The 72,089-nt window shown below is 34.9% G+C and overlaps 3 protein-coding genes and 1 pseudogene across 3 annotated transcripts; 1 reads left to right on the forward strand and 3 right to left on the reverse strand.

The window, feature by feature from the left end:
- Positions 1-2,990: 2,990 nt before the first annotated feature.
- On the reverse strand, positions 2,991-5,099 carry LOC125877789 (uncharacterized). The gene has a single exon (XM_049559055.1). It carries the CDS (start codon positions 4,990-4,992, stop codon positions 3,205-3,207), a length of 1,788 nt encoding a protein of 595 aa, XP_049415012.1. The 5' UTR covers positions 4,993-5,099; the 3' UTR covers positions 2,991-3,204.
- Positions 5,100-16,783: 11,684 nt separating this feature from the next.
- Positions 16,784-18,820, reverse strand: LOC125877536 (uncharacterized). The gene is made up of 3 exons (XM_049558801.1): positions 18,305-18,820; positions 17,738-17,803; positions 16,784-16,840 (listed from the first exon to the last, which is right to left on the reverse strand). The coding sequence occupies exons 1-3, from the start codon at positions 18,818-18,820 to the stop codon at positions 16,784-16,786; spliced, it is 639 nt and encodes a 212-aa protein (XP_049414758.1).
- Positions 18,821-18,844: 24 nt separating this feature from the next.
- LOC125877537 (uncharacterized) lies at positions 18,845-20,213 on the reverse strand. Its single transcript, XM_049558803.1, has 3 exons — positions 20,171-20,213; positions 19,902-20,003; positions 18,845-19,815 (listed from the first exon to the last, which is right to left on the reverse strand). The coding sequence occupies exons 1-3, from the start codon at positions 20,211-20,213 to the stop codon at positions 18,845-18,847; spliced, it is 1,116 nt and encodes a 371-aa protein (XP_049414760.1).
- Positions 20,214-62,132: 41,919 nt separating this feature from the next.
- Positions 62,133-62,402, forward strand: LOC125877538 (mitochondrial import inner membrane translocase subunit TIM8-like; annotated as a pseudogene).
- The last annotated feature ends 9,687 nt before the right edge of the window (positions 62,403-72,089 follow it).

Raw genomic sequence — 72,089 nt, forward strand, 5'->3', positions numbered from 1 at the left:
TTCGAAATTGAAACATTTTTTTGTATTTATCTCAACAAAATATCGTTCCAACCCGACTAGAGATATACTCTTAAAAGTAAAGTTTCTAATAGAGTACATTATATGAAAGAGCTAAGTCAAGTATTATATGAAAAATTGCATCCTATTGAATGAGAGACTCATTTCGATCTTCTGGGGTGAACAAAATGCATCCTAGACCTCATACTATTTGAGAAAAAGAAAAATAAAATTGTACAGAGATTTTCAAATTTTTTAGAGATGGGGAGGAAATAGAAATAACATACAAAAAACACCAATAAAGGTTAAAAGGACTTTGGCATCTGATGAACTTCACTCGACCAACCAATGCACATACTTCCCAAATAGCTCTATTTTATTCCAACAACATACCCAGTGATTTCCCACAAAATGAGGTCTGCAGAGAGTAGTGTACACAAACTTCACCCCGACCTTATTTGAAGGATACCAACAAAGGCAAAAACCATGGCTTCACATGAGCAATACAGGTAAGTTAAACTGTCGATTCTGATTTTTTTTTAAAAAAAAGACCTAAAAGATAAATATGAGTATTATTACCTAAAAGACAATCATGCAGCTTTCTTTCTTCACCAGACTGCACTGCAAGATTACCATGTTATGTTTTCAACATAACTCATTGGCTTCTCAACTCAAAGAAATCATATCCTACGTCGTCCCGGCTTCATATAAAAACAAGGAGTATCTGGTATCGGTACATGCAGTTTTCAGCTAATTTCAAGTTTCTTTTGGAAATCCACATGAAATATTCAGAGACCCATGTCAAAACAGTCTTCTAATACGGGTATGCCAAAGCAAATAAGCAATACTTGTGCTCATAAACTGAAAAGCTAGCAAGTTACTGAGCCTTAAGGAAGGAATGTGCATTTGGCCCAAAACATGTTAAGAGACTTGCATTCACCAGGACTGTAGGATCCACTTAATTTTTTTGGTCAAGTGTAAACAGTATATTAGAAAGACGTCAAGAAGATGCAACATTACAAAGTAGTTCTACTAATGCTGACAACCCTAATGAGGATTTCTTTTGAGTTCAAAAGCCAGTGAGTTTGAACTAAGCTTTTACCACACACGAAGAATGCTCCACTACAGGCACCAAAGAGTTCAAGACTCTATCTAGAAGAGAAGGGCACTGAATAATAAATATAAGTGAAAAAAGTGATATGATTGTCCAAAAAGAAAAGATTGCTGATTTTACTCATTAGAAAGATCAAACCAATAAGTTGGTATCAGATAAACACTAATCATTAAAGTTGAATTAAAACCTTAAGACTGCACTGTACATCTGAATCAACACATATTTTCAAACTTGATTTAAATGATATTAATTATAAATTTCACTTAATTATAGTCTTCTCAATTACTCTGTATAATTGTCAGTTGTATTTATAGTTATTATTTTCTTACATCACAAACATATATTTTCTTTTAACGTTCATTGGCATCTTTATTTATCTTCTATGTTTGTTCCACAAAGCATAGCATGTCGCAATCAGATGTAACATACCAAACACCCAATAGGCAGCCTTGTTCTGCTTGAAGAGGACAATAGCAATGGACGATGCATTTTGGAATATACTCTCTAGAAAAAGGGAATCCCGGTGTACAAAGCATCCCACTTTCACACACGGTCCAAGGAAGGGCCGTACTCTCTAACATTTCAAAAGTGAGAAATTGCAAAATAGGGAAGGAAGAAGGCAAACAGCACATCAATTTCAAGTATAACTCAAAAAAGGAAAAGGCAAATCAACAAGAATATAAACATATTACTCTTCCAAGTTTAAAAGTTATAAAATGGAAGCCAAGCTAATTAAGTATCCCCTTTGGTAAGACTACAAAGTTCTAGTAAATCAAAGGCAAAGAGAAACTAATTTGCTCATTTGGATTAAAGACCAGAAAGTAAAGGGAACTGAATATAATCTTACACTTGTCTAACGGTGTCCTCAATTCCTAGGCATTATCTCAGAAACCTGAAGTTGTAAAAATGTGTTATACATTGAACAAGCTACTGTTAATGGATTCAACAGCCATGAATTAATTCACTTGATTCTTAAGGAAGTGAAAGAGGGATGTAAAGGATGAAGAGGTTATATCAGTCTTTCCAACTAATCCTAAATTGGACAGGCAAGAGGAGGTGAAGCACTTTACTTGCCTTCTTCAAGGTGGACCATGAGAAGAGAGGAAGCTTACATGCATCCAAAGTCTCCTCATCCCGTTTCTTTTCTCTGTCCTTCTCAATCAAATTTTAGTGTGAACAGACTAGAAACATGCTTTAATCTAACATTAGAAACATGTTCTCGATACAGATTAGCAGATATTATCCAGTGGCATCCACTCACTAGCTTCTTCTGTCTTCTTTCTTTTTCTATTGGTTTAAACAGGAGTATGATGAGTAGAGACTTCCTCCCTTGCATATCAATCTCTACAAATTTCATGCTTAGAAGAGGAAATGTCAATTTTGTTGTCAATGCAATATCTAAATAGAGTTTAATCATTAAAGAACAAATGCCTTGACACATCTTAAACTTTTGATGACCTGCCAGGACATAAATCTGCAACCTAATTTTTCTTCTTAATTTCTCCCTACTTTCTTGAGTTAAGCTAACAAATCCACTATTGCAAGATGATTTTCTCATTATCAGCTTATCCTTGTAATATTATGTGTATATAAGTTTCCATCCCCAGGAAAACAAAACTTGCCTGCTCAAACTTACACCAAAATTACAAAGCGTCAGACTTTAATTTTATAATGTCCCTAAAGTCAACCTCTTCTTATAGAAGGTTGTATATCCTTTGGTGAGAAAGCACGGAAGATAGTTAAGGCTTGTACCACGTCAGCACCAAAAAGGCGGGGCTGAAACATAAAAGGATACATCCCAATCAATAAGAGGATACATAGATATACCAGTTTCCAATCACAGGATCAAGAAAAAGGAGGAAAACAACATAAAGGTATCTAACACGATGGTCATACAACAATAGAGTAATTCATAGACCAACTCTGCTAGAACAAATTTCTTGAAAGAAACTTTAGAGTTTAATCCAAGGTAAGGCTACCAAAAATCCTAAGCAGAAGACATGTGAAGTCCCAGAAATGAATTTAGAAAATCTCAAATAACACAGTTTTAAAAAAAAATAGTTGAAGAACAAGCACCTGCAACTTAAACTTTACTAAGTAGACATAGCTTTCATCTTTTTCAGTCGCTTCATGGCAGGGGAGACTGTCCTTAGTATCTTGCGGCCTTTCTTTTTCTGTTTCATCTTCTTCATGGAGAGAGGCATCTCTCTTATGGGGCCGGGAGGCACCCCCTTCTTCAAAGCACTACCTCGGGGAGTAAGAGTGGGTGGCAACCGTAAGTTTTGTGGAGGCATTGGACTGTTTGGCTTCCATACCAGGTTGTTCTTCATAGCAAACCTTACCTTCTTTGAACTTTTCTCTGTGCTCTTTGTACCAGCATCCCCTTCACTACTTATAACATGGATGCAAGACTCTGTTCCCTCAGCAATTTTTCCTCTCTTTCTCTTCTTTTTCATAGAAATTGTAGGTGTGTGAGATGAATCATTGTCATCGTCTGAAGCAACTTCAGCAGCAACCTTCTCAAACTGCATCTGAAGATTTGAAATCACTTCTTCATTAAAAGTCACTTTGTTATGAATGACCAGCTCGTAATTGGAACTATCACCATTAATAGTAATCATGTTCTCCTTTCTGTCACCATTACTAAGCCCATTTTTCTTCTTTTTCTTTTTCTTCTTCTCCCGTTTAGTACTCTCAAGCTCATTGGTCTCATTCTCCTCAACCAAAGTGTCATTCTCAGAAACCTTCTTTTTCTTTTCTTTCTTCTTAGCCTTTTTACTGCCTCCATCTTCTGCTCTCTTCACCTTCTTGCATTTCCTTACAGGCTCATCACCAAATTCTTCATCATTCTCATCCTCAGCCACTTCTAAATCACCCACTTTACCAGTCAAACTATCCTCAATGGGTATTAACTGAGGCACCTCTTCACCATCATCAACAACCTCATTTGTCTCAGGCAGACTAAATTCAATCCCTGAAGCTTCAAACTCCTTCTCCAACCTCAAGAACTCCTCGTGCAATTTCAAAACCACCTTCCTATTACCCTGAACACAATCCAGGGATGAACCAACCTCAAAAAGCTTTCCTGAAAACCCTGTTTTCAATGCAATAACCCCAAATGCCACATCACCATAGCTCTCATCCCCCTCCACACCTTCCTTCCTCCTCTCCAGCAAACTCCTCCCTATCTTTAACAACTCCTCAAACACACAATTTTTCACTTTCCCAACCATAATTTTATCCTCAGACTTCCCCAATACACTCAAAAAGGGCTTAAACAAACAGACAACCACATCATCTTGGACCGGAATAAAACACCCTTTTAACTCATCAAGAAAAACAGAAGCAATATGATAATTCACCCCATGACCCAACAACTTATCTGTAGCAAGAAAAGCATTATTTTCCAATATCTCAGTACATTTTCCGATAATCTCCAAATTCCAATCATATTTTCTCATCAATTCAAAAACTGACCTAAGAAATTTCCTAATTAGCAAGTAAAACTTGTCCAATCTTAAATGGTCAATACCATTCCATTCACGACGAAGGGTTATCAAGAAGGCAGAAAAATAATGTAAACAAAGACCGAAATCAAGAGTTTTCACCATAGAGCAAATACGGTTGATGAGTAGAGCTTGAGCAGGGGCTTTATCAGAATGCCAAAGACAGTAGAAAAGTCCCTTCCACAACTTCTTCATATCATCATCATCGAGTTGGGTTTGTGTTACAAGCCACGTTTGAAGATGTGCGAATGTTTTTGACCTAATGGAAGCGTTACAAGCAGCTAAATGTTTTATCAGAGAAGTACCTTGTGTTAAGGTGGTATCAATAATGGTTGTTTGGTGTTTGATTTTGGATTCTCTGAGTCTCTTCTTCATTGTTGAAGATCGGCAAAAGTAAAGCTTTTTGTGAGAAGTCTGGAGGAGGAAGAAGGGTTTTGGCCTTTGGGGGAAAAAGGCACGTTAGGGCTAGATGGTTCTTTTTTTAGTACATTGTACTGTATATAGCCCTAATTAATAAAAGGGGAAAGAAAAAGAAATTATTATATAAGTTTCTAGTATATACAAGTATATTGCAAAAAAAATAAAAATTTAAAAAAATTGGCATAATATTTTATAAAAACAATCTAAAACTAACAAACTCTTACCGTAATAATTATGCAACTAATAAAAAATTAGCAACTTATTTATGGAAAATAGCTATATTTAGAAAAAAAAAAATTTTAAAAAAAGCATGTTTTAATAGCAAATGTTTCCCCCCTCTCTCTTTTTTTCCCTCTCATGTCAATAAGAAGAAATTCATTTAAATGTATTATGTATCAAGTGTACTTAATAAAATATAGGTGAGAGTTTTGTATTTTATTTCAATTATATTCAAGAAAAACTATATTTTGTATTTTTGTATCAATTGTATTTATATTCGTACGAATACATTATACATTCATCCCCTCTGTCAAATGTATTTGTATCCAATCAAAGAGAGGATGACTATGGATGTATTCGTTGTATTTCGAATACAATTGATACAAAATAAATAAAGAAAACAATGCAAAATACAATTCGTTATATTTCGAATAAAATTGATACAAAATAAGTATGAAATACAAAATACAATCATCTCTTCTCCCTCTCTCAATTTCGCTCGCCTCTCTCCTTTCTCTCTCAATCTCACTCGCATCTCTCTTCCCTCTCTCAATTTCACTCGCCTCTCTCTTCCCTCGCCTCTCTCCTCTTAATATGTATTCTTTTTTATACAAATCAGTTTGTATTTGTCTATTTTCTCCAAAATTTTCTAAAAGCACTCTTCTCTCTCATATCTCGCTCGCCTCTCTCCTTCCTCCTCCCCTAACATTTTGCTATTGTTAGTAATTAAGCAAATTATAGCTACAGAGTGTTTAATGTTTGCTATTTTTGAAAGTTTCCCAAAATTTAATAGTGATAACTTCCTAATCCTTAAGGGGTCGTTCGGTAGATGGATAGAGTAGCACAAATATTAGCTAGCGCTTGGCCATAGATTCTCATATATTTTTGGCAAATATTATTTGGGTAAAATTTCACGATGTGTTTGGTCATAGTATTTGGGAAACATATTTCACTTTTTTTAAGAAATATGATTTATACTCCTAAGTTTTAAAAAACTATCAAAATTAACCATATGTTTGTGTTACATAGCAAGATAGAAACGTTAATGTAACAAGATTCATGACTTTGCAACAAGTCAATTGGATCTTCGTTGTAGCAAATAACAAGTAGTGTCCATGACACTGGAGCGATGTGATAGTTCGGAGCGAGTGCAACAAACATCATTTCATACATCATGAAGTAGACGAAGCTAATGACTTTGTTACCTTGAGGCGATTGTTTGTCATTTTCAACTATATCATCACTTTCATATTCATTGAATATTCAATCACTGCTTCATTGTTCACGTAAAAAAAATTATGTAATACAGCGCAAACAATAACTATAAAGGGTGTTTTATTGTAAAAGATGAAAATTTGGGGTAGAATTTAAATTTTTAAAAGCTCCCAAATAATAAGGTTTGGCCCAAATACTAGTTTTTTTTCTAGTATGTGGGGATTTGGGAATATTTGCCAAATAATGACAAATTGTATGGACAAACGCTATTTGCCAAATTTTCTCCCAAATTTGACTTGGGAAATTTATGGTCAAATGGTTCCTTAGTAATGTGGTACTCCCTCCGTCCCTATTACTTGTCATCTTTTTAATTGACACACCTATTAAGAAAACAATTATTGACATAGTGAGTTTACCATTTTATCCCTATTAATTATGAAGTTGATGAATTAAAAACTTAAGATTTTCAAGAAGTGCTACCTTTTTCAAAGTAATTAATTGAGGGTATAATATGTCAAAATAGTTTGTCCTTTCTTGATTTGTCAAAATGGACAAGTAATTAGGGACAACTAAAAAAAGAAAAGTGGACAAGTAATTAGGGACAAAAGGAGTATTAGTAATGCAAGTATTAGTAATATGGATATTAATTATGCAGGTATTAAGTAATGTGAGTATTAATTATGCAGGTATTAATAATGTGGGTATTAGTTATGCATATATTAGTTATGTGAGTATTAGTTATGCAGGTATTAATTATGTATGTATTAGTTATGCATGTATTAGCTATACACGTATTAATTATTTTACCTTCTACTCTGCATAAATAAACACAAATTTTCTCATAACTTATACATGTATTAGTTATACAAATTTCAAAATTGTCAACCAAATGTCGTATTAATTTTATACTGAATAACTTTTTTTCTTATCCACCTATCAAACATCGTATTAATTATACACATGAATAAGTTTTTTCTTATCCACCTACCAAACGTCATATAAGTTATACAGACTCTAATATATGAATAAGGCTTGTTTTATACAACTACCAAACGACACCTAAGCTGGATAAAATTATGCAAGTATTAGTAATGTGGGTATTAGTTATACATGTATTAGTTATGCAAGTTTTAGTTATACATGTATTAATTATGCAGGGTTTAGTTATACATGTATTAGTCTTACGGGGCTTAGTTATGCAAGGTTTAGTTATACATGTATTAGTTATGCGGTGTTTGGTTATGCAAGGTTTAGTAATACACATATTAGTTTATGCAAAGTTTAGTTATGTAGAGATTACAATACATTAGCGAGCTAATTTTTATTTTGTAATCACAAAAAATAATTAGTGAGCTTATATTTGTTATAACCATTAAAATAACCAATTATATAAATAACACATTAAAATTAAATAAATTCCAAAAGCTAAAAACAATAAAGTCAATAACAAATAACTAAAAGTAATTAAGTAATTTGTGTTCAATATGATTAACCAATTAAGCAATAGGTAATTTGAATTGAAATATATAAAAAAAAATAACTAAAACAATTAAAACTTGTAATAAAAGTGCGTTGTAGAGACATTATGCAAAGAAATTAATTACAATTACTAGACACTCCCTTGCCACCAAAGAAAACAATTAACAATAAATTAAGCAAAGAAACTAAAAGTAATTAAGCAATTAAGACGACAAAAATATCAAAGCAAAAAACTCGTAGTGTTTTTTTTACTTGTATTAATTATTTGATTTGTTGTAAATTAATATATATTTAAAAGTAAATTGATAGGGATAAATATGTAATTTACTATTTTAATACATGTATAACTAACACACACATAACTTATTTCACCCTTCTATCCCACATAAATTATACATATATTCCCTCATAAGTTATACAAGTATTAATTATGTAGGATTACAAAAAGCGCAACCAAACATCGTATAAAATTAATACATGAATAACTTTTATACAATATTGGGAAACCTACCAACCAAACATTGTATAAAATTAATACATGAATAACTTTCATCCTATTTACAAACCAAACATGGTATAAAATTAATACATGGATAATTTTGTTATTCATGTACTAGATGTACCTTTATCCAGCTGCCAAACGACCCCTAAGTGAACAACTCTAAACCTAAACAATACAAACATGATATTCTTATATAAATAATAATAAGGAACAATTTTTAATTTTTTTCAATTATAATTAATTTTAAAATTTTAAATATTAGAAATTTTAATATAGCTCAGAAAAGATTTAGGAAACAAAATCTATTTTAATTTTAAACTAAAGCAGGCCAAAAAAATCATTTTATTGCTAAAATCAAATTATTTACACACAAAAATAAGAAATTGGGTCCAGGCCCGAAACAGCCCAGACTCGATAAATAAAAAAATCAACCAAAGCGAACAAAGGGAAAAGGGTAAAGGAAATTGGTAAGTACACCACCTTTCACTTCATCTTCTTCGCAAATACAAGGAGATCTGAACTTGAAGTACTAGTCACATCTTGGTCCAAGGAAAAACTAGCTTGGAAATCATTAAGGACGCTTTAAATTCTCATAAACACCATGACTCTAACTCATTTAAGGCTCCTTTAGCATAGCTTCTTAAAGTCAAAATGAGTTTGTATCAGTGTCACGCCCTGAGGCTACCCCTTGGACGCGGACACGGGACCTAGGATCACGAGTGACCCCAAGCTAACCCTACTGGCATATCATAAGAATACTAAATAAACTAAAGTAAGAAAAATACTGTGCGGAAGCTAAATCATAAGATAACTAGAATGATGGGAATACTCATATACTGTCTGAATATATGAAAACTGAGAGATTAATAACAACTGAAAAGTCAAACTCCAATACTAAAGCTGAAACTAACTATGTCTGAAAATAGCCTCTAACTGACTAGAAGTGTTGGGACATGCCCCAGCTAAATCTATCAAAATTGAAACTAAGACTAAAAGCAAAGAAAACATGTTTGCCGTCCTCGGAGAATGAAGACTCACCACTGATGCTGCTGAGCTGAAGATCGGGAACCGATCTATGCGTGATCTGGAGGCTGAAGACCTGAACCCACATCACGAGAAGATGTAGCGCACAGTATGCATCAGTACTTGAAAGGTACTGAGCATGCATGATAGAATAAAGCTGAATAAAAACATAAGTGAACAAGCATATATCTGAGCAATGATAAGAGATAAGAATGATACTAAACTGAGAATACTAAACATGAACTAACTGAATGCAATGACCAAGTTTATAACATGCTGAGACTGAAATCTGACTATAAGTGATGACATGGTCAATGCAATAGAATCTGACTGTAAGGGAGCTACTAATAACCGACATAAAACCACACGAGCTAAATGTGGAGTCCAATGTATACGCCCCATCGAGAGGACCCAATATACCCTACCAGAGGTATAGAGGCATGACTATCATAACCGTATTTCGAACTAGCCGAAACAGTTCGCAACAAACATGACTAACACAATAATTTTTTTTTGAAAAAGGTTGTTTCTTGTTTTAGAGTCGCCACCTAAATTTTAAGGAAAATATTAGGAAAACCATTTTTTATGTGTAATGTAAACTCTATTTTGATTTGCGAAACTAATGAGATTCTGAGTAAGAGTTTTGGTTACTCGAGGGGAAGATATTAAGCATCACTCAAAGCCTATCTGAAAATAGTCCTTAAACTCAATTTAGGAAAATATAATTAGGAAAATTTGTTTATTTATTTGCATTGGTAAGTAAATTTTATTATTTTAAAAAAAGAGTAAAATACAAAGTACGACATATATATGTCTATCAAATAAAATTAATAGTAGCATGTTTATCATACAGTAAAAAATAAAAATAAATGAATGTACTAAAAATGTATGATAATTTTATATGTTAAAAAATATATATGTGTCTTATATAAATGTATCCAAAATAAATGTTGAGTTTAAATGATATGAACATTTGTCATTTTTTTATTATATATATATATATATATAATTAAGGTGTAAAGGAAAATAAAATAAGATAGAATAGTAGTATGTGTGAATATGTAGTAATATGTATGATATATAACTTTGAATAAAATACATAAAATGGAGTTTCCAAACAAATAAATAAATAAAACAAATAGTAATAATACTAAATGTCAAAATACTATATGAAGTTTGCGATCTTAAATACATTTATTGTAAAGTATAGTATATTCATGTATGTTGTTTTTTTAAAAAAAATATATGAACGTTTATTATTTTATTTACATGTAGGGACAAATTGACGATAGATTAGATGTAATAAAATAATATGTATATTTAAGTGTAGAGATTTATAACTTATAAAAAATAAATAAATAACATTCGTAAAAGGGATAGTAGATAAAAATAATATGTTATGTAGAGAAAAATATAAAATTCATACCTTTATGTGTATGACATAGATATGTATGTACCTTGTATTTTGAACTCGTTGACTTATCTAAAATCTTGAAAATAGCATGTTAAGAGATTAAAATATTTTAGCACTATGTGATTTAAAAAATAAAGATAGTAATAATAATAAATATAATTTCTTCATAAATGGGTTGATCTAAAGAATATAAAAATAGGCCTAACTATTGAGACTTAGAGAGTGTTTGAATTGGCTTAAAAGTTGGTCAAACCTACTTTTAAGTCAGTTTTTTTACTTCTAGAAGTGTTTGGCAAATATAAAAAATAACTTAAAATAAGTCAAAAATGACTTAAAATAAGTTGAGAAGTGTTTGGCAAGGTCAAGAATGACTTAAAATAAGTTTAAAATGACTTAAAATAAGTCAAAAATCAAAAGTAGGTCTCCCCTTACTTTTTATTTTTTGACTTAAAAGTCATTTTAGTTTGAGTTTTTATTTTTGACTTAAAAACTACTTTTTTTAAGCCAATCCAAACGGCCCTTCTATTACATTTATTTTGTTAAAAAAAACATGTAGGCCTACTTCCCTACTTGTTTTCTTAAAAATATGTATGTCTAAAGATAAATATCTTACCCATAAGTAATTTCTGAAGGTAATTATTTTAGCCTTTAAACTAGTTTCAAATTTATTTGGAGGTCCTAAGCGATTAGTAGGCCTAAATGAATATTATTTTAGCCCTTTTGAAACTTTATTTGGAAACTTTTAAACTATAAACCCCTCTTTTCAACTTAAGGACCTGAAAGAATGTTATAAGTAAAATGCTAACCCATTTTTTAAGAAAATATTTTTTGTATCGTTTTCTCTAAAAGTGTTTCAATTAAATTCATAAACCAATAATATTTGCTCACACAAATAATCTTCAAAATAAAAGACAAGCAATATATCAAAAAATTAAGATTTAGGCAAAACATATATAAGAGTTAGTTAGCATATCTAAACAATATAATCAAACTCGTAAAAACAAATGCTAAGAAATGTTGGACTCCTATTTATGAGACTCTAAGTATTGCGGTGATCCTAATTGTTGTTGGCCTAATATTTAGGCCAATAATGAGTTTCAAAGTAGAAATTTCAGCCCTCCGATTGTACATGAAACATAAGAAGAGGAAAATAGATTAGAGTCACATGGCAAACAAGTAGCAGAACTAAATAGTAAACAAAAATGCATTTTTTATAATCAGGCAATAATTACTTCGATAGGCTTCTATTAAATTGAAACAATGTATTTAGTTAGTTGTAAAAAAAATATTATTTTTTTTTGCCTTTCCAGACATAAAAACAAACTTAACAAAACATTCACGTACGACATCAAATATGCTTGCATATATATCTTCAAGAGCTCAAGAGATACATGACATATTAACAAAGCACACCACTTGGAGAATTGAAGCTAGTTTTAAAATGAAGACCAAGCATTTGCTTGTTTACTAATTGCTTATCATAATAAAAGTAAAATATATATAAAAAAAAATGAACTTTCAAAGTCTCCACATAGTAGCATAAATTTTTTTTTCTTGCAAATTAATTAAGTTCCAAGTCAGTAACTTAATAAAAATGGATTTGAGACAAAATTCAATGCAGCCACCATCATGTCAAGCTTGGCCTTTAACCAAAACAAATACGCCATTATTTACATACTAGTTAACTGATGTGTATATATGATACAATAAACCTTCATCCATATATTGTTTGGATAGAATATTTCAATATCTAAAGTTCATAAATATATGTTTTACACTGTTGGCTAAGTTCTAACCAAAACAAGGAAAATACGTAAAAGAAAGGTTCCCTAAAAAGAGGAAATGGGACAATAGGTAAAGCATTTTTTATGAACCATTTTGAAAGGATTTTTTTTTATAAAATCTAAAGAGTTTTTGAATCTCAGAACATAACTTCCGTCTTATGACCAAACAAATCTCCTAACTAGACAACTTCTATGTCCATGATGACTAGAAAAATAAAAGATTATGCTCTTCAATCAAACTTTATAGTGGCAGAGACATTCCAATTCAAACAACAAAAAAAAGAAGTTTTCATGTTCGCACTAGTCCTAGCTTGAACCAGATTTAGGGACAACAATTTATGAACATAAAGGCAGGTTAATTTGCAGAAAAAGATCAAGTGAAGGTAATGTATGTAGACAAGTTACTGATTCTACGACTAACTACTTTATACATTCCATACTAAACAAGTTGGTTGTCTATTCACATGGCTTTAACAGAAGGGTGTCAATATTCTTGACAACACCTTATCTTTAATAAAAGGCAACTCATTATGGGAAAACTAATTCGATAACATTGCTAAACCGAATTGAAAACAATGTCTTCCAAGACAATACACAAGATGCTAATCCGGATTGAAATGAACATGCAATCAAATTAACTTATCCTTTTCAGACCAAATTTTGTTCCTAAAAGTATTTAGATCAAGCATATAAAAATAAGAAAATGGGCCAACGATTACTAAAATAAGCAAAGAAATCATATGCTACATTTAACATATATTGAAACACTAAAAGAAAGAACAAAAGAAACTCATCGGGCAGCTGCACATTCACAATTCTATATGCTCTCAACCTGTCGGGACTTAATAAGGAAGCAAGATGAAGCTCATAGAGATAACAAACAGTAAAGAGGGCAAACTCATTTATCACCAAGGGGTGAACATACAAAATGAAGGAACAAATACGACAAGACATCCTTTACATAGCCTATAACCTAGGAAAGGTAATATGAACTTATTTGAGGCATGTCATGCTAATCAATATTGTATACTATTTGACAGCAAACGACAAAAATAATACCCTTAATTACTGGAAAAACAACACAATCCAAATTAAATCTGGAAAACCTCTAACAACAAAAGGCAGGACCAAATGAACAGAAACGAAAAATCATTCATATTATAAGATGATCATAACCAAATTAAACTCTACTAGTCTAGGTAAGAACTATTGATCTATACTCGAAAACAAACATAAGAATAATGGGACGAATCCTACAAGATTAGTCCGACATAATGAGGTTTTATAACAATGAATTAAAGATGAAAAGGGAAGACAAACACGACTACGAACGAATAGTGGAAAAAAATTATACTGCTAATGCATAAAAAATAATGAACATCAAACTATTTTTTGAACAAAGCGGAACAGTGATTCAACTAGTTTTTTTTTAGAACAAGATAAGTCATAACGGAAACAAAACGCTGATTCAGATTAACATATAATTATTTCACATACAACAACTCATATTCTTTTGATTCGTAACAAACAGGATAAAGGTGAAAAAGTAAGGAAAATGTACCTCTTTTGGAGCAGCAAACAAGAGCTTTGACGTCAAAAGATTTCAACTTCGAACTTCCTCAAACTCCATCTTATGACCGAAAACAAAACCAAGGACCAGAGAAGATGAGATAATTTTTGAATTCTAAAAGTTTGCAGTGTGTTGCATTTTTTTCTTTTCCTGGGTAGTTCTCGATCTCTCTTTGATTTTCGGATGATCCGTTCCATGAGGACTAAAATCCTTTTTTATAGCCGAAATTCGGCTCCAAGAATTCAATTGAATTCTTGGAAATGCGAATCTCAAAGGTGACAAGAAAGAAATGATGAAGGGGACGAAAAATCTCTCAAGAATCGACCTTTCCAGGTCGATTTAAGAGGATTGAGTGACTGATAAGGCATTTTTCTGACGGCCCAGAGCCGTTCTTCTGACAGGGATATGGGGAATCACGTGGGGCGGTGATGGGAGAGGATGTTCTGGGGGGAAGTAGAGGAAGAAAACTGATGCGTCCTTTCGCTAGAAAAGTAAAGAAAAACGTTGGGGAAGATGGAGGACTAGGGGCGAACGTGACTTCTGGGAAACAGAGTATAGGGCGATGGTGGTAGAGTCTATGTTGAAAAGTTTTGGTTTACTTTCAGCTGTATGATCATTTGATCGGACGGTTAATAAAATAAAGGGTTAAAAAATAAATAATAATAATAATAAAAAATAAAAATAAAAATAAATAATAATAATAAAAAAATATATATATATATATTGATAATTATTGTATATTAAAAAGATGTATTAATTAAAGCCGTTGGATTAGATTGGATGGTCAAGATTTAAACTGGAAAAAAAAACACAATTCATGTGCTTCCTACATGGCTCACGTGGATTGGCTGAATTAAAAAGACTTGGATTGCCAAGTATTGTTCAAATTAAATTTATTTAAATTATAACATTTTCTTTATTAAATAGCCATAATTTATTAAATTCAAAATAATAATTTTGCAAGACTAGCTTAGTTGATAAAATTAGTCATTCTAAAAACTAAAATTAATATAAATTAGTAACTCATTAATTAATTAAGCCTTCCTAATTTAAAAAAAAATTGTAAATTTTTTTTATTGTAAATAGAAATTATATATAATTAGAAAAATCGAGTTAACCCTTAAGAACAATATTTATTTGACGTGAAATTTAAAAATGAGTAAGCAATAATATTTATATATTATATATATATATATATTTTATTATTATTATTATTTTTATAAAAAATAGTATTTATGAAATAAATTTTATCAAATAAAATAAATAATTAAAAATCTTTTTCGCATTCCTACAAAAATTTCATAACACATATATATATTCTTATTTTTTATTTTATTATTATTATTATTATTATTGTTATTATAACTCTAGTTAAACAAATGTGGGGAGCCAAAATTGGGTGTCAACAACTTGCCTTTTTCTTTGTCCACGGAGGAGAGTAGAGAAGATGTGGACAAAGAAAAGTTGACACGATCCAACTTAGGCGACCACCAAAATACATTGAGCAACAACTTGGCAAGAAATGTTTATGGAGTAATGGCCGAACTATGGCTTCTGAGTTGCCTACATATCTCATGCTTCATGAGAAATCAGGCCATATGTAGTTCGAGAATGTAGGAACATAGCAAATTTTATTAAAATTTGTCGTAGTATCGAATTATGGTAATACTGAAATTTTTTGGTGGCGAGTTATGAAGAGATTAGCACGAATAGAGGGATGAGATATAGTTCTAAAGAAACTTGAATGAGAAATGTTTCGTAGCAATTTCTATTGAAGACTTATGGTAGAGGGATGAATTTTCAAAAAGATTGCCAGTGTCGAGTTATAATGAACTGAGACATGAAAGAGTTATCAGTAAGATATAAATCTGAACTTCTAAAAATCGAGTCGAGTTGAGTTTTGAAAGTGAATCCTTGGCGTAGCTAGTGATGTTTGACATTGCACTAACTTGCCCTAGTTTGCTGCTTAGAGGGAGTTCCTCGTTGTAATGTGTTGTCCTGCAAAACATGTAAAAGGGTGAAAAGTACCCGTTATGGTTCAAAAATAAATAGATTGAAATAGTAACGTAAAGAGTAGAGTGTAGATGTCCAAACGATTGTATTGTGAATGTGATATAGGCAAAGTAATTTGTAATGTAGGGGACCTCGACTTGTGGGGCTGTTGTAATGTAAAAGCCTGTAGTCGGCTGTGTAAGGCTTGTAATGTAGAGCCGCCGGCTGGCGGGGTTGTTGTAATGTAAAAGCTTGTAACATAAATTTAATTGTCGGTGTGTGACAACATTTCTATGCATGCATTCCCCCGATCGGTGGAGGTTTAGTGATATCACTACGATGTAGTCTTTGATTAGTGGAGTTTGGTCGACGTTTGCTATGTACAGCCTCCGGTTGGCGGAGTTTGATGATGTTTACTATGTACTGCCTCCGGTTGGAGGAGTTTGACGATGTTTGCTATGTACAGCCTCCAATCGGTGGAGTTTGAGTGACATTTGCTATGTACAACCCCCAATTGGTAGAGTTATTTTGAAAGAAAGCTAATTGTCCTATTTTCCTACAAGGATCCTCTTTTCTTCAGTATTTGATCCGGATCTTGATCGTACCTGCAAAAAATTTAAATGAAATATTCTTAGACACAAGATTCAAGTTGAAGTACTTCCGATAAATAAAGTAGGGAACGAGTATTTTGGCTCATGATTGTGAGAAGTCGAATGGCGTTTCTGGTCATTCCCCGAGACTTGATATTATTTTCTTAATTCCTGTGTTCCTGCACTCAAAGAAAAAAAAATTAGTTTGNTTAAATGAAATATTCTTAGACATAAGATGCAAGTTGAAGTACTTCCGGTAAATAAAGTAGGGAACGAGTATTTTGGCTCATGATTGTGAGAAGTCGAATGGCGTTTCTGGTCATTCCCCGAGACTTGATATTATTTTCTTAATTCCTGTGTTCCTGCACTCAAAGAAAAAAAAATTAGTTTGGGAGGGGGTGTTGATTTGTATCAACTCACGGATAGAAGCCTCGTCACTGGAATCCTTCGGCACCTTCTTTGTCCCACACATAGTTCATTAACCTAGACACTTGGCTAGTGGAAGAGTAGAAAAATTCTTTGAAAAGAATTAGCTTGTTTTTCTAGCAAATAAGTATATTAGGTGTATATATATAGTAATTCTCCAGCATTTTTTAGATTATGACATGTTTCAAAGTCCATCGAGATTTCCATTTGTTGACTATATCCAACATAGTCTTCTTGTAGCTTTTACCCTTCTGATGAAGCTTTCCTAGCTCTTTTGTAGACTCTGCGATGACCAAGATTCTTGATATTCTGAAGTTATGCTAACTATGAGGAAGTGTTTCCTAAGGGTAAGGAAAAATGGAAATTATGCAGTGCATTGATCGAGCCTGACTCTGGCTGCCTACGTATCCCCATAGTAGGAGTCAAATCGTAACGTAGTTCAACTACAAGTGGGAGAAATAGAAGTATGTAATGCAATGAGGGAACCTGACTCAAGCTGCCTACGTATCCAAATGGAATCAGGTCGTAACGTAGTTCGATTACAATAGAAGACTGAAAAATATGAAGAAAACGTAAGAAACATGTAATGCAATGACCGAGTCTGACTCAGGTTGCCTACGTATCCAAGCGGAATCAGGTCAGGCCATAGTTCAAATACAACACGGGAGAGTGAAAAATATGAAATGCATTGACCGGGCCTGACTCAGGCTGCCTACGTATCCAAGCGAAATCAGGTCAGGATGTAGTTCAAATACAAAAGGAAAGTGAAAGATATGAAATGCAATGGACCGAATCCGACAAGGATTGCTTATGTATCCCACCGAGGGAATTCAGGTCGAGCGTAGTTCTAAATACATGGAAATGATGATTTTGGGTTTTCTAAGGGAGATCGGATCCGATGTGGGTGGCCTACGTATCCCACCGTGGGAAGTCAGGTCTGGACGTAGTTTCGTTACATTAAAAATGCAAAAATACCATAAATAAATGATAATCTTGAGGTCTATAGATGTAGTAGTTCTTGATGACGTCTGAATTGATTGGCTTTGTGCTCACTCTACTGTCCATTTCTGCTAAGATAATCGCTCCACCAGATAGTACTCTATGAACCATGTAGGGTCCTTGCCAATTTGGTGCAAATTTTCCTCTGGCTTTTTCTTGGTGGGGAAAGATCTTCTTCAATACTAATTGCCCCGGTGTGAACTGTCGAGGTTTGACTTTCTTGTTGAATGCTTTGGTCATTATGTTTTGATAGAGTTGGCCATGACAAACCGCGTCCATCCTCTTTTCATCTATGAGCATCAATTGTTCATGCCTGCTACGTATCCATTCTGCATCATCCAGACCAACCTCTTGGATAATCTTTAAAGATGGTATTTCCACTTCGGCAGGTATTATTGCCTCCGAACCATAAACTAACATATAAGGAGTTGCCCCAGTTGATGTTCTGATTGTGGTGCGATAACCGAGTAAAGCATATGGTAGCTTCTCATGCCATTGCCAGTGACTATCTACTATTTTCCTTAAAATCTTCTTGATATTCTTATTTGCTGCCTCAACTGCTCCATTCATCTGTGGCCGGTAAACTGTGGAATTTCAATGAGCAATCTTGAACCTTTCACAAGTTTGCTTTATAAGATCGTTGTTGAGGTTGGCTGCATTATCTGTTATGATTGATTTTGGAATTCCAAACTGACAAACTATATTGTTGCGAACAAAGTCTGCTACAACCTTCTTTGTTACTGCCTTGCATGTCGAAGCTTCGACCCATTTTGTGAAATAGTCGATAGCCACCAGGATGAAACGATGTCCATTTAATGTGGGAGACTCTATAGGTCCAATAACATCCATTCCCCAAGCGGCAAACGGCCAAGGGGAACCCATCACATTGAGCTCATTCGCAGAAACCCATATAAAATCTCTATGCACTTGACACTGATGACACTTTTGCACATACCAGATGCTATCTTTCTCCATGGTCATAAAAAAATATACGGCTCTTAAAATTTTCTTTGCCAAAGTGAACACACTCATGTGAGGTCCACATGTTCCTGCATGTATTTCTTCCAAAAGCCTTGTCGCTTCTGCGGAGTCGACACACCTCAGCAATCCTAAATCCGAAGTTCTCCTATATAGGATTTCCCCGTTAAGGAAGAAATGATTGTCCATCCTCGTCAAAGTCCGTTTTTTCTTTCTTATGGCATTTTCAGGATATTCTTGTGTTTCTATCAACCTTCTGATGTCATAGTACCATGGTTTTCCATCCAGTTCCTCATCTACATGAAAACAATATGCATGTTGATCATGCATCTCTATATCGATAGGGTCGATGTAATTCTTGTTTGGATGTTGAATCATTGAGGACAATGTTGCCAAAACATCGGCAAACTCATTTTGAGCTCGAGGGACATGCTTGAACTCAATCCTTGTGAATCTCCTACTCAACTCTTTTATGTAATACAAATAAGGCAGGATCTTGACATTCTTAGTGGTCCATTCTCCTTGCACTTGATGAACCAATAGGTCGGAATCTCCAATCACTAAGAGTTCTTTGATGTTCATGCCATCTTGAGTCCGAGAATACAAGCTTCATATTCCGCAATGTTATTGGTACAATAGAATCTAATCTTGGCTGAGATTGGGTAATACTGACCTGTTTCCAAAATTAAGACTGCTCCTATTCCAACTCCAATAAAGTTTGATGCTCCATCAAAGAACATCCTCCATCCATTATACGACTCTGGTATGTTATCTCCTACAAACAAAACCTCTTCATCAGGGAAGTAGGTTATGATCGGCTTATTATCCTGGTCCACCGGGTTTATGCAAGGTGATCATCCAGGGCTTGTCCTTTGATTGCCTTTTGTATGACGTACACGATATCAAACTCGCTCAACAAAATTTGCCACTTTGTCAGCTTACCTGTAGGCATTGGTTTCTGAAAGATGTACTTGAGTGGATCCATTCTTGGGATCAAGTACGTAGTGTATGCAGACAAGTAATGCCTAATTTTTTGCGCGATCCAAGTTAAAGCGCAACATGTTCGTTCCACCATAGTGTATCTTACCCCGTATGGTGTGAACTTCTTGCTCAAATACTAAATGACTTGCTCTCTTCTTCCTGTCTCATCATGCTGCCCTAATACACATTCAAATGCATTATCCAAAACAAATAGATATAATAACAAAGACTTTCCAGGCTCTGGTGGGACCAATACTGGTGGGTTGTACAAGTATTCTTTGATTCTATTGAAAGCCTTTTGGCATTCCTCTGTACATTTCGTGGCAGCATCTGTTGACACCCAATTTTGACCGACCTTTAGTCCTTTTGGAATTGCTATCCGATTAAATACGCATTTTGAGTTCTAAAATTCTAGTTGATTTTTGTCTAAAAAATGATATATTTTAGTATTCATAATTTACAAATTATTATATTTATTATTATCAATTTAGATTATTATATTTATCCTTAGTTAAACTCGAAATAATTACTTTACTTAAATGTTTTAAAATGTAGATGTGTTTAATTTATATGAAAATATTTTAATATATAGTATTTTATTAATCGAATAGCATTTCCTTGATCTTTCCTTAAATCATTTAAGGCTTAGCCTATTTTAATCTCAATCTCTTTAATTCATAGCCTATTCTATTCAACTCTTATTCCCAATTTAGCCTTTTCAATTCTAATCAATTCAAATCTTATTTAAGTTATAGCCCATAGGTTGTAAAAATCTCATCCCTTAATCTCCACCATTCATTCCTCATTTAATCCATAAGATCAGATCTTAGCCGTCCAAGCCCCTTAAATCAACGGTTCATATTTATCCAAGCATAACCTTCCTCTTTTAACCTAAAAGAACCTAACCCCTAAAATTCAATTCATTCATCTCCTCCTCTCCTCTCAAACTAGCCGCCGCCACCTCTCAACTCTCTTCTTCATTTTCACCGATGAAAATTGCCACCACCTGCTGGTGGCAGCCGTTTCTCTCTCCCTCTCTTCGTTGCTCTCTTCTCCTTCCCTCTCCTCCCTTCTTCTCCATCTCATCTTTCTCATTTCTCCTCCCTTCTGGCGAGAAACAACAGCAGAAGCTGCCAGCAACACTGGCAGCAGTAGCCAGCACGAAGAGAAGCAGCAGCAGCCAACACGAGGAGAAGCAGCAACAACCAGCAACCTGGCGAGCAGCAGCCAGCAACTCCAGCGAGCAGCAGCCAGCAGCGACGAACTCCGGCGAAAGCTACCGAAAATGACAGCAAGCACCCCCAAACGGAGATGGTGAACCACCGAAATCAGCAACAACTAGCAGTTTCGGCCAGCGTACTTTGGCAACTCCGGCAAACAAGCGGTGCTATCACACCGAAAGCAAAATATTTTATAAGGACGGATCTTTACAGATCTGTCCTAGGTACGAGCTTTGTTTACTGTTATTTTCTTTTAAGTCATAAAACATTATATGTGTAGGCTGCCTATTCTCGAGATTTCAAGTTCTTCATTTCGCTCAAATTCATATGCCAAATTTTATGCTTAGATACTAAAATTTTGCTAACATGTTGTGACCAGGCCTGTTAGAATTGTGCTTTTGTTATTTGTGACTAATTCTTTGCCATTAACTATTAGTGTAAGTTCACTCATTCCTAGTTCAATGAGGTTCTTGATGCATTTAATTTCATTTGTGTTAAATTGTGGCATGTCGATTATTTCACCGTGGGTAGTAAACTTTGGCACGAGAGTTGGTTTATTTATGGCTGAACTCATACGTGTAATATATGCATTTGTTAACTTGGGGCATAATTTTGGCATATGAGTAAAACCTGGCAGGTATTGGAATTGCTAATTGATATTGACTTCATTATGAGCAAATTGTGGTAATAGCTCTGTATTTAATTGTATATGGCAGACATATATTAATGTGATAGCTTGCCACTATTGTGACTTACTGCGGGTTGTATTTATTTTCTTTCCTTTAAGGTAGTCTCACTTTTGCTTGATTTCATCTGATTGCATTAATTTCTGCTAACTGATTCCTTTTACCTTAATTAAAATTGACAGATCTTTTACTTGTTTATATTTGGTAAAAAATAATTTCAAAATAAAACAGATTTGGCTCTCCTTTGAAATAAGGAAAAGTAATTTTAATTGGTCCTAAAATTATTCTTGTCCTTTTTCGTGCCCTCTCCTCCACTATAAAAAGAGATGCACTCATTCTTATAAAAGAGAACTCATGCTTACTCACTTGAATAATAGTAAAAATAATAATAATACTCTCTGCTCTAAAAAATAAAAATTCGGTGAACATTCTAAGAAGTGCTTCTCTATTTGATTTTGCTGTGTTCGGGTCGAGTATCGAATTAGGTTGACTTCATTGCTGATAATAATTTTTTGCATACTAGGTTAGTTCTTCTTCATTAGTTTAAATTTCGTACTGCATTATTAATTGTGAATATTGTTGTGAGTTCGAAAATAAATAAAAGGAAGCATCCGGGTTAATCTCCTTATTCCTTCCTTGTTAATGTGTGTTCTTATATATGCTAGGATTCGTTTGAAACTCGTGTGTTTGTTGTTAATATTTATTATGTTTCTATATAGCTACTATTATGCTATGATCTTGTGTTTTGGTATTATTCTGTTTAACAGGTTTTTGAACTCAAGTTCAAGAATGAAAAGTCGCTTAAGGCGGGATACCAGATAGAACTTATTTCTGTTTAATAGTTTATTTTGGATTATATTATGTCGTTACTATTTGTTTTTGTTCGGTTTGTAATAGTTCGTATAACACTCTAGTATATATATATATGAAATAACTTGGGGATCGTCTAGGGGGGAAGGGATATACGTGCTAAATGTTTTCTTCGTTATTTTGTTATGTGTGATTGTTACATATAATCTGTTTATTACTAAAATCTTTAGAATATGCAATATGTCGAAATAGTTTAAATAATCCACTTAAAATCAACTATTTGTTCTTGTTAGTTTATTAATTAACTATCTCGAACCAATAAGAGTTAGCCAAATTTAGTAAATGTTAATATCCTAGATCTTAATTTATATGTGTTTTATATTTTTAGCATTCTAATGATTTGAAAAAATGAAAGATTTTGAACTGTGTCTGTCTTAATTACCATCTGTTAACGTGAGAGCTTAATTAATTTCCATATCAATTCACATAGAAAGTATGCCTATAGGAGTGATTTAATTGTTATTCATTCCTCATTATTTCTAATAAAATAAAGAAAAAAAAATAACAATGATCTTGTATATAATAGTAATAATAGTAAAATAATAATTTTTGTATGTTTCCTTTGTATATCTTAATCCGTCAGTTTTTTTTTTATGACAAATTGGGAAGTAATTAATGCTTATAAACAAAGTAGGATTCCACGCCTATAGGTTTATGAATAGTATTAAATCTTATTTAGAAGTTGTGTCTATGTTTGATAATAATTTTTAGCATGTAAGTTAATCACATAATTTTAATGATTGTAGAGTTCATGCCTATAGGTCTTCTCAAATGTCTTACTTTCAGCATGTTTGCACCTAGAGAATTGGAATGTTGTAATGTGTTCGCATTTTAAAATCATGCTATTGAAGATTAGTTTTATTTTTATGTATTAATTGGGGTTTAGAAATCATGCCTATAAGAGCTTTAATACTTTCAATTTTCACACTTAGAAATCATGCCTATAGGTTTTTAAATATTATTGTATCTTTATATAGAGAGTTATTGTATCTTTATATAGAGAGTACTGTAGTTTTTGATAATAATTTCAGCATAATCATTTAGATAGCATGTCTGTAGGTTTTAATAATTTCAGCATATTGAGTAACTAAATAGCATGTTGTGATACGCTGTTCTGCTATATCATTTATTTTTGTGGCCGCTTAGAATAGACTAACTAATTTTCAGCATGTAAAATCACTAAACTACATTTTTATGGGTGCTACTGTTTTTTTTTTTTTGTGATGCATTAAGTTCTAACACTTATATGATAAAATCAATATTGTCCTCTATGCATACTAATTTGCTCAACATAGTCAATTCTGCATCGTAATCATTTGCTCTTCAACCCAATAAGCTACTGATCGCTTCAAGCATATAATGAACTGTTGCCCTTTAAATTTCAGCACTAGTAATTTGCTATTACTTTCAATGACTTTTTCCTTTTTGCATCATTATAAAGTGCCCATTTTAAATTAATTACTAATTGAACCAGTCTAATATGCTTTTCCCGACTTGCAATATTTCATGTCCTCTAAATTAATTATATTATTATACTATTTATTTGTATGTCACACACTTAGCATGAATCCTTCTCACTTTATTTGTGTTTGCTAGCATGTCTAATAAAATTTAGAGGCCAATATGAGAATTACGTGCTAAGTGTTGTCCTATTTGTTTGACTTGGTGTCCAGGTGGGCCATTAGGATTTTATCTTTGTCTAATCCACCCTAATAGTAGTCCAATGCCTCTTGGACCTTAAGCAGGGACGATAGGCACCTTGTAGCGACGTAAAGCATGCGGTGGTGGGGTAGGGGTAGTCTAGGCCCTATGGAGATGATGACACCGACTCGGTCTTAAAGACAAACCTTGGTTTTGTCTGTCCCTACGAGAAGCCGACCGAAATAAAGAAAAGTCGAGTGCTGATCCTAAAGTCAGAGTCTCCTTTTCCTTTTCTCCCTTTACTTGTTATAATTATTTGGGGTAATTTAATAAATATAAAAATTGTTTATTCTATCTATTTGTACAATTTTCTATCCCCTTGCTCATCTCTTTATTTATTATGTAATATTTATTTATTATATTATTACTTAGTTCTCGCATGCCTATCTAATTAACTAAAATAATTAAAGTGTCCTTAATTGCTTAATTGTGTTATCACCTAGTTGTGCATGTTTAATTGATTAAATAAATAAATAAAGTGGTCTTAATTATATAATTTATTCATCACTTAGTAATCATGCTAATTAAATAAATAATAAATGAAGTGACCTTAAATGCTACTTATAACCCCCACATATTGCATGAGACACGGCCGGGACCCACATTTGTGGACCTTGAGGGATGCCTAACACCTTCCCCTCGAGGTAATTTGAATCCTTACCCGATCTTTGGTTCGTAGACCTTAGTTAGAATTAGCTAGGTTAGATAGGTGCCCTAACGCGCCTTAATTCGTTAGGTGGCGACTCTTCAATCACCCAAAGCCCAAAAGAGTTGTTAGGTCGTGCACCAAAACCCGTTTTGCGAAAAACGGGGCACGACAGCATCCTTCTTCAGTAATTTGAATATGGGTTCAAAGATCACTACGGATTGAGCTATGAACTGACTGATGTAATTCAGTCTTCCCAAGAAACTCATCATGTCTTTCATGGTCTTGGGTGGAGGTAACTCTTGGATTGCTTTTATCTTTGATGGATCCAACTCTATGCCTTTCCTGCTAACGATGAATCCCAACAGTTTTCCCACGGGTACTCCAAATGCACACTACACTTACACAACCTCTCAAAGAACTTTCGCAAGTCATCCAGGTGGTCTTAACATCTTTTGGATTTGATAACGACATCATTCATGTACACTTCAATTTCCTCATGGATCATATCGTGGAAAAGGGTAGTCATGGCCCTCATGTAGGTTGCACCGACATTTTGGAGACCAAATGGCATTACTCTGTAGCAATACACTCCCCATGGAGTGATAAACAATGTCTTCTCTGCATCATCTTCATCCATCAGGATTTGGTGATATCATGCAAAGCAATCGACAAATGATTGCAACTCATGTTTTGCACAATTATCGATGAGTATATGAATATTTGGAAGAGGGAAATTATCCTTAGGACTACCCCTATTGAGATCTCGATAGTACACACATATTATGATCTTTCCATCCTTTTTTGGCACAGGCACAGTATTGGCTAACCATGTGGGATAATTTGTAACCCTCACAACGTTCGCCTCAATTTGCTTAGTTACCTCCTCCATGATCCTTAAACTCAAATCTGGCTTGAATTTTCTTGTCTTTTGCTTAAGAGGTAGACAAATGGGATTAGTCGGTAATTTGTGCGAGACAATATCAGTGCTTAATCCTAGCATGTCATCATAAGACCACCAAATACGTCAACATATTGCTTAAGCAACTCTATTAACTCTTGCTTTCTTTCAGCCTCCAAATGTATGTTGACTCGTGTCTCCTTCACGATTTTTTAATCTCCTAAGTTAACAACCTCTGTTTCGTCCATATTGGGTTTCTTCTGACTTTCAACATGCTCGATCTCGTGTGGTAGATTTTCAGGCATCATGTTTTAATCATACTCTTCGTGATCTTGTTTATCGTTTTCACCTTGCTCGGTAGATTCGTTACATGTCACAACCGTTGAACGAGGATTTTTATTAATATGAGTGCTGAAAAGTGCAAAAGGTAAGTAAAGATAAATAGATATTTAAAATAACGAGAAATTTTTCAAAGAAAATAAAAAAATTTTATTTCAAAGCATTCTAGATTTTTAGAAGAGGTGATCAACAAAAGATTAGGCATGATTCAAACCTCAATTTGATCATGCAAATTTTAAAATTAAGACTACTTTTCCACACTACCAGGACTCTGGTTGAAACAAGGACGGGCTGATGGTCCAATTTTACAAGATTTATCAAGGTTCGACATCACGAATGGTCAACTTGTTGATATTTATCTCTTCCTCTTCTCCAACCATGGCCACAAATAGATCGCCTATTCCTTCTACGATGTCATCAACCCCAGCTTGAATTGGAATCAAAGCTTGTTCCGGTACAAAGATTGTATCGCTTGACCCACGGCGGTCTTTTCCTGAGGAAGGCTCATATCCGAGCCCGTTGGTGCCTCTCTGAAGCTTCAGCTGGATCGGCTCAACTATGCCATTGGACTCCAAGTCCATTATTAGGCTGATATCCATACTTCAACGTCTCCGATGCAACCATTTTTGTTGCACTTGACAATTTTGTATAATACCCTGCCTCTACTTCCTCACCAACCCTTACAGCTTGCATAATTTCCAATGTGTGAAAAGTGGCTCTGTCTAACTAGTCAGCGACTGGGATAGAATTAACAGAAATGATGGGTGACTGAGCTCTCCGTGGATGGTAACTTATGTGCGACCCCACTCAATCTTTACACATCGGTGAAGAGTGGAAAGAACCGCTGTTGACACCCAATTTTGACCGACCTTTAACAATTTTGGAAATGCTATCCGATTAAATACGCTTTTTAAAATATATTTTGAGTTCTGAAATTTTAGTTGATTTTGTCTAAAAATTATACATTTTGGTATGTGTACTTTATAAAATTATCATAAATTATTAAGATATTTTTAAAATTATTAGTAAAACTCAAAATAATTATTTTATTCAAATGTTTTAAAATTTAAGTAATGATTATTTATATATATAAAAAAATTATAATATTTGTAGTACTATAATTGAATAGCATTTCTTAAAATTTCCTCAAAATCATTTAACTTATAGCCTATTTTATTTCAATTCCTTTCAATTCTAGTCTAATCAATTCCCAATTTTATTTCAATTATAGCAATTCTTTCATTTCAATTCTAGCCACTATGATTTCAATTTTAGCCTTGTTATTACAAAATTCAGATGGCAAAAGATTCAATCTNGTTAGGTGGCGACTCTTCAATCCTCCAAAGCCCAAAAGAGTTGTTAGGTCGTGCATCGAAACCCATTTTGCGAAAAATGGGGCGCGACAGAATGGAGACTCTGCTGGGGAAATTAGGTTCTAACCATTACGTGTTTCGTGCTTTATGTGGGGTTTACTGGGTTATTTCATTGTTTGTTTGATTAGTAACATGTTAAGTTGTTATTCATTCTCCTTGTTTATTTGTTTTCTTATTTATTTTCTGTTTTTCATGTTCCACCCCTTTCCCTGCTTCCTTATTTATTTATTTTCATGTTTCGCCCTTTCCCTTTTTCCCTTATTTGTTTACTTGTTTGCATGATCCCGTACCCTCTTTCCTTATTTGCTTGATTCTCTATTATTTTATGTGTTTACGTCCTTTTATTTATGCGTGTATTTATTTATTTATTTACTGATTTCATAAAACTGCCTATGTATTACTGTTTTTCACCTAAGTGCTAAATGTTACTGTTTTGATAAACTGACATTCCGTTCATACTTCCCCTAATTGGGACCCTCTTCCTTTTTTATTTTGTTACCGTGATGTTGTGCCTTTGCACCTCTCACAACTACTCCAATTCTCTTCAAATACCCAATTATAGAGAGTCGGCATAAGTGTGGACGGAACAGATAGTTTTACTACCGTGAAACCACGAGCCTTCTCGCATAGAACCCCTTTCAAGTCCGTGTCAAGCCAATTCTTAGAAATCTTGATTAGGTCATACATGATGCATAAACCCTAGGTGGTTTGACCTTTGGTGTCAATCCACATAATTAGTAGCCACCTTATTGTTTAAAGGGTCCCAATACCCTTAGACAAATTTCATACTCATGTGTCAATGTGGTCATAATAATTAAATTAAGCCAAATTTGTCAAAATGGAGTTTAGAAATTGTTTGTTGTTTTGTTTGTAGAGTCATGGACACTTTCAACTCTCCAAACCCACAAATGGTCGTAGAGGTAAACTACAAGCTAAGGAACTGGTAGATGGATATCAAGACAGACCGTGAAAGAGAGATTCGACAGTTGTTGGGCGGTCTTACCTATCTCATTTTTGTCATACTAAACCCTCACTTGATTAGGGCCTTGCTAGAATTTTGGGACCCTGTGAGGATGGTCTTCAATTTTGTGGATTTTAACTTAGCACCAACGATTGATGAGATAAGTGGTTTCATTGACATGTCATACCACGAGTGTGAAATGATAGTACCATATAAGCCATCATCGAGGGAATTTCTAAAAAGTCTGGGAATGAAGTCAAATCCAACCTTGCCTTCTCTAGATCTTGGGTGGATTCATTTCGACTTTCTGTATTCACGCTTTGGCCGAGATGATAGTTATTACTCTTTTATTGATGAGTTTGAATGCTCCGTCGAGGAATGAGAAACATATCGCCTAAATGCCTTTGCCGTTGCCCTATTAGGATCCCTGGTTTTTCCTAACATAAGGGGAAAGATTGACACACGCTTGGGTTATGTGGTTTGAGATTTAGCCCAAAGAGAGGGCAAACCTAGGAAAACCCTAGTACCTATGATCTTGGCGGAAATAATGAGGAGTTTGTCCGCATGCGTCGATGGTCGAATATTTTTCGAGGGATGCATCATTTTGCTGCAATTATGGGCTATTGAACATTTCTACATGCGGTCTGACATTGTAGATATCTTTCTGGGTTACGACAATAAGATTGACAATCATCCAAGACGAATGGTAGCTTTCACCGCCCCTGTAGGATTCGTAGACTGGCAGATATTCTTGACAAAGCTCGAGAGCTACCGCATCCAATGGAAGCTCCATTCGTTGTCCACCCCTCATGCAATAGTAAGAGGCGATGACCGATACTTCATTGAGCTCATTGGCTTAAAAGGTGTTCAACCATACACTCCTCTTCGAGTACTCCGCCAATTTGGGCAAACTCAGGTAATACCACTCTGGTCTAACATGGAGCAGTTTAAGTATGAATTTGGATTAGATAAACCCCAAGTCCACATCATACTTCGAAGATGGGAGCGAGTGTTAACCATTCCTATGGGTGCACGACAAACCTTATGCACACGTGAGTATTACATATGGATCCTAAAAGAGGTCAAAGACAGAGATGTGAGTGAGGAAGGATACTATGGGCTCACTGATGAAAGGGAAAACATATGGACACGCAACGTGTTGAAGATCAAGAATGAAGTCACTCCCTGTACAATAAGTCAATTGGCGCCAAGCTCTTGGAACCAATATCTTCAAGATTTTCAGAATTTAGGATGATTTTCCCATTTGTTACCCCTTTCCCTTAGTTTACTTCAGTTTTTCGTTTTTCAATTATGATGTATTGTTCGAATTTTATAATATATGAAGATCGTTTTATTTCTCTCACTCTAAACTCCAATTGGCAAATAAGACTTGAATTAAAAATTGTGCATCACTTATATGTCGTCTTAGGCCTACCTCTAGCTCAACGAGGCTCTTTGCATTTAAGGTGTTTATATTAAAACAATGTGTTTGTTATCTCAATTAATGCAACGCTCTAACTTGAGTTTTCTTTTGTTTTACTTTTATTTTTTACCCTTCCCCAATGGTTGATCTATAGACCATGGTTTACCACACGAGATCAAAGGACACTCTTCCTTCTCTTCCAAATGAGAATCACAAAGGAAAGAAAAAGGCGACTAATGAGAAGGTTATCAGTAAGACTATTGAAAAGAAACATCCTTCAGACGAGTTGGTCTCAAGCCTGAAACATAAAATAAAAAAGTTAGAAGAAGAGGTGTCGGATATGCGCGAGTGGGCCAAGTTGTTACTCTCTGTCGATCCCACTCTGGAGACAAACATGGATAAGTCGTTTGTCACAAGTCAAGCCACTCTCTAAGATAATCCTCCACCCACTCACCCTTTTTTTCATCCTCCACCAACTTACCCTACTCCACAAAATCAACCAAACTCCATTCAAATGCCTCCAAAGAACACTCACTTTCCAAATTACCCATATCCTCCTCAACATCATGCTCATGATTCCAGACCTCTATATCTTACTTCGAGTCTGCCGAGTCCTCCCTTACAAGCTCCTCAATATCAAACACCTCTACATCAAGTCCCTTGGTATTGTGCACCACTTCAAATGTCTCTATATCAAATGCCTTCATCCCAAAGGCCTCCTCTACCATGTCAAAAGCCTATTTATCCTGTTCACAATGTCAAAATCTTCACTCAAAAACATATTCGCAAAAATCTATTCAACGTGGAAAAGAGGCCCATCAAAATTTACACTCCTTTGACTGAGCCCATGGATAAATTCTATGAAAAGTTGAGGATTGCTGGTCACATCGCCCCTGTCAGTGAAATAAGGATGAACACACGTGGAAGGTAGATTGAAATTTCTAAGGTTTGCGCTTACCACTCAGGAATGAAAGGACATACCATAGAAGAATGTCGTGATCTGAAAGACAAGATCCAGCAATTGATTGATACCAAGATCATATGCTTGGAGGACTTTGCACCAAAGAAATCCCAACAGATAACATGTTGAAGGTCATTTGAAGCACTTTCCAATAAAGGCTTATGACATTTAAGCTTAAGTTCTCTACATGCATGTTCCGTTAAGTTCTGACAAGGAATGTACCCATGTTAGCATATGGGCAATAAAGTTTGGTCAGAATCTATCTTTTGGTTGTTGATGTATGCTCCATTTAATGTCTTGAACTATGCTCTTTGTATTTGGAACTACGTCAGACCTGATTCCCGTTTAAGAGGGGATACGTAGGCGCTCCTTTGGAGTTCGGTCTTATCATAATAAAAATCTCATTTTCCCCCTTTGGACTGTGTAACTGGGGCAGAATTTTTGAGAGGGTCTCAAAAATTCCTTCAAAGAGCATTCTCCTTGCTAAATCTCGATAATGGGGCAGAATTTTTGAAAGGGTTTCAAAAATTCACAACTCTACATCGAAAATCAGAATAGCAGAGGTTCTACACTGGGGCAGAAAATTTTGAGGGGACCTCAAAATTTTTGACAACACTTCAAAAGACATTCTAGCAGACGTCAAAGGAGCATGCTACGTTGAATCAGGGATACAGATCAACCTCCCCTTAACTAACTATTTTTCTTTGAATGCAGAAAAGACAGGTACATATACAAGAAGCAACTGCAACACTACTTGAAAGATCAATGTGCCAATATATTCGACAAATCACTAATCAATGGCGAAGGACCAAACTCATCTATATTGATCTCAATCACCAATCAAATGACATACTATCCTTCCAACAGTATGAAGGATCAAGTTAATTTGAGCTCGACAATCGCCAGTCAAATGGCATATTGTCCTTCCGACGTGATAAAGGACCGAATTACTCTATACTGAGCCTAAATCGCAAGTCAAATGACATATTGTCCTTCCGACATGATGAAGGATCCAATTACTCTACTGAGCCTAAATCGCCAGTCAAATGGCATACTATCCTTCCGACAGGATGAAGGACCAAGTTATTTTGAGCTCGACAAATCGCCAATAAACGGTGCCCTATCATTCTAACATGAATAAAGGACCAAGTCATATCAAGCCTGACAAATCAACATGCAACTGCACTCACTCCTTACAATAGGACGAAGGGTCAAAGCTACAATATTCTGAATTCGTCAACAAATGACACTTAATCCTTTCAATAAGACGAAGGTCTATGCCTCCAATCATCATTGCATGTGCCCGAGAATTACATCATTGCATGTGCCCGAGATTGCATTATGCCCGAGATAGCATTGTGCTCGAGATCTGTATGTGCCCAAAGATTACATCATTTGCATTATGCTCGAGATTGCATTGTGCCCGAGATCTGCATGTGCCCGAGAATTACATCATCTGCATGTGCCCGAGATTGCATTGAGTCTGAGATTGCATTGTGCTCGATATTGCATGTGCCCGAGAATTACATCATTTGCATTGAGCCCGAGATTGCATTATGCCCGAGATATGCATGTGCCCGAGATTGCATTGAGCCCGAGATTGTATTGTGCCCGATATTGCATGTGCCCGAGAATTACATCATTGCATGTGCTCGAGATGATCCCGAGATTGCATTGTGCCCGATATTGCATGTGCCCGAGAATTACATCATTGCATGAGCCCGAATTGCATGTGCCCGAGATTGCATGATGCTCGAAAATTGCATATGTCCGAATAAACTCCAAACAAGCTACAAGTATCAACAGATGCCCGAATTACAGATACGTTTTCTTTATTCATTATTTTATTCCTAAGGCGTCATGGTCTAAAGGCATCATTTTCATGGCCTGCAGACATCATTTCATGGCCTAAGAATTTACTTTCTGCTTATCATGATCCAAAGGTGTCATAGTTTAAAGGCATCATTTTCATGGCCCGCAGACAACATTTGCATGACCTGAGGATATAAATTTTGTGTATCATGGCCCTAGACATCATAGCCTAAGACATCATTTTCATAGTCTTATGGCAAACATCATGGTCAATATGGGAAATTGCATCATGTTTACTTTTACCGTTATTTGATACATCTGCTCTAATAATGTTATTTAGTTATATTACAAGCTACAGATTTGCAGAGACTAACATTTTGCAGGCGAGATCAATCTCCCTCTCGGCTACAATTATTGTGCTTACGTCTATCGCAACAAAAGCCCTATCAATTTCTTCGCTACTCGTATTACCGTTTTTCATTTAATCCCTGGCTACTCATGTTACCTCCTCTTCATCGAATCCCTCACTCTTAAACCAGAAATCTCTCTGTCATGCCTTTCTCGCTACTCTAATCTTATCCATTCAAGCCAAAATCACTCTCGTTCGTATATCATACCGCTCTTTCGGTTCCTAGGAGTTTCGTCTCCTCTTGAGTCCAGAACTACACACGACCTGATTCTCGTATAACCAGAGATATGTAGGCAGCTTAATACCAAAATCTCAATCGTACCCTTTTCCAACTCTATATCATTTCAATTGATCCCACTAACATCCGTCGTCGGTCGGACAAACTCGGCTACTAAGTCAACGTTGGTTGCCCGACAATTCATCCTTCATTCTCAAGCAACCAAGGGGCAGCTGTTGACACCCAATTTTGACCGACCTTTAATAATTTTGGAAATGCTATCCGATTAAATACGCTTTTTAAAATATATTTTGAGTTCTGAAATTTTAGTTGATTTTGTCTAAAAATTATACATTTTAGTAAGTGTACTTTATAAAATTATCATAAATTATTAAGATATTTTTAAAATTATTAGTAAAACTCAAAATAATTATTTTATTCAAATGTTTTAAAATTTAAGTAATGATTATTTATATAAAAAAAAATTATAATATTTGTAGTATTATAATTCAATAACATTTCTTAAAATTTCCTCAAAATCATTTAACTTATAGCCTATTTTATTTCAATTCCTTTCAATTCTAGTCTAATCAATTCCCAATTTTATTTCAATTATAGCAATTCTTTCATTTCAATTCTAGCCACTATGATTTCAATTTTAGCCTTGTTATTACAAAATTCAGATGGCAAAAGATTCAATCTTATCCATCCTTTTAGTCATCCATCAAAGTTAATCTTAGCCGTTGGTTTCAATTAAATCAATGGTCTGGATTAAATTTACATAACCTTCCATTCTAATTAAAAGAGACCAAAGCCCGTTTTGCAAAAAAACGGGGCGCGACAGAATGAGACTCTGCTGGGGACATTAGGTTCTAACCATTACGTGTTTCGTGCTTTATGTGGGGTTTACTGGGTTATTTCATTGTTTGTTTGATTAGTAACATGTTAAGTTGTTATTCATTCTCCTTGTTTATTTGTTTTCTTATTTATTTTCTGTTTTTCATGTTCCACCCCTTTCCCTGCTTCCTTATTTATTTATTTTCATGTTTCGCCCTTTCCCTTTTTCNTACCATGGTTTTCCATCCAGTTCCTCATCTACATGAAAACAATATGCATGTTGATCATGCATCTCTATATCGATAGGGTCGATGTAATTCTTGTTTGGATGTTGAATCATTGAGGACAATGTTGCCAAAACATCGGCAAACTCATTTTGAGCTCGAGGGACATGCTTGAACTCAATCCTTGTGAATCTCCTACTCAACTCTTTTATGTAATACAAATAAGGCAGGATCTTGATATTCTTAGTGATCCATTCTCATTGCACTTGATGAACCAATAGGTCGGAATCTCCAATCACTAAGAGTTCTTTGATGTTCATGTCATCCTGAGTCCTAGAATACAAGCTTCATATTTCGCAATGTTATTAGTACAATAGAATCTAATCTTGGCTGAGATTGGGTAATACTGACCTGTTTTCGAAATTAAGACTGCTCCTATTCCAACTCCAATAAAGTTTGATGCTTCATCAAAGAACATCCTCCATCCATTATACGACTCTGATATGTTATCTCCTACAAACAAAACCTCTTCATCAGGGAAGTAGGTTGTGAGCGGCTTGTTATCCTGGTCCACCGGGTTTTCTACGAGGTGATCATCCAGGGCTTGCCTTTTGATTGCCTTTTGTATGACGTACACGATATCACAAAATTTGCCACTTTGCCAGCTTACCTGTAGGCATTGGTTTCTGAAAGATGTACTTGAGTGGATCCATTCTTGGGATCAAGTACGTAGTGTATGCAGACAAGTAATGCCTAATTTTTTGCGCGATCCAAGTTAAAGCGCAACATGTTCGTTCCACCATAGTGTATCTTACCCCGTATGGTGTGAACTTCTTGCTCAAATACTAAATGACTTTCTCTCTTCTTCCTGTCTCATCATGCTGCCCTAATACACATTCAAATGCATTATCCAAAACAAATAGATATAATAACAAAGACTTTCCAGGCTCTGGTGGGACCAATACTGGTGGGTTGTACAAGTATTCTTTGATTCTATTGAAAGCCTTTTGGCATTCCTCTGTACATTTCGTGGCAGCATCCTTCTTCAGTAATTTGAATATGGATGAACTGACTGATGTAATTCAGTCTTCCCAAGAAACTCATCATGTCTTTCCTGGTCTTGGGTGGAGGTAACTCTTGGATTGCTTTTATGTTTGATGGATCCAACTCTATGCCTTTCCTGCTAACGATGAATCCCAACAGTTTTCCCGCGGGTACTCCAAATGCACACTTTGCTGGATTCAACTTCAGATTATACTTACACAACCTCTCAAAGAACTTTCGCAAGTCATCCAGGTGGTCTTAGCATCTTTTGGATTTGATAACGATATCATCCATGTACACTTCAATTTCCTTATGGATCATATCGTGGAAAAGGGTAGTCATGGCCCTCATGTAGGTTGCACCGACATTTTGGAGACCAAATGGCATTACTCTGTAGCAATACACTCCCCATGGAGTGATAAACAATGTCTTCTCTGCATCATCTTCATCCATCAGGATTTGGTGATATCATGTAAAGCAATCGACAAATGATTGCAACTCATGTTTTGCACAATTATCGATGAGTATATGAATATTTGGAAGAGGGAAATTATCCTTAGGACTGCCCCTATTGAGATCTCGATAGTACACACATATTCTGATCTTTCCATCCTTTTTTGGCACAGGCACAATATTGGCTAACCATGTGGGATAATTTGTAACTCTCACAACGTTCGCCTCAATTTGCTTAGTTACCTCCTCCTTGATCCTTAAACTCAAATCTGGCTTGAATTTTCTTGTCTTTTGCTTAAGAAGTAGACAAATGGGATTAGTCGATAATTTGTGCGAGACAATATCAGTGCTTAATCCTAGCATGTCATCATAAGACCACCAAATACGTCAATATATTGCTTAAGCAACTCTATTAACTCTTGCTTTCTTTCAGCCTCCAAATGTATGTTGACTCGTGTCTCCTTCACGATTTCCTTATCTTCTAAGTTGACAATCTCTGTTTCATCCATATTGGGTTTCTTTTGACTTTCAGCATGCTCGATCGATCTCGTGTGGTAGATTTTCAGGCATCATGTTTTAATCATACTCTTCGTGATCTTGTTCATCATTGTCACCTTGCTCGGTGGATTCGTTACATGTCATAACCGTTGAACGAGGATTTTTTATTAATATGAGTGCTGAAAAGTGCAAAAGGTAAGTAAAGATAAATAGATATTTAAAATAACGAGAAATTTTTCAAAGAAAATAAAAACTATTTATTTGAAAGTATTCTAGATTTTTAGAAGAGGCGATCAACAAAAGATTAGGCATGATTCAAACCTCAATTTGATCATGCAAATTTTAAAATTAAGACTACTTTTCCACACTACCAGGACTCTGGTTGAAACAGGGATGGGCTGATGGTCCAATTTTACAAGATTTATCAAGGTTCGACATCACGAATGGTCAATTTGTTGATATTTATCTCTTCCTCTTCTCCAACCATGGCCACAAATAGATTGCCTATTCCTTCTACGATGTCATCAACGCCAACTTGATTTGGAATCAAAGCTTGTTCTGGTACAAAGATTGTATCGCTTGACCCACGACGGTCTCTTCCCGAGGAAGGCTCATATCCGAGCCCGTTGGTGCCTCTCTAAAGCTTCAGCTGGATCGGCTCAACTATGCCATTGGACTTAGGTCCAAGTCCATTATTAGGCTGATATCCATACTTCAACATCGCTGATGCAACCATTTTTGTTGCACTTGACAATTTTGTATAATACCCTGCCTCTACTTTCTCACCGACCCTTACAGCTTGCATAATTTCCAATGTGTGAAAAGTGGCTTTGTCTAACTAGTCAGCGACTGGGATAGAATTAACAGAAAGGATAGGTGACTGAGCTCTCTGTGGATGGTAACTTATGTGCGACCCCACTCAAACTTTACACATTGGTGAAGAGTGGAAGGAACCGCTCTTGCCATGTGAACTCATGGTCTTCCTAACAACAAGTTGTAGTTATATGATACATCCATCACTTGAAATAAGATAGGGAATTTGGTTGGCCCCACCTACAATGTGAGATAGATCTCTCCCATGACACTTATTTGCGCTCCATCAAAAGCTCTAACTTTCAGACGACTTTCCCTTATCTCTCCCATATTAACACCTAAATCCTTCAGAGTGGTGAAAGGACAAATGTTGCATCCAGAACCACCATCAATTAGAACTCGAGTCAGAATCTTATCACAACATTTGACTACGATGTGAAGCGTTTTGTTGTGCCCAGCCCCTTCTGCATGCAACTCATTATCATGGAAAGAAATCTTGTTAGTTTCCACTATTCTTCCAATCGTTGAAGCTAAGGTTTCACTTGTGGTCTCTTTTGGAATGTTCACTCCGTCAAACACTTCAATCAAAGCATTCCTATGAGATTCAGAACTCATAAGTAGAGACAAAAATGAATATGTGGGCTGGCGTCTTCTTCAGCTGCTCTTTGACTGAATATTCTTTAAGCTGCATCTTCTTCCAAAATTTTGCGGCTTCAGCATCGATAACATTCTTCTTTGGCTTCTGTTCTTTTCCAAGAGCTCTTTGATTTAGATTCTCTGGGGAATAACACCTCCCCGACCTGGTCATCCCTTGATCTACGACAGTGTCGATTATCTTGCCCTTAATGTCTGCTCGATAGTCCCATGGGACTGCTTTGGTGTCATATTCAGGTTTTATAGCGATTAGAGTGGTCACTATTACTCTCGGGAGATATGTTTGAACAAGTAGAGGTTCCCTTAGTTGAACAATGATAACAAGTTGCGTCGAAGATGTCATGACATTTGCTTCATCTATGTCTGGGCAGTCAAGGCCCCCATATTCTTCATCTAGAGTAACCATGTTGACTTTGCGATTCTCATGGTTTGGCAAAGGGTTGTTGTTCACATTGGGAGGCGCTGAAGTGCATTTGATTACTCCTCTCTGATCAAAGACTTGATCTGGTTTTTCAAACCATAATAATCTTTTGTGTCGTGTCCTTGGATTCCCGAGTGGTAAGCGCATCGCTTGTTTCTATCAAAATTACGAGGGATTGGATCATGAAGTTTTTCTTCAACTGGTTGCAGCACTTCCACTGTCTTCAACCTCTCAAACAATTAGGCGTAGGGTTCGGCAATCGGTGTATAAGTGTGAGAATTTCTAGCTTCAAGATTTGGACGTGGTCTCGGTGCTAATGCTGGTCTATTTTGGTGGATTGGTGCTTGGACAGGGACATATGGTATTGGAGGATTTTGGTATGCTAGTTCTCGGGGTGTATTATAGTGTAGTTGGGTATTACATATTGAGTATTGGATGTATGAAGTATGCATAGCGATTTGGGGATTACTGGGTATCGGTGTGACGATCCTCCTTGTTGATAAGTGACAGCTGAAACATCTTCCCTTTTCTTTTTGATGCCGCCAATGGAACCCGATTGTATATCCCTACTTGCAGCTTGCAATGCGACGATAGACTGAATCTTCCCAGATTTAACACCCTCCTCTATAAAGTCTCCCATCTTGACCAATTTTGCAAACTTCTGGCCCGTCATTGACATCATCTTTTCAAAGTAGATACCCTCTTGAGCTTGAATAAAGTACTTCGAGAGCTCACTCTCATCTAGTGGTGGTTGCACCCTTGTGGCCTCAGTTCTCCAATGTCGTGCATATTCTTAGAAATTCTCAGATGGTTTCTTCTGTATATTGGCCAATGAGAATTTGTCAGCTGTAATTTCAGTATTAATCTGAAACGAGTCATGAAGTCCTCAGCCATTTCATGCCAGTCACGCCATTTGCGAGGGTGTTGGCGGGTATACTAGGTCAATGCTACTCAAGACAGACTCCGGATGAACAACTTCATCCTCAACTTCTCATTTCTCCCTACACCGACTAACTTGTCACAATATGCCTTTAAATGTGCGTGAGGGTCACCTTTTCCATGGAACATGTCAAACTTTGGTGGTTTGTACCTTACCGGCATGTCAATGTCTGTATGGATGCACAAGTCATCATAATCCAAATTCTCCGTTCCTCTAGTAACTTGTAAGCTTTTCAATGCCTTTCTTAGACCCTGAAGCTGGGCATTTATCGATGCATCTTCTTTCAGCTTGGTATCTTTCTCCATTTCTGCATATTGATCGACATCACACGGGACATTAACCACTGCTGGCATTGTGAAGGTAGAAGCTCCAACGGCATATACAGGTGGAACATATGGCTCATAGGGAGCGGCAACATGTGCCCCAAGTATCTGCTGCATTGTAGGTATGGTAGGGTTGCGATTGGAAAGGTCGAGAACGGTCCTAACTGCGGTTGGAGAAGCTGGTGGAACTCGATCGTGAGCGGGAGCGTGTTGAGTTTGTTCTGGCTGATTTGGCAAGTCGGTAGAAGGCAAGTCAGCCTTTGCAAAGTAGATAGGCATCTTGAAAGTAAAGAAAGTGGTAGCCGACAGTTCGGCCAAGTCTCGCACTTGGCATAATTCTTCCCTCGAGATCTAGAGTTCTTGCTCCATGCGAGCCATTTTCTCTTCATTTTGGATGTCTGTCATGTTTCGAGAACCTTCGGGGTTCTCGATATGTATCATTATGTTTGCAGCAACGTTGAACTCGTCTTTATCAATCATCTTTCCTTTCGATCGACGATTGTATCGTGAGTCGGCCAGTTTGCAAGTCGACACAAATAAACATACTTTTGGAGATAAATGATGAAAAGGAAAAGAAAACAAAGAAAAAGGAAACTATGTTAGTTTGTGAAATATTAAAAGATGTAACAAATATAAGCGTAACACATGTATACGCCAATTTGGCGACATTCAAAATGTGTCATAATATAGAACCTCTTTTTGCCTAAAGTAGACCTACGTTGCAATCAGTTTGATCGTAAAATATCCATTTAAACACATTTTAGATTTGGAGTAGACATAACTTCATTGATATTGGATATTACATTGAGGTAGGCAATCAGAAACCTAAGAAATGAAAGTACGGGGGGTCATAAGGCATACAAGAGGGATAGGCCACATGACACTTTGAGAAGCTTATGAAAAGAGTTCAAAGGAGAAATACGAATCTACGGCCATGTTAGAGCATCATCATCGTCATCGTCCCCATCATAATATGGCCCTTGGTGGTACTCTGGAGACCTGTCGGGGCCACGTTTGGGAGACATGTCTATCACCCCTCCATCTCTTGGGTCATAGATGTTAAAACCCATTTAAAAAACTTCCGTGTGGTCTTTCTTAACCTCTTCTTCTAGGTCCTCTTCAGGATCCACCTCTGGGTCTTCTTCGGGATCCTCTTCTGGGTCTTCTTCAGGGTTCTTTTTCAGGTCTTCTTCTTCTTCTTCTTCAACCACCTGGATTAAATAATCAATAGATTCGGGAACAATCTGATTATACGTGGATGCGGTGAATCCCATGCGATGAAGCACTGATTCTCTAATCCAATCAATTTGTTGGTTGTCTACAAACCCCAATGTCTGTGTATGCTTGGATGAGCCATATGACTCACAGTATTTCGCTAAGCATAATACTCCGGCGTACACCAACTTTTCTCTTCTATTTCTAAATCGATCGTGTATTCCCATTCGGGCTGTAGATTTCATATCCGTTCCAGCGAGACTGAAGTGAAAGCATCTTCATGTGACCCCATGATTGACCATAGCAGAATGTCTTAGATGACTCCAAATTGCCAGATAACCCGAATAGGTGCATATGGTTAAATGCCCTCAGCCCAATTAACTCGATAAAGAGAAAATATCGAGTCCTCGCAAACGCCACTCCTCTTATCCAAGAAAATTTCCATTGGATGGCATCTCCTATAAGGTTGTTCAAGAATGCGCGCCACTCTTCTCTTCCTGTCAGCGATCCCATCCAATTTTGGAGACGATCTTTATGGCTTTCGATTCTGTTACGTGCCCCAACGTAAAAATCCATTTGTGGATCACGACGATAGAAATGTTCTCTCCCCCAAATCTGTAGTAGCATATTGCATCCCCCGAAGAAGTTATGCCCCCTAATGCAGGTTGTCATCGAACGAAGAACTTCAGCAAGGATCATGGGCAATAAATAAAATCTTTGTGGATCATTGAAGATGCTTATAACCATCGACAATATGTTGATGTCGACAGAATTAGACCTTATCAAGAACACCATAACTCCCAAAAAAGCCATAAGAAATACTCTCAGCCTCATATGTTCCCATGCTCTGCGAGTACATTCAAATTCACGTTGATATTTATAATAACCTTCTGAACACCCAAACCTCTAAAAGAGATAGTCTAACTCGACCTGCCTGCCGTTCACATATTTCATTGACCAAAATATATGCAGATCCAAGAGACTTAGAAAATCACCTGTACAGATAGCTGACGGGATCATCGGTAGCGTCCTTCTAATCGGTAGCTCGGTAAGACTATTGAACTTCTCTAGTGTAGGGGTGATCTCAAAATCCAGAAATTTGAAAGTTACGGTGCTCGGTTCCCAAAATCCCATCAGCTGAGTTACTAAGACTTTGTCACATGATGTCCCTAGAAGTGACAATAATGCTCCCAAGTGCCCTAGAATCTCAGCTCCGTGTATCCTGCGGATATTTTGCCACTAATTTTGTAAGATGTGTGGCGCTGAAATGACCATTTGGATATTTGGCAAGTCATGGTTGAAGTTCATCAAAAAAGAGGGTAAAGAGTATGATGAGTTTATTTGCTCCAAATCCGTTAAGTGTTTTAGTTTGGATAATTTATAACAATTTCACATAAAGTGTATGTCGTCGAGTTTTAAAAAAGAAACTCTTTGACATTTGAGTGGTTTCCTAAACGCAATAACAATACCTTATATTGTCTTGCTTATGGTTATGCAACATGACCTATTTCTAGAGTAAGATTTTTTCCTAGATGACTGAGAGTTGGACTGAGTGATTGCGAGAAGGTGCATTATTTTAATGGCACCAACTCTAAAACTAAGGAATCCAAAAAGAGTTTCGGAGAAGTACAGGAGCACCCATCGCGTGCTCAGTATGTGTTTGTGTACGGTCAAAGACTCGATAGAATGTGCAAATGACGGTGTAGGGAAAGCAATAACAAGTAGTGTTTTAAAACAAATAAGGAACACAAGCTTGGATTTCACTTGCGACCTTTCAGTCAAAACAATATATCAATTTGGTAAAGCAAACAAGCAGAAATGAACAAGTAATCACAAGTATTATTCCTGAATTAAATTTTTTCCTAAATTAAATTTTCTAAGGTTAAAACTAAGTAAGATCCCCAGAAAAGTCGCCAAGCTGTCATAACCGTATTTTGAACTAGCCGAAACAGTTCACAACATAACATGGTTGACACACTGATTTTTTTTTGAAAAGATTGTTTCTTGTTTTAGAATCGCCACCTAAATTTTAAGGAAAATATTAGAAATATCATTTTTTATGTGTAATGTAAACTCTGTTTTGATTTGCGAAACAAATGAAATTCTGAGTAAGGGTTTTGATTATTCAAGGGAAAGGTATTAAATATTCCTCAAAGCCTATCCGAAGATAGTCCTTAAACTCAATTTAGAAAATTTAATTAGGAAAACTTGTTTATTTATTTTCTTTAAAATCAATGGTAAATAAATATTATTAGTTTAAGAAAAAAGTAAAAATACAATCTACGACATATATATGTCTATCAAATAAATTAATAGTATCATGTTTATCATACGGTAAAAATAAATAAACAAATGAGTGTACTAAAATTGTATGATAATTTTATATGTTAAAAATATATATGTGTCTTATATAAATGTATCCAAAACAAATGTTGAGTTTAAATGATATGAATATATATATATATATATATAAAGTGTAAAGGAAAATAAAATAAGATAGAATAGTAGTATGTGTGAATATGTAGTAATATGTATGATATATAACTTTGAATAAAATACATAAAAATGGAGTTTTCAAACAAATAAATATAAAAAACAAACAGTAATAATACTAAATGTCAAAATAGTATATGAAGTTTGCCATCATAAATACATTTTCTACTATATTATAAAAGAGTGTTAAGGCCCAAGTATAATATATAATATTCAAGATTGGACTTTTTCCAATCTTGAATATTATTTATTATACTTGTGGGACTTTTAAAAGGAAGTTTATACCCAACTATAATATATAATATTCAAGATTGAGACTTTCTTGTATATTATATATTATATTTATTATATAGTACAACTTGGGCATAAACTCCCTTTTAAAATAATATATAGAATATGTATATATATATATCTCACAAATGGAAAAGTCCCAATCAAGGAAGCAACATATATCATTTACAAATGACTTAAAAAACATTAAAAATTACAATAATTACCAAGTTAAAATATTTAAAAACTATATAACAATAGAGGTTGACTCTCAGAATTCTATCAAACTCACATATATTGGGACAACAAAAATAACATATATCATTTTAGTATTACCAAAACAGTATTATAAATAATAATAATTAACAACTTAAAATATCTGAAAGACATTTTAAAAGGGTTAATTTTGTAATTTTATCCATATCACATAAATTTGGACAAAGTGACCAGTAATGTACATTATTTCAAAGTTACATAAAAATATTATAAATCACAATACTTAATAAATTCAAACATTTAAAAAAAAATGAAAATTTGGATGACCCTCCAAATTTCATTTGTGTCACATAAATTGAGACAACAAAAATAACATATATTGGTCCATTTTAATTTATTTGTCTTATTTTTTTATATTTAAAAATTGCGTAAAAATACTATAAATCATGATAATTGACAACATAAAATATGTTTTGAAAAAAAATACAAAAAATTCCACTGATTCTTGAAGTGAANGACAAAAAAATAACACATATCATTTTAGTATTACCAAAACAGTATTATAAATAATAATAATTAACAACTTAAAATATCTGAAAGACATTTTAAAAGGGTTAATTTTGTAATTTTATCCATATCACATAAATTTGGACAAAGTGACCAGTAATGTACATTATTTCAAAGTTACATAAAAATATTATAAATCACAATACTTAATAAATTCAAACATTTAAAAAAAAATATGAAAATTTGGATGATCCTCCAAATTTCATTTGTGTCACATAAATTGAGACAACAAAAATAACATATATTGGGTCCATTTTAATATATTTGTCTTATTTTTTTTATATTGAAAAATTGCATAAAAATACTATAAATCATGATAATTGACAACATAAAATATGTTTTGAAAAAAAATACAAAAAATTTCACTGATTCTTGAAGTGAATCTATCGTAAAAATACTATAAATCATGATAATTAACAACATAAAATATTTCAAAAATGTTGTATTTGGGTAGTCTTCTTATGCCTTAAATAGCGTCAAAGAAAGTACATGTTTGTGATAAAAAAATTTATTCCTTTATCCACGCAAACAATCGCTTCAAAAACTCGGTAATTAGCCCCAAAATATACCATTTATATTTTTGGGCCCGTGCGTAGCACGGGCAACATTATCTAGTTTATTAAAAAGTATAGTATATTCATGAATGTTGTTTTTTTAAAAAAAATGTATGAACTTTTATTATTTTATTTACATGTAGGGACAAGTTGATGATAGATTAGATGTAGTAAAATAATATGTATATTTAAGTGTAGGGATTTATAACCTATAAATAATAAATAAATAACATTCGTAGAAGTAACAGTAGATAAAAATAATATGTTACGTAGAGAAAAACATAAAATTCATACCTTTATGTGTATGACATATATATGTATGTACCTTATATTTTGAACCGGTTGACATATCTAAAATCTTGAAAATAACATGTTAAGAGATTAAAATATTTTATCAATATGTGATTTAAAAAATAGAGATATTAATAATAGTAAATATAATTTCTTCATAAATGGGTTGATCTAAAGAATATAAAAATATGCCTAACTATTGAGACTTATTCTATAGTTACATTTATTTTGTTAAAAAAAAACATGTAGGCCTACTTCCCTACTTGTTTTCTTAAAAATATGTATGTCTAAAGGTAAATATCTTACCCATATGTAATTTCTAAAGGTAATTATTTTAGCCTTTAAACTAGTTTCAAATTTATTTGGAGGTCCTAAGCGATTAGTAGGCCTAAATGAATATTATTTTAGCCCTTTTGAAACTTCATTTGGAAACTTTTAAACTATAAGCCCCTCTTTTCAACTTAAGGACCTGAAAGAATGTTATAAGTAAAATGCTTACCCATTTATTAAGAAAATATTTTTTGTATTGTTTGTTCTAAAAGTATTTCAACAAAATTCATAAACCAATATTATTAGCTCACACAAATAATCTTCATATAAAAGACAAACAATATTTCAAAAACTTAAGATTTACCCAAAACAGATATAAGAGTTAGTGAGCATATCAAAACAATATAATCAAACTCGTAAAAAGAAATGCTAAGAAATGTTGGACTCCTATTTATGAGGCTCCAAGTATTGAGGTAATCATAATTGTTGTTGGCCTAATATTTTAGGCTTGTAATGAGTTCCAAAGTAGAAACTCCAGCCCTTCGATTGTACATGAAACATAAGAAGAGGAAAATAGATTAGAGTCACGTGGCAAACAAGTAGCAAAACTAAATAGTAAAAGAAAATATGCATTTTTTATAATCAGGCAATAATTACTTCGATAGGCTTCTATTAAATTTAAACAAGTATTTAGTTAGTTGTAAAAAAAATATTATTTTTTTTGCCTTTCCAGATATAAAAACAATCTTAATAAAACATTCACGTTCGGCATCAAATATGCTCGCATATATATCTTCAAGAGCTGTTCTTCTAACAGGGAGATGGGGATCACGTGGGGCGGTGATGGAAGAGGACGTTCTTGGGGATGTAGAGGAAGAAAACTGATGCGTCTTGTCGCTGGAAAAGTAAAGAAAAACGTCGGAGAAATTGGAGGACTAGGGGCGAACGTGACTTCTGGGAAACAGAGAATAGGACGGTGGTGGTAGAGTCTATATTGAAAAGTCTTGGTTTAATTTCGGCCGTTCGATCGTTTGATCGGACGGTTGATAAAATAAAGGGTTAAAAAATAAAAATATTAATATATGTATACATATATATAGATAGATAGATAATAATTATATATTAAAAAGATGAATCAATTAAAGTCGTTAGATTAGATTGGATGGTCAAAATTTAAACTGGAAAAAAAAGCACAATCCATGTGCTTCTTACGTGGCACACGCGAATTGACTAAATTAAAAAGACTTGGATTTCCAAGTTTTGTTCAAATTAAATTTATTTAAATTATAACATTTTCTTTATTAAATAGCCATAATTTATTAAATTAAAAATAATAATTTTGCAAGACTAGCATAGTTGATAAAATTAGTCATTCTAAAAAATAAAATTAATATAAATTAGTAAATCATTAATTAATTAAGCATTACTAATTTTTAAAAAAAATTGTAAAAAATGTTTATTGTACATAGAAATTATATATAATTAGAAAAATCGAGTTAACCCTTAGAACAATATTATTTGACGTGAAATTTAAAAATGAGTAAGCAGTAATATTTATAATATATATATATATANATAATTAAAAATCTTTTTCGCATTCCTACAAAAATTTCATAACATATATATATTTTCTTAGTTTTTATTTTTATTATTATTATTATTTTTTATTAGTATTATTATTATTATTATTATTATTATTATTATTATTAGTATAACTCTAGTTAAACAAATGTGGGGAGCCAAAATTGGGTATCAACAACTTGCCTTTTTCTTTGTCCACGGAGGAGAGTAGAGAAGACATGGACAAAGAAACGTTGACACGATCCAACTTCGGCGACCACCAAAATACATTGAGCAACAACTTGGCAAGAAATGTTTATGGAATTATGGCCGAACTTTGGCTTCTGAGTTGCCTACATATCTCAGGCTTCATGAGAAATCAGGCCATATGTAGTTCGAGAGTGTAGGAACATAGCAAATTTTATTAAAATTTGTCGTATTATCGAATTATGGTAATATTGAAATCTTTTAGTGGCGAGGTATGAAGAGATTAACACGAATAGAGGGACGAGATATAGTTCTAAAGAAACTTGAATGAGAAATGTTTCGTAGCATTTTCTATTGAAGACTTATGGTAGATGGATGAATTTTCAAAAAGATTGCCAGTGTCGAGTTATAATGAACTGAGACATGAAAGAGTTATAAGTAAGATATAAATCTGAACTTCTGAAAATCGAGTCGAGTTGAGTTTTGAAAGTGAATCCTTGACGTAGCTAGTGATGCTTGACATTGCACTAACTTGCCCTTGTTTGCTGCTTAGAGGGAGTTCCTCGTTGTAATGTGTTGTCCTACAAAACATGTAAAAGGGTGAAAAGTACTTGTTGTGGTTCAAAAATAAATAGATCGAAACAGTAATGTAAAGAGTAGATTGTAGATGTCCAAACGATTCTATTGTGAATGTGATGTAGGTAAAGTAACTTGTAATGTAGGGGTCCTCGATTTGCGCGGTTGTTGTAATGTAAAAGCCTGTAGCCAGTTGTGTAAAACTTGTAATATAGAGCCTCCGACTGGCGGGGTTGTTGTAATGTAAAATCTTGTAACGTAAATTTAATTGTCGGTGTGTGACAGTGTTGCTATGCGTGCATGCCCCCGGTTGGTGGAGCTTTAGTGATATTACTACGGTGTAGTCTTCGATCAGCGGAGTTTGGTCGACGTTTGCTATGTATAGCCTCTGATTGGCGAAGTTTGACGATGTTTGCTATGTACAGCCTCCAGTTGGCGGAGTTTGACGATGTATGCTATGTACAACCACCAATCGGTGGACTTTGAGTGACATTTGCTATGTACAATTCCCAATTGGTGGAGTTATTTTGAAAGAAAACTAACTGTCCTATTTTCCTACGAGGATCCTCTTTTCTTCAGTATTTGATCCAGATCTTGATTGTACCCGCAAAAAATTTAAATGATAGATTCTTAGACATAAGATGCAAGTTGAAGTACTTCCGGTAAATAAAGTAGGGAAAGAGTATTTTGGCTCATGATTGTGATAAGTCGAATGGTGTTTCTGGTCATGCTTCGAGACTTGATGTTATTTTCTTGATTCCTGTGTTCTTGCACTTAAAGAAAAAAAATTAGTTTGGGAGGGGGTGTTGATTTGTATCAACTCGCGGACTAAAGCCTCGTCACTGGAATCCTTCGGCACCTTCTTTGTCCCGCACATTGTTCATTAACCTAGACACTTAGCAGGTGGAAGAGTAGAAAAATTCTTTGAAAAGAATTAGCTTGTTTTTCTAGAAAAATAAGTATATTACGTATATATTAGGTTTATATATATATAGTAATTCTCCAATATTTTTTAGATTTTGACATGTTCCGAAGTCCATCGAGGTTTCCATTTTGTTGACTATATCCAACATACTCTTCTTGTAGCTTTTACCCTCCTGATGAAGCTTCCCTAGCTCTTTTGTAGACACTGCGATGACCAAGATTCTTCATATTCTGGAGGATGTAGAGGAAGAAAATTGATGCGTCCTTTCGCTGGAAAAGTAACGAAAAACATCGGGGAAGATGGAGGACTAGGGGCGAACGCGACTTCTGGGAAACAGAGTATAGGGCGGTGGTGGTAGAGTCTATGTTGACAAGTCCTGGTTTAATTTCGGCTGTCCGATCGTTTGATCAGATGGTTAATAAAATAAAGGGTTAAAAAATAAAAAAATTTAATATATATATATATTGATAATACTTATATATTAAAAAGATGAATTAATCGAAGCCGTTGGATTAGATTGGATGGTTAAAATTTAAACTGGAAAAAAAAAAAAACAATCCATGTGCTTCCTACGTTGCACACGCGGATTGGCCGAATTAAAAAGACTTGGATTGCCAAGTTTTGTTCAAATTAAATTTATTTAAATTATAACATTTTTCTATTAAATAGCCATAATATATTAAATTAAAAATAATAATTTTGTAAGACTAGCTTAGTTGATAAAATTAGTCATTCTAAAAAATAAAATTAATATAAATTAGTAACTCATTAATTAATTAAGCCTTCCTAATTTTAAAAAAATTGTAAAAAATGTTTATTGTATATAGAAATTATATAATTAGAAAAATCGAGTTAACCCTTAAGAACAATATTTATTTGACGTGAAATTGAAAAATGAGTAAGTAGTAATATTTATATAATATATTTAATTATTTTTTAAAAATAAAAAATAGTATTTATGAAATAAATTTAATCAAATAAAATAAATAATTAAAAATATTTTTCGCATTCCTTCAAAAATTTCATAACATATATATATATATTTTATTTTTTAAAATTATTATTATTATTATAATAATAACTCTAGTTAAATAAATGTGGGGAGACGAAATTGGGTGTCAGCAATGATTGGNAATAGAAATTATATAATTAGAAAAATCGACTTAACCCTTAAGAACAATATTTATTTGACGTGAAATTTAAAAATGAGTAAGTAGTAATATTTATATAATATATTTAATTTTTTTTAAAAATAAAAATAGTATTTATGAAATAAATTTTATCAAATAAAATAAATAATTAAAAATATTTTTCGCATTCCTTCAAAAATTTCATAACATATATATATATATTTTATTTTTTAAAATTATTATTATTATTATAATAATAACTCTAGTTAAATAAATGTGGGGAGACGAAATTGGGTGTCAGCAATGATTGGCGTGATCACTAAAATGTAATGCCCACAAAGGGGACTTATAAACCTACGGGGGCACGTAGTTCTGGGACTATTCGGGTACGTTGAACCCTAGTCCACTCAGTATTAAGCAACTCCCAATTAGAGTGTATTTAATAATTTATGACTGAATTTCTGTAATACTGGATAGCTCAAAATACTGACATACACTCTCTGAGAATGCAACAATTATGACTGATAATGTGACATTCGTAAAATGAAGCATGTACATCTTGAAATCACTGACTTAGCATGTGTAATTCATAAACTAAAAGAACTACATATCTAGGGTTCTAAATATCATACAAGAAACTAAGCAATAACATGATAATCTAATTTGGATAATTATAACAGCTAAATCCCAATAATTTCTAAAATTCAAGAAGCCCTAAGTCTAGATAATATTAAGGGAATCAAGATTCCGACTGAAATCTAGGGACCTAATGGGTGGAAGGAACAAACTAGTGAAATCCCACATACCTGGTTACGAAATTCACGGAGAAATCTTCCGATTTTGGGGCTGGAACTGAAGAAACCTCGTTGCTTTCTTGAACTAGAGCTTGGTCTACTCTTTCTCCTTCTTTTCGTTCAACTTGATGAATTTTTGGAGAATGAGTTTGCTAGAGTAAGTTCTAATTAATTTACTAGGCTAAAACTGACCAAAACTACGTAGTTTAGAGATCCAACGCATGAGGAAAAGACCAAACGACCCCTGAATTAAAATCTGCTGAAGCCACCTACGGACTGATCGACGGTCTATGGACTTATCCATGATCCGTCCTGTCAGTCCGTCAATTGTCTTCAGAGGATGGGTTCTGGGGGTCTCGACCTACGGACTGATCGACGATCCGTGGACTGATCGATGATCCGTGCTGATCCACGATCAGTCTTGTCAATCTGTCGATCGACTTCCATTGATGGGTTCTGGCGGGTTCTGAGGGTCTCGACTTACGGACTGATCGACGATTCATGGACTGATCCATGATCCGTCCTGTCAGTCCGTCGATCGACTTTAGAGGATGGGTTTTGGGGAGGTCTGTAGGTAGCCATCCATGGACCACCTGGACGGACTGTGGGTCACCCTACGGTCCGTGGGTGGCAACCGTCGATTGCACTTGCAGCTTCTGGAAATCTGTTGGTTTGGTCTATTTTCAGATAGGGGGTGTTACATTATCTCCCCTTGAGAACAATCATCCTCGAATGAAGTCTAAACTAGTTGGATAGGGAGGGAAAGAGCTACAAACCTTACCAGTATTTACTAGAAACTGATTTCTAACTAAACTAAGTTCCAAGGACAATGCAAATACGCTGAAAATGCAAGTACAAACTGAAGGAACTTGATTCTAAGACTAAATCTGTGCATGAATAATTGAAAAACTGGAGAGGAACTATTACCTCAAGCTAGAGTGGAATCGGAAGGAAATAGATGAGGATACTTGGCCTTCATGGTTGCTTCTGTTTCCCGAGTAGCTCCCTCTACAGACTGACTCATCCACAAAACCTTAACTACAACGACTTCTTTGTTTCTCAACCTTCGAACCTGACGATCAAGAATCTCAACTGGTACCTCTTCATAAGTGAGACAATCCTTCATTGCCATACTTTCTAAAGGTACAATAGATGTTGGATCACCCATATACTTCTTCAACAACGAAGTGTGAAAAACCAGATGCACTGCTATTAGTTCTGTTGGCAACTCTAATCCATAAGCCACTTTACCAACTCTTTTCAAGATCTTGTAAGGGCCTACATATCTAGGATTGAGCTTTCTTTTCTTGCCAAATCTCATCACCCTCTTCATAGGTGACACTTTAAGGAAAACCCAATCATCAACTTGGAACTCTAATTCCCTTCTCCTTACATCTGCATAGGACTTTTGGCGACTATGGGCTGTCTTAAGTCTATCTCTAATGAGTTGCACTTTCTCCATAGCATCATGAACTGAATCAGGCCCTATCAAGGCTGCTTTACCTACTTCAAGCCAACCAACTAGAGATCTACATCTATGCCCATACAATGCCTCATAAGGGGCCATCTAAATGCTAGCTGGAATGGTAACTATTATTGTATGCGAACTCTATAAGAGGAAGGTGATCATCCCAACTACCCTTGAAATCTATCACGCAAGCTCTCAACATGTCCTCTAAGGTCTGAATGGTACACTCTGCCTAACCATCCGTCAGTGGATGAAATTTTGTACTAAGGTTAACCTGAGTACCAAGACCTTTTTTAAAAGACTTCCAAAAATGAGAGGTAAATTGAGGACCTCTATTCGAGATGATAGACAAAGGAACTCCATGTAACCTGACTATCTCATTAATGTAAAGCTTGGCGAAGTCCTCCGCCGAATTTGTAGTCTTAACAGCCAAAAAACGTGCAGACTTAGTAACTTTGTCAACTCTCACCCAAATGGAGTCATGTTGTATGCAAGTACGAGGTAAACCTGTAATGAAGTCCATGTTGATCACTTTTCACTTCCAAGTAGGAATGTTGATCTCTTGAATCATACCTCTTGGTTTTTGATGTTCTACCTTCACTTGCACGTAATTAGGGCATTTAGCCACAAAATCCGCTATATCCTTTTTCATATCATTCCACCAAAAGACTTCCCGCAGATCACGTTACATTTTAATGGTGCCTGGATGAATAGAATATCTGGAATTATGGGTTTCTGCAATAATCTGTTGTCTTAACTCACCCACCTTAGGAACACATAATCTACCCTGATAGCAAAGCACACTATCTCCCCCTGGGAGAAAACCTCAACTCTCTGTTGATGGACTGCACCCTTTAGTTGAAGCAATATCGGATCACTGCCTTGCTTTTCTTAACCTCCGCTACCAATGAAGATTCTGACCCATTCTGAACTGTTACACCACTATCTAATATGCTTATAAGGCGAACTCCCAAACGAGCAACCCTGAACATCTTTTGCTAGTTCTTTTATTTCTTTCTCTGGCGAAGATTCAACTCTTTCTGGGTGAACATATACTGAAGGCTATTATGGTGAACACATCTACATGAACACCATACAAGTAATGTCTCCAAATCTTAAGTGCAAACACCACTGCTGCAAACTCGAGGTCATGAGTTGGATGGTTCTTCTCATGCACCTTAAGTTGTAGAGCAGCATAAGCTACAACCTTATATCGCTGCATCAACACACAACCTAGGCCGACTTTGGATGCATCACAATAGATAACATAGCCATTCAAACCCTCTGGTAGAGTCAAAACAGGAGATATAGTCAACCTAGTTTTCAGTTCTGTAAAGCTTTTCTCATAATCATCTAACCACTGAAACTCATCCTTTTTCTAAGTCAACTTAGTCAATGGATGAAAATCCTTCTACGAACCTTCTATAACAACTCGCTAGACCCAAGAAGTTTTTGATATCTGTAGAAGAGGTAGGTCTGGTCCATTGTTTTACTGCTTCTATTTTCTGAGAATCCACTCGGATCCCTTTGCTAGACACTATATGCCCAAGGAAAGCAGCTGACTGCAACCAAAACTCACATTTGTTAAACTTAGGGAATAACTGGTGATCCTTGAGAGTTTGCAGGACAACCGTCAAATGAATCACATGTTCTTCCTCATTCCTAAAGTAAATGAGGATATCATTAATNTCCATTGTTTCACTGCTTCTATTTTCTGAGAATCCACTCGGATCCCTTTGCTAGACACTATATGCCCAAGGAAAGCAGCTGACTGCAACCAAAACTCACATTTGTTAAACTTAGGGAATAACTGGTGATCCTTGAGAGTTTGCAGGACAACCGTCAAATGAATCACATGTTCTTCCTCATTCCTAAAGTAAATGAGGATATCATTAATAAAGATGATAACGAACAAGTCCAAATACTGCTTGAACACTCTGTTAATCAAATACATGAAAGCTACATGAGCATTGGTTAGTCCAAATGACATAACTACAAATTCATAATGACCATATCGAGTTCTGAAGGTTTTTATCGGGATGTCACTATCTCTGACTCTAAGTTGATGATAACCGAATTTGAGGTCTATATTTGAGAAATGACTAGCACCTTGAATTTGGTCAAACAAGTCAGCAATCCTGATGATGGGTACATTTATTCTTGATTGTGACTTTGTTCAACTGCCTATAGTCAATGCACATTCTGAAAGAACCATCTTTTTTTTTCACGAACAACACTGGTGCACCCTATGGGGAAATAGTAGGTCTGATGAATCCCTTATCTAGAAGGTCTTTCAACTGCTCTTTCAATTCCTTAAGCTCAACTGGAGCCATTCTGTAAAGAGGAATAGAAATAGGCTGGGTATCTGGAAGGAGATCAATTCCAAAGTCGATTTCCCTTTCGGGAGGAACTCTAGAAAGATCTTCTGGAAACACTTCTAGGAACTCACAAACTACTGGAACTAACCCAAAAGTTGGGGTTTTGGAGCTTGAATCCTTAACCTGAACTAGATGATAGCAATAACATTAGAGATAATCTTTTTGGCCTTAAGGTAGGAAATAAATCGACCCATAGGCATTAAGCTACTACCCTTCTATTCTAAGATTGGTTCGTCTGGAAACTAAAAACGAACGATTCTAGTTCTGCAATCGATTGAGGCATAACAGGAATGTAACTAATCCATGCCTAGAATGATATCAAAGTCTATCATTTCTAACTCTACAAGATCTGCTGAGGTGACTTTCTGAGAGACTGTGACATGGCAATTTCGGTATACCCATCTAGCTATAACTGGGTCACCGACTGGAGTAGAGATTGAGAAGTGTTTTGAGAGAGTTTCTGGACTAACACTGAAGTTTATTGCTATATAAGGAGTTACAAAAGACAAAGTAGCCCTTGTTGTCTTTCTACTGAGTGAACCAGATGTGAGCTACATTATTAAGCTGGTAAGATGTTAACTCAACCCTATCATTCCCAGTTGCATGCATCACTCCAAAGATCTTCTTGACCTCATCTATGAAGTTTTGGGGATCCTCACAAATCTGCGATCCCAAGAACACAGACGGATTCATCCTAACGAAGTCACGAACCCTGGCTGCCACTAATCCACCATTAGCATTTGTAGGAACTGGAACCTGCTGATTGTTCTAGTTGGTCATACTTTGAGCCAAAAGCTGAATCGCATTTTGTAACTCTATGTTCGAAACCTCATGGGTTGGGACTAGAGGAAGTGCGTTAGCATTGCGTGCATTAGCATTCCATGCGTAAACTCTACGAGGAGGCTTGATCTTAAACGCATAACGATGGATTAGAAAGCAGATCATACCAACGCACGATAAGAATAACAAAGAGAGTGATTTTTTCCTAAAACACTTCGCAGCCTCCCTCTCATTAGATGTGGTGCACTTCACACCCATGAAAAAAATTCTACATAGTGTGGCTTTTCAGACATCCTAGGACACTTGAACCTAGTGCTATGTTACCAAGTTTGTCACCCGAGGCTACCCCCTGGAGCAGACACGGGACCTAGGATCACGAGTGACCCCAAGCTAACCCTACCGGCATATCATAAGCATACTAAATAAATTGAAGTAAGAAAAATACTGTGCGGAAGCTAAATCATAAGATAACTGGAATGATGGGGAATACCCATATACTGTCTGAATATATGAAAACTGAGAGTTTAACGACAACTGAAGAGTCAAACTCAAATACTAAAGCTGAAAATAGACTCTAACTGACTAAAAGTGTTGGGGCATGCCCCAGCTAAATCTAGCAAAACTTAAACTAAGACTAAAAGCAAAGGAAATATGTATGTCATCCTCGGAGAATGAAGACTCATCACCACTAATGTTGTTGAGCTGAAAATCGGGAACCGATCTATGCGTAATCTGGAAGCTGAGGACCTGAACCTACATCACAAGAAGATGTAGAGCAGAGTATGCGTCAGTACTTGAAAGATACTAAGCATGCATGATAGAATAAAGCTGAATAAAAACATAACTGAACAAGCATATATCTGAGCAATGATAAGAGATAAACATGATACTAAACTGAGAATACTGAACATGAACTAACTAAATGCAATGACCAAGTTTATAACATGCTGAGACTGAAATTTGACTATAAGTGATAACATGGTCAATGCAATAGAATCTGACTGTAAGGGAGCTACTAATAACCGACATAAAACACATGAGCTAAATGTGGAGTCCGATGTATACCCCGATCGAGTGGACCCAATATACCCTGCCAAAGGTATAGAGGAATGACTGACGTGATCACTAAAATGTGACTACAAGAAAGCAGTCATTTTCCAACAATTTTTTTTGCTGCCATAAAATGTCACTACAAGAAAGTACTTTTGGCAACAATAAAAAAGTTGTTGCAATAAACGTTGATGCGAAAAGTTTTTGCAACAACAAAATATATTGTTGCCAGAAACTAACTTAACGCAACCAAAACAATTGTTGCCTTACATTTAGATAGTTATGACTTATAATTTTTTTTGCAACAAAATCTAATGTTGTCATAAATTAATTTTTTTACCAACAATATTTATTGTTACAAGAGCTTCGCAAAACTTAGTTACTAATTTGTTAGAATAGCTTTTAGCAACCACAATTTTTATTGCAATAAATCAAATATTTTTTCATATACCTTTAGCAACAATTTATGATAGTTGCTAGCTGATACAAAATATACATTTCTTTTAAAAATTTATACAAATATTCAAATTAAAAACTATATATAAATGCAAAGGTCAATACACACAAGATTGCACTAGATACTTGATACATATCATGTCTTTTTTACTACATAGCAAGCTCATTGTATTCTAATCCTACTAGTAATTTTTTTTTAAAATCTTCTTCTTCTAGTAGTACTCGTATTGCAATAGTGTTAAATTATGTATGTTCATCCTGCAAATAAAAGATAAACATAATTATATTTTTGATAGTAAGTTGTAAAATACATAAATATAAATTTAAAAAGCAGAAGGAATCACATAATAATACACTACAAAGTATGCCCCAACTCACTTTGATCTTTCGGTAAATCTCCTTATTTCATTTGCACTAAAGAAAAATCGTAATGATAATATCTTTAGGAAAAAAAATTCTAGTGTTCACATACTTCCAGTTTGTGTTGCTAGAATTTTATTACTAGAAGTTATTCGGAACTCCAATGACAACTAAATATTTGATTTTGTAGGTGTTTTTCAAAGTGTCACTCTACTATTGAAATTAGAGGAAACTACATTACTAAATAGGCTCTATCTTGCTCAATACTACAATATTACTCTACTGCATATTAAATATAGAATTCATGCTAACCATAAAGATATTTAGGCAACATACCTCACTTGATTTGCTCTCTAGCTCTATGATTGTTTTCTCAAGTGATAACTTTTCACTCATAATCCTTCTTTTTGTTTCTTTTGTAGTACACAACACAGTACGGGCTCTCAGCTCTTCTTGAAATCTTTTGTAAGACATGTGTCACGCCCCAAACTCGAGGGGCGCAACTGGCTCCTAATGCCAAAACTCAGGCCCGAGCCGACCCTGCTGAACCATTTGCTACTAGCTCATGGAAGCCACACGCAATCAAGAAAACAAACAAGTATATCTCGGCTTAAAACTAAGCCCTCGGCCGGCAAGGCCCCTGTCAACTGATCTATAAAAGAAACAGCTACTCCCAAGAGATCATATAAATAAATATCCAACTAGCATTGAAGTCCTGATTGGGCCATCGAGGCCACCATGATATCTATACCAAAACTAAAAGTAGGTATATATCAATACAATACATCAAACAACTCACAATATTTAGCAACCCAACAACATAGGCCAGTATGGCCATAACGTAGCTATACACCCTACACACTAGTCTGCAAGCCTTTAAGAGTAGTAAAGATTAGTGGGACAGGGCCCCAGCCTACCCATAAAGATATATACAACAAAAGGTAACAAATCTCCCAACTCTGGCAGCTTCGGAGGAAAGGGGCTAGCCAACTGGATAAAAAGTCAATCCTGCTGCTGAGGAGGTCTACTTAGTCGTCTGCATGCATGAATGCAGCTCCTGCAAGGGAATGGGGTGTCAGTACAAAATAATGTACAGAGTATGAAAGGCAATAGACTATGATGAGGTATCCTGATATACTGGAATAATCTGATAAATAAATCAAGGATAAGATAAGTGTACTAACTTGCTCCTAAATCTAAACTTATCAAAAATAATAAAAAAACAACCTAACCAAGCCCCCATAAGCTTGGTAGGTACAAACAACACACAAGACCACCTACTCAGGCCCCATAAGCTCGAAAAGTGCCAATCAGCCTATATACCCCTATCGGTAGTCCCCTAGGCCCATAGGCAGTCACATAGCCCTCTTAGGCATTAATATAGCCCCGTAGGCAACACATAGCTCTCTTAGGCATCAACATAGCTTATAGACAACTCATAGCCCTCTTAGGCAACAATATGGCCCTGTTGGAAGCACATAGCCTTCTTAGGCGTCAATATAGCCCTGTAGGCAACTCATAGCCCTTCTAGGCATCAATATAGCCCCGTAGGCAACTCATAGTCCTTTAAGGCTTCCATATAGCCCTGTAGGCAGAACATAGTTCTTCTAGGCATAGATCAGATTCCTGGAGCTAACCACAATAGCCCAAGGGCAACAATAACAATACAATCTCTAAAAGCGAGCAATTTAGTTATAAGCAACCTATACAAATAGTATCTAAGTCGTGTCCAACATCAGGACGCTACTAACTGAATAAGAATCCCGACAAGGGAGGATTATATCAACTTGAGCAGCCAACAATCAACAATCACAGTTACAAGTATATCAAGGATAACATCCCAAATACATTGCTTCTAAGCTTTAAGGAAACATGTTGTAAGTAGGGAATAGCCTTAACATACCTTTTTCGCTGAATTCACGTGTCCTAATAACTTTAATCACAACCCCCGTTGATATACAACAAGGCAGGATCATAATCAACACAAAAGAATAGAAGATACAACGAAAATCCGATAAAAGATATGTATTTCCGTCGCAAATTGCTATATGCGACTTATGAAAGCTAGAGTCGATGAAAGAAGGGTCTTACATCAAAACTTTAAAATATGCCCAAACCCCTGCTGTCCACTCACCAAACTACGACATGCTAGGAAATTGATAAAACAGTAACTTGTCTTGTCCTAGAAGTGGTTTTGTAGGTTTTGTGAGTTTTCTGGTTCTTAACTAAGGAAAATGAAGGAAAAGTCGAAGAATATGATATATATAAAATTCCACCGACCTAGGGGACCCACCTCACCTTCCTGTTTGCGCAGTCTTGCAAAAATGTGAATATCTTTCCATTTTGAAGTCGTATGAACAAACGGGTTGATGTGTTGGAAACTAGACTCGTAAACCTTCGATTTCATAGGTAGAGGGGACTATAACTCTTAATAGATTAGGAGAAAACGTCCGAGACATTTGACCCAAATTTTAGACAAATCTTTAAAAAGGAATTTATGGTAACTTTCGCCAACTTTTATTTTGCCACTTACCTAACTTCAAAACTTGAGATACAACACTTGAACACTTAAAATATCACATAACACATCATTCTAATTTATTACCCACCCTCCTGGTCTTTCCACGAAGATACAAATCAATTTATACGTTTCAAAAAGTCGGGGTGTTACAACCTGCAAGTGAAATTCACATGAATTTGTGTTTTATAGTTGACTAATTTGGACAAAGATCAAAGTCCATAGTCAAATCTATAGCTCCACCNACAACACACAAGACCACCTACTCAGGCCCCCATAAGCTCGAAAGGTGCCAATCAGCCTATATACCCCTATCGGTAGTCCCTTAGGCCCGTAGGCAGTCACATAGCCCTCTTAGGCATTAATATAGCCCCGTAGGCAACACGTAGCTCTCTTAGGCATCAACATAGCTTATAGACAACTCATAGCCCTCTTAGGCAACAACATGGCCCTGTAGGAAGCACATAGCCTTCTTAGGAGTCAATATAGCCCTGTAGGCAACTCATAGCCCTTCTAGGCATCAATATAACCCCGTAGGCAACTCATAGTCCTTTAAGGCTTCCATATAGCCCTATAGGCAGAACGTAGTTCTTCTAGGCATAGATCAGATTCCTGCAGCTAACCACAATAGCCCAAGGGCAACAATAACAATCCAATCGCTAAAAGCGAGCAATTTAGTTATAAGCAACCTATACAAATAGCCTCTAAGTCGTGTCCAACATAAGGACGCTACTAACTGAATAAGAATCCCGACAAGGGAGGATTATATCAACTTGAGCAGCCAACAATCAACAATCACGGCTACAAGTATATCAAGGATAACATCCCAAATACATTGCTTCTAAGCTCTAAGGAAACATGTTGTAAGTAGGGAATAACCTTAACATACCTTTTTCGCTGAATTCACGTGTCCTAATAACTTTAATCACAACCCCCGTTGATATACAACAAGGCAGGATCATAATCAACACAAAAGAATAGAAGATACAACGAAAATCTGATAAAAGATATGTATTTCCATCGCAAATTGCTATATGCGACTTATGAAATCTAGAGTCGATGAAAGAAGGGTCTTACATCAAAACTTTAAAATATGCCCAAACACCTGCTGTCCACTCACCAAAGTACGACATGCTAGGAAATTGATAAAACAGTAACTTGTCTTGTCCTAGAAGTGGTTTTGTAGGTTTTGTGAGTTTTCTGGTTCTTAACTAAGGAAAATGAAGGAAAGGTCGAAGAAGATGATATAAATAAAGTTCCACCGACCTAGGGGACCCACCTCACCTTCCTGTTTGCGCAGTCTTGCAAAAATGCGAATATCTTTCCATTTTGAAGTCGTAAGAACAAACGGGTTGATGTGTTGAAAACTAGACTCGTAAACCTTCGATTTCATAGGTAGAGGGGACTATAACTCTTAATAGATTAGGAGAAAATGTCCGAGACATTTGACCCAAATTTCAGACAAATCTTTAAAAAGGAATTTACGGTAACTTTCGCCAACTTTTATTTTGCCACTTACCTAACTTCAAAACTTGAGATACAACACTTGAACACTTAAAAAATCACATAACACATCATTCTAATTTATTACCCACCCTCCTGGTCTTTCCACGAAGATACAAATCAATTTATACGTTTCAAAAAGTCGGGGTGTTACAACCTGCAAGTGAAATTCACATGAATTTGTGTTTTATAGTTGACTAATTTGGACAAAGATCAAAGTCCATAGTCAAATCTATAGCTCCACCTAATTATTTGCTTCAATGAACTCCTTTAGAATATTTTTCTTCAAACCTTGAGAACCCAACTGATGTTAGTATACAAGAAAAATCTCTATTTCATATTACTAGCAGCATATACCTTGTACATTCAACATTCAACATTCAATTCTAAATTTGCATAAATAATTACTAGATTAATCATTTTGTTGTTTTTAACAACAATTCCTTTTGGATTTGAATATGACCTTTAGAAGTTCTAAAACCTTAACAACAGATTCAAAAGGAGACATCTTTTCAAATTTTACTGTTGTTTCTCCAGCTACAAGGAAAATCTTAATCAAGAAATCTTAACCATTTTCACGAAAATCAGAAACTAATATTCGTTCCCCAAAAGTTGCATGGATCCTTCAACATTTAGGTCTCCCGTATTGGAGCAACTCTTCAATCAAGAAAAGGAAAGGGTCATGGTCAATAAAGTAATTGCAAAGCTTACAAGTTCGTGCTAGGACAAATGCGTGACTGGTACTTCTAGAAGCAAGTTCAGCTCTAGTGAATTTAATTGTTTAAGTCATTGTGCACAACGATAGATGGAGATGAGTATGATCATAATGAAACGATTTCAGAGCATGCACCAAAGAAAGATTGACCTTATAAAATGGACTCCATAATCTTTTTTGGTTCCTTCAAAGTTGAAACTTCAAAGAAATTTGAAAGAAAATGTAGTAAAATTTTCTTATTGCACAATACAGTTTCTGTGGTGTTATTGATGTTATACGTTACTAAATGATGAGAGATGCTCTAATTTTTATTTTAAAAACAAGGAAAAGCTATAAGAGCAATTAGAAGTGGTCCATTTGAATTTGAAAAATAACTATAGAGCAAAAAAACTCACCATTCATAATCAAATCCTAAGTCAAGTATCCAAAAATATCAATCTCCCCACCCCAAAAGTTATAGAAAAATAAATTACTTCTTTATTCAATAATCCAAATCCTAATATCTCCATGCATCTTTCTTACGTTGAGGAAACTCTAACACAAGACTAAGAACATACATTGCTACACTCTGTCGTTTCTGCAGAACCCTCTAAAGTAGTCGTTGTCGTAACCTATAATCATATTCTTGAAAAAAAACCTTTTTAAATTGATACTCAAGCTGATAATTTTTGTAATTGAATATTTGATTTCTTGTGGGAATTCACAAATAACAATTAAGTTAATGTTTTTCTCCAACGACAGAGTAATTGACTTGCAGAAGTGAAAATAAATCTAACCACACTTATAAGTAGTAGAAACATAATAATTGTTAGTTCATAATGAAGAGATATTTTTACATGATAAAGTGTTATTAGTTGAGGTCAACTCACTGACAATTTCTCATATGATTATTTTCGTAAATCCAATGTAGCCATTTCATGGAGAGTGTTTCAGAATACTTGTTTTTCTATACCTATCATCAAGTAGAAAGTTTGCAATGATGCATGATATATTGGTAAGCATCCTATTGTGAGATACACCATTTTTAAGGAAATTAAACACACATTGCTTGAAGTACAATATTGCTAACATAGTCAAAGAAAGAGCTTCCAAACACATTACTTTTCTCCAATCCTTTTTAATCCTTTCCACATGATTCTCATTCATTGACTCATTTTGCTTTCTCTTGTACAACTATGAAAAGAAAAAATCACAATAAGAATTCACCTTAACTAATTAATTGGATAAATGTTGGCAACAATTTTAGCAGAATATGTTTTGTAGTTTATATATCTAAATATTCAGAGGGGAGAAGGGGAGGAGGCACCAAAATTTTAATAGAAAGCAAATAAGTAACAATGCATATCACCCAATATTAATGGAGCAAGCTAACTTTAAAAAAGAAAATATTTTAGTTTCCTCCTTGTAATACCTATCTTTAACACATCTCTAGATCTCTAAGACAAAGAAATTGAATTCTTTCTTCTCTACAACAACCACAACAAATGTAATTTTTTCCAAGTTTGTAAAGTTATAATTCAAGAACACAATGAAAAAATGATTTGCAATCTTTTTGAAGAATCCATCTCTTACAATCATAAGCATGAAATGGGTGGAATTTTACATTTTGGAGGTGATTTAGCAAATACTGAACAATTAACAGGAATGAGTGTCAACATCAAATTTGCGTGTCAACATCGACTCAATCGAATTGACTCTACATTCACTCCGCCACAACTCAATTTCTACGCCCTGATTTAGAACATTCAAAGAAATAAAAAAAAATTACAAACTAAAATTAGAGGAAAAGAATCTTACCATATCAAGTCTTAATCAAAGCATTGAAAGAGAAGTAAAAAGTAGTGATTTTAAGGTCTGAACGAATTGAAGAAGGTGAGAGTTAAATGTAAAATTAAAAGAGGGAGCAAAATTTTGGGGAAAAGTACAAAGAGGAATATATTACCGCTTTATTTTCACTAACAGTTGAGAAAGATTAATTAATTTAAGGCGACAATTAAAGACACGTTGTTGAGAAAGTAAAATATTTCTCCAACAATGAAAAAACTTTTAGTAACAGGACAAATGTTTTGTTGCAAATTTAATTATATTTTAAATTTATTATTTACTTATATAATATGGCAGCAAGATTATAATATTTGGCAATAAAAAAAACTCATTAGGTTTTCAATTCATACCCTTTTCAAGAGGTATGGATTGGAGATGTGGAAGATACATTGGTCGAAGCTTCTTTGAAGAAGTTTTCATTTCTCCAAGAACTTCACGTTAAAAGTTTTAGTATATGGCAACAATTAAATAATGTTGTTGCCATTTTCTTATAATTAGCAACAAAATTATGATTGTTGAGAAAAAGTTGTTGCTAATTCTATATTTTCTTGTAGTGTGTATACCCACAGGGGGACTTATAAACCTACGGAGGCACGTAGTTCTGGGACTATTCGGGTACGCTGAATCCTAGTGTACTCGGTATTAAGCTACTCCTAATTAGAATGTATTTAACAATTTATGATTGAATTTCTGTAATACATAACTCAAAATACTGACATACAAACTCTGAGAATGCAACAATTATGATTGATAATGTGGCATTCGTAAACTGAAGCATGTATATCTTGAAATCACTGACCTATCATGTGTAATTCATGAACTAAAAGAACTACATAGCTAGGGTTCTGAATATCATACAAGAAACTAAGCAATAACACGATAATCTAATTTGGATCATTCTAACAGCTAAAACCAACAATTTCTAACATTCAAGAAGCCCTAAGTCTAGATAATATTAAGGGAATCAAGATTCTGACTGAAATCTAGGGACCTAATGGATGGAAGGAACCTATTAGTGAAATCCCACATACTTGGTGATGAAATTCACAGAGAAATTTTTCGATTTCAGGGCTGGAACTGAATAAAACTCGTGGCGTTCTTGAACTAGGGCTTGGTCGACTCTTTCTCCTTCTTTCCGTTCAACTTGATGAATTTTTGGAGATTGAGTTGGCTAGGGTAAGTTCTAATTAAGTTACTAGGCTAAAACTGACCAAAACTACGTTGTTTAGGGGTTAAATGACGTAGTTTAGGGGTCCAACGCATGAGGAAAAGACCAAACGACCCCTGACTTAAAATATACTGAAGCCACTTATGGACTGATTGACGGTCTGTGGACTAATCCACGATCCGTCTTGTTAGTCCGTCGATCATCCTTAAAGGATGGGTTCTGGGGGTCCTGAGGGTCTCGACTAAGGCTGGGCACCGGATTGGACCGAAACCACCGGATCGAAACGAGACAGTTTGATCGGTTTGTTGACTGATACCTGGATGAATCGGATCGAAATTACCGGGATAGATACTAGGTTCCGTCCCATCCCACTATATACTGAGATGAAACCGGAACGGACCGAAATGGAACGAGATGGGATAAACGGGACGACACATATAGCTATTTCAAAAAATAATAATTTTTTTTAGTTATTTTGATTTTTTGAATTACGAAAATATGAATGTTTATATATTTTTCTAAGTTTAAATTAATTGTTTTGAAATTTAAGTTTTGAATTTATAATGTAATTTTACTTAAGTTTATTTTAAAGATATTTTTTTTAACTTTTACTTATTAAATTTGCAAGTTCAAGTTTAATAAAGTTTTTTTGTTTTAAAGTTTTTGAGCTTAAGTTTTCAAGATTTGAAATTTTGAAGTTTATAAGTTATTACTTATTAATATGTTATAAGTTATACTTATAACTTGTAATTTAAATAACTTAAGTTTGTAATTTTAAAAAATTAAATAAAAATAAGGATAAAACAATGACACAAATTAAAAAAATATCAATCAAATCCAATTTTTTTTTTGAAAATATGCATATATATAAATTATAAAATATAAAATATAAATTAATTAATGAAAAAAATTAACCGAAATCGGAAAAAATCGGGACAAACCAGTACCGATACACCGGTATCAAATGGTGATACCGTTTCGTTCTGAGTACCGATTCACGGTGTCCCATTTCATCCCGAAGACTACCGGACCGGAATGGTACCAGAACGGTGCCGGACCGATACCAGTACAACCAGTCCGGTGCCCAGCCTTAGTCTCGACTTACGGACTGATCGATAATCTGTGGACTAATCCACAATCCATCCTGTCAGTCCGTCGATCGACTTCAAATAATGGGTTTTGGGGGGTCCGGAGGGTCTCGACCTATATATGGACTGATCCACGATCCGTCCAGTCAATCCATCGATCGACTTCAGATGATGGGTTCTGGGGAGTCCTGAGGGTCTCGACCTACGGAGTGATCGACGATTCGTGGACTGATCCACGATCCGTCCTGTCAGTCTGTCGATCGACTTCAGAGGATGGGTTCTGGGGAGGGTTGCAGGTGACCATCCACGAACCACCAGGATGGACCATGGGTTATCCTACGGTCCGTGGGTGGCAACCGTCGATTGCACCTACAACTTCTGGAAATTTGTTGATTTGGTCTGTTTTCGAATACGGGTGTTACAACCAGTGAGTACCACTACACCATTATCCTCTTATTTAATTAATAATTTCATAAGATTTGATTCAATTCATCACTTAACTGAGTACCTATCTATGAAGTCAATCTGCTACATGACCTGGTATGTTGTTATTCCTCCATTGATTAATTTTTCTTTACAACCTCTTACCATATGCCAGTCTTGTGTAAAGCCTTCATTGATTGTTTGTTGCTTTAGTCATACAAAACTTGTTTTGGTATTTTCTTATGTGTAAATTTGGAATTTGTAGTTTTTCCATTTGCAAGATTCTTCTTCCTTCATTTGGTACATGTTCAATATTTGCATATTTAGTATGATTTGTACCTGCAAAAGAAAAAAACTATGTTAGAAAAAAAATCTGAGACTTTGTTCCCTTTTCTTAATATGTGAGTTACCTCCACCAAATTAGGAACCTTATCTTTTAGACAATTGATTTTTTTCACCTTCATTGATATGGTCCAAGAGACTTCCCACACTCTATTAATTATGTTCTTAAGAGCTAATGAATTTGTTTCCAAAGTAATTGACAGTAACTTCCAAGTTACATAGAATTCAAGCCCCATTCTGATTTCTATTACTTTAGCCTCGCCTCAAGTACTGACCCTTCCCACGTTGTTCTTGTCTCAGCATATACAAACTCTCCATTGTCATTCCTCACGCAAAAGCACTAGACATAGGCCAGAGTTGCCTTTACATGCCCCATTAAAATTACATTTGAAATTATCCTTGTTTGAGGCATTCCAAGTAACAATTTTAGTGATTAGGATCAATGTATACTCCTCCAAATATTGAACAATAAAAGGCCAATTTATAGGAACATTATTTAGCAATGGATACTTAGTAACAGTAAACAAATAATTGTTTATGTCAATCTTTGATAATAAACAATAAACAGACATCCTCCCTCCATGATATACACCATTCATTCTTTTTCATATGTGTCAAATCACCATGGTAGGTAAGATATTAAAAATAGTCTTCAATTTTGAACCACAATCAGCTTGCCACCACTTAAGAATGTTAATCTTCAACTGATTAAAAGGATCTTGAACCTCAACTGCAGCAACCAACTAATTCCCTACCATTTTTGAATAAGGATAATCACAAAATAGACTATGAAAAGTCTCTAGAACAATTGTATTGCAACAATAACATGTCACATTCTCCACCACCCTTACTTACATTAAAAAAAATGTTTCTAGTAAACAGTTTTTAACAGTACTGTCAAACAAGATCTTAAATCTCCCCCAAATAATCCTCAAGTAAATTCGTATGTATCAAATTACAAGGAAAATTTGCACATCTATATAAATTCCCATGAAATAATTCACATGAATATCCATAAGTATGTTTTCATGTGGATTTTCTTTAATTACTCAAAGATTTATTTCGATTTTCTTGTCGTATATGCCTAGAAATTTTGCATGCGAAAATATTATCTGAGAATATTTTTTTCAAGAAATTTGGAGATAAATTTTTGCGCATAATCATGGTGAGTTTACATGCAGAATTTCCTGGAAAAGTTCTGTTACGCCCCAAACTCAAGGGGCGCAACTGGCTCCTAATGCCAAAACTCAGGGTCAAGCCGACCATGCTGAACTATTTGCTACTAGAGCATGACAGCCACAAACAGTCAAGAAAACAAACAAGTATATATCTCGACTTAAAATTTAGCCCTCGACCAGCAAGGACACTTTAAACAGATCCATAAAAGAAACAACTATTCCCAAGAATTCATATAAAGAAATAGTCAACTGGCACAGAAGTCCTGATTGGGCCGTCGTGGCCACCATGAACTCTATACCGAAACTGAAAGCAGCCATAGCATAGCTATAAACCACACACACTAGTCTGCAAGCCTCTAAGAGTAGTAAAGATTGGCGGGACAGGGCCCCAGGCTACCCATGAAAATATATACAACAAAAGCTAACAAACCTCCCAACTCTGGCAGCTCCGGAGGGAAGGGCTAGCCAACCAGATAAAAGTCAATCTTGCTGCTGAGGAGGTCTACTCGATCGTCTGTCAGGACCTGAATGCAGCGCCCCCAAGGCAATGAAGCGTTAGTACAAAATAATGTACAGAGTATGAAAGACAATAGACTATGAGGAGGTACCCTGATATACTGGAATAATATGATAAATAAATCAAGAATAAGATAAGTGTACTGACCTGCTCCTAAATCTAAACTTATCAAAAATAATAAAACAACAACCTAACCAAGCCCCCATAAGCTCGACAGGTACAAACAACACATAAGACCACCTACCCAGGCCCCCATAAGCCAGAAGGTGCCAATTAGTCTATATACCCCTATCGATAGTCCCCTAGCCCCGTAGGCAGTCACATAGCCCTCTTAGGCAATAGTATAGCCCCGTAGGCAGCACATAGCTCTTTTAGGCATCAATATAGCATATAAGCAACTCATAGCCCTCTTAGGCAACAACATGGCCCCGTAGGTAACTCATAGCCCTTCTAGGAGTCAATATAGCCCTGTAGGCAACTCATAGCCCTACTAGGTGTCAATATAGCCCTGCATGCAACTCATAGCCCTTCTAGACATCAACATAGCCCTGTCGGCAGAACATAGCCCATCTAGGCATAGATCACATTCTTGCAACTAACCACAATAGCCCAAAGGTAACAATAACAATCCAACAGTTAAAAGCGAGCAATTTAGTTATAAGCAACCTATACAAATAGCCTCTAAGTCGTTTCCAACATAAGAATGCTACTACTGAATAAGAATTCCGATAAGAGAGGATTATACCCACTTGAGCAGCCAACAATCAACAATAATGGCTACAAGTATAACAACGATAACAACTTAATTACATTGCTCCTAAGCTTTAAGGAAACATGCCGTAAGAAGAAAATAACCTTAACATACCTTTTTCGCTAAATTCACGTGGCCTAACGACTTTTACTGATAACTCCCTCAATACTACAACAAGATAGGACCATAATCAACACACAAAAATAAAAGATACCATGACAATATGATAAAAAAATATATATTTCAATTGCAAATTGTTATTTGCTGCTTATAAAAGTTAAAGTCGATGAAAGAAGGGTCTTACCTCGATCTTAGGTTTGTAATATGCCTCAAAACCTTCAAATATATTCAAACCCTTGTTGTCCCAACACTAAAGTGCGATATGCTACGAAATCAATAAAACAAATTATACCACGATGATGAGCGCAACGCGTAGAACAACTTTCGTCAAGGACTTAAGTCGAGAAAATCTATACTTCACTTGATCCTAGAAATGGGTTTCTCTAATTTCTCTGGTTCTTGGCTTAAAAATGAAGAAAAAGTTCGAAGAATAAGATATATGCAACATTCCACCGACCTAGGGCCCCACCTCATATGCCTGCTTGTGCAGTCCCACGAAATCGCGAATATCTCTCTATTCTGAAGTCGTATGAACAAACGGTTTGATGCGTTGGAAACTAGACTCGTAGACCTTCGATTCGATAGGTCGTGGGCCCCATAACTCTTTATTGATTGGGAGAAAACCTCCAAGACATTTGACCCAAATTTTAGAGAAATCTTTAAGAAGAAACTTACGATAACTTCCGCCAACTTTTATTTTGCCACTTACCTAACTTCAAGACTTGAGATGCAACACTTGAACACTTAAAATAGGACATACCACATCATTCTTAATTTATTACCCATCCTCCTTGTCTTTCCATGGAGATACGAGTAATTTTAGATGTTTCGAGAAGTCAAGGTGTTACAAGTTCAATCCGCATGTAGAAATTGTAATATGTAGATTTTTATGTTTTCGCATAAAAATCTATAGGTAATATTTGCGGAAAAAAATCATAGGTAAAATCTCTAGGTAATTAACATTTTTCTAGTAGTAGAAATTAAACAAATAAAAAATGGAACTAATAACCTAATTAAAAAAAATCTAAATCATAACCAAATCATTAAATCAACAATTCATTACTGATAAACTAATTTAAAAACTCGATTCGACTTATCAATTTCAATTTGATTTTGCATAACGCTAAGCAAAATAATACATACCTTGCACAACGATAGGAACACTACTCTTCATTGATAATTAATGTGTCAATCAGAAATATGCTAGAATTTGGACTAGAACGTATTCTGAAATTATCTATCAAGTATTATTATATTCATCGATGAAATTTGTAATTTTAGTTGATCATTGAATTTGCCGCAGTTAGCGAAAGTCTAAAAGATACTACTTATGAATTTTTTTGTTAGACCAGTAAATACATTCAAAAATGAAAATTTGTTTCGTATCTTATAATGCCTAGTTATTAACTTTGGAATATCATATATGATAGAAATTGCCCATACATTTTGATCATTAATATCATTTTATCTCAATTTATATATTAACTTTTTTACTACGCCACTCGAATATTCCAAAATGTTTGGTACTATTTTATTAAGGTGTTATCTAAAAAAAAAAGGATAATTAAGAAATTTAAATATTTTAAAGTTTATTAAATATTTTAAAACTTGTATATCCCATTAAAATTTGAAATGATATGATAATTATTAAAGTGTGGTATTTAAGTAAATTTGTTTGTATCATCATATTATTTTTTCTCCTAATAGTATATGATATATATTATTTTTATATTTTTTAAAATTACATATTTTTAAAAAAAGTTACTTGTAAAGTTTAGATTGACAACTTGATATAAAAATAATCACATTTATATCTCATAAATTAAATTCATAAAAATCAGTTTGTATACGAGATAAGGTGAAATATCTCAAAATTAAACATGTCATAAAATTTATATTATATTTAATAGACGATATAAATTTATCTCAAAATAAATTAATATAACATTATAAACTTTATTTCAAACTTAATACTAAAATATTTTTATTTAACTTAATATTATTTGTCTCATCAAATAAATGAGATATATTAATCCATAAATTATAATTTCAAAATCATAATAATCTAGTGGGTGTACCAAATATAGTAAATTGGTAAAAATCATTCTAATGAAGTTTTGGTGATGTGGGGTTGTCTTAAACGGAAAGAAGAAGAAAATAATTTGGTATTTTATAGTATATTATATTATATACTCCTTTTATATTTTTCGCTTATTTTTTTAGGCGGTTTCAGAACAAAACACATTTCTATATTATATAACTTAATTTTAAAATAGGATTTAATGATTTATAGTTACAGATAATCTTTTATTTATTTTAAATCACAAATTTAAATTTTGGTGTCAAGTCGAACTAACAAAACAAGAGACGGTAGAAGAAAGTGAAAAAGTTTATTTTAATATAATTAATTAATTAATATGATTTGAATATGAATATGAATAAATAAA

Source organism: Solanum stenotomum, chromosome 9, assembly GCF_019186545.1.
Source record: "Solanum stenotomum isolate F172 chromosome 9, ASM1918654v1, whole genome shotgun sequence".
NCBI lineage: Eukaryota > Viridiplantae > Streptophyta > Magnoliopsida > Solanales > Solanaceae > Solanum > Solanum stenotomum.

Bases quoted from the DNA above. Each gene is read 5' to 3' on its own strand.
- LOC125877536 (XM_049558801.1), bottom strand. From the start codon at position 18,820: ATGAATGGAGCAGTTGAGGCAGCAAATAAGAATATCAAGAAGATTTTA. The intron at 17,804-18,304 runs GTGAGCACAAAG...CATATTTTTCAG, and splicing joins TAGCAGAAATGGACAGTAGA to TCTTCTATTGTAATCGAACT. The intron at 16,841-17,737 runs GTTCCCTCATTG...AATTTTTTGCAG, and splicing joins ACGTAGGCAGCTTGAGTCAG to GTACGATCAAGATCCGGATC.
- LOC125877537 (XM_049558803.1), bottom strand. From the start codon at position 20,213: ATGGATCCACTCAAGTACATCTTTCAGAAACCAATGCCTACAG. The intron at 20,004-20,170 runs GTAAGCTGACAA...TTTTGTTTGTAG, and splicing joins TCAGAAACCAATGCCTACAG to GAGATAACATACCAGAGTCG. The intron at 19,816-19,901 runs GTCAGTATTACC...CTCGGACTCAAG, and splicing joins AGTCTTAATTTTGGAAACAG to ATGGCATGAACATCAAAGAA.
- LOC125877789 (XM_049559055.1), bottom strand. From the start codon at position 4,992: ATGAAGAAGAGACTCAGAGAATCCAAAATCAAACACCAAACAACCATT.